General features: G+C 43.8%; 3 protein-coding genes across 7 annotated transcripts in view; 2 read left to right on the top strand and 1 right to left on the bottom strand.

Moving 5' to 3' along the window:
- Window positions 1–14130, top strand: part of LOC139666317 (M-phase phosphoprotein 9-like) — a 17867-nt gene extending 3737 nt beyond the window's left edge. The window contains exons 5-24 of the mRNA XM_071545499.1: window positions 1–145; window positions 242–407; window positions 609–681; window positions 1641–1744; window positions 2094–2210; window positions 2298–2776; window positions 2917–3066; window positions 3197–3284; window positions 4199–4414; window positions 4864–4911; window positions 5087–5151; window positions 7995–8096; window positions 8240–8473; window positions 8562–8743; window positions 9566–9826; window positions 10119–10239; window positions 11683–11774; window positions 12192–12406; window positions 12920–12988; window positions 13096–14130. The exon at window positions 1–145 is cut by the window's left edge and continues 370 nt beyond it. Coding sequence (XP_071401600.1) covers window positions 1–145; window positions 242–407; window positions 609–681; window positions 1641–1744; window positions 2094–2210; window positions 2298–2776; window positions 2917–3066; window positions 3197–3284; window positions 4199–4414; window positions 4864–4911; window positions 5087–5151; window positions 7995–8096; window positions 8240–8473; window positions 8562–8743; window positions 9566–9826; window positions 10119–10239; window positions 11683–11774; window positions 12192–12406; window positions 12920–12988; window positions 13096–13197 — 3029 coding nt within the window. The 3' untranslated portion in view covers window positions 13198–14130. The remainder of the gene's footprint in view (window positions 146–241; window positions 408–608; window positions 682–1640; window positions 1745–2093; window positions 2211–2297; window positions 2777–2916; window positions 3067–3196; window positions 3285–4198; window positions 4415–4863; window positions 4912–5086; window positions 5152–7994; window positions 8097–8239; window positions 8474–8561; window positions 8744–9565; window positions 9827–10118; window positions 10240–11682; window positions 11775–12191; window positions 12407–12919; window positions 12989–13095) is intronic.
- A 14109-nt stretch (window positions 14131–28239) lies between these two features.
- LOC139666311 (membrane-associated phosphatidylinositol transfer protein 2-like) lies at window positions 28240–49665 on the top strand. Of its 5 annotated transcripts, XM_071545487.1 has the most exons (27): window positions 28240–28410; window positions 33980–34194; window positions 35798–35919; window positions 36537–36770; window positions 38141–38479; window positions 38607–38702; window positions 39713–39817; window positions 41047–41111; window positions 41370–41426; window positions 41757–41847; window positions 42395–42548; window positions 42667–42856; window positions 42993–43112; window positions 43208–43419; window positions 43508–43683; window positions 44217–44387; window positions 44562–44702; window positions 44934–45101; window positions 45258–45524; window positions 46105–46253; window positions 46396–46512; window positions 46779–46895; window positions 47017–47165; window positions 47301–47450; window positions 47731–47914; window positions 48000–48128; window positions 48813–49665. In XM_071545487.1, exons 1-27 carry the CDS (start codon window positions 28333–28335, stop codon window positions 49176–49178), a joined length of 4362 nt encoding a protein of 1453 aa, XP_071401588.1. In that variant the 5' UTR covers window positions 28240–28332; the 3' UTR covers window positions 49179–49665. The 5 variants fall into 5 exon arrangements, with proteins under 5 accessions (XP_071401588.1, XP_071401590.1, XP_071401589.1 ...); XM_071545489.1 differs by lacking the exon at window positions 41370–41426 and having other exon boundaries at window positions 45273–45524; XM_071545488.1 differs by lacking the exon at window positions 41370–41426.
- Window positions 49666–55752: 6087 nt separating this feature from the next.
- Window positions 55753–70735, bottom strand: LOC139666316 (kinesin-like protein KIF2A). Its single transcript, XM_071545498.1, has 21 exons — window positions 70675–70735; window positions 69570–69664; window positions 69150–69272; window positions 68604–68658; window positions 67966–68076; window positions 66097–66197; window positions 65189–65284; window positions 64715–64769; window positions 64406–64568; window positions 64238–64328; window positions 64067–64130; window positions 63893–63984; window positions 63314–63456; window positions 60848–61052; window positions 59371–59481; window positions 59159–59226; window positions 57763–57882; window positions 56755–56902; window positions 56322–56423; window positions 55969–56104; window positions 55753–55838 (listed from the first exon to the last, which is right to left on the bottom strand). The coding sequence occupies exons 1-21, from the start codon at window positions 70733–70735 to the stop codon at window positions 55753–55755; spliced, it is 2226 nt and encodes a 741-aa protein (XP_071401599.1).
- Between the last annotated feature and the right edge of the window lie 481 nt (window positions 70736–71216).

The raw sequence follows: 71216 nt of genomic DNA, 5'->3' as shown, positions 1-71216 counted from the left end.
AAGGGAAGGAGAAGCATCAGTGGTCCTCTATCCTCCAGGAAGACACAGAGACAACTGTGACTAGGTGCCAGCAGACCTTGTCTAATGAGATGACTCCTGGACTGCAGGCACGCTGCCCATTGCCCTGCCAGCACAGAACCTCTGGGTAAGTACTGGAGGTGTTCATAGGACCGTTGTCATAACCACAACTGAATGTTTTTTTATGATTGTTTTATGATTTTATGACATGTCCTGTTGGCAGCACCAACCAGCCTTTGACCTCCTGGGCCCAGAGGCAGAAACTTAGACCCAAGAAGAGCAAGGCAGGACAAACTTCGTCCCAGGTCCTGGAGTACCAGGAGCTACCACTCAGCCCCAGGGCAACCCCCAGACACAGCCCCCTGGAGTACACAGACTCCCAGGACCAGGTATATCTCCCCACAGCACAGCTGCTCCTTTCAGAGAGATAAGATTTTGCATTGGTAATAAGAAAAAAAAATCACTCTGTATCTTATCACTGCCCTGCATCTGTAGTGTTTCCGTTTAGATCCCCTGCATATGTATGTTGTGGTTGTCGTGATTACATTCCTGCTGTTGAGTCTCATCCACTCATCTGTATTGGGTTTCAGCATCGACCGGCTGGGCCCTCCTCCAACTCATTTTCCCTGAGGAGGAGTGACAGCTTGGTGTCTGAGGCATCAGGTAACAACACACTGACTCAAACACAAACACAGACCGACAAGGCTTGGGCAATATGAACCACTGACAATAAAGCTTTGGTAAAATAAACTATATAGGATATTACTATATGACTTGAAAAGACGAACAGGGAATATTGCCATTACCACTGGTGACCATAAGATGGCGTTGTTGCACATTTGTTCCACTGTTGTACCACAGTGGAACACTATTATGAGAAAACCGAATGGTTTGGATGTGAATTCTTTGTAAATGTTGTATGTGAGACTTTATTTTCTCAAAGTTTGCACATTGCTTTGTCCATGTTTGCTGCTTATACTTCATTGTTGGGTTTGAGCCCAGAAAAGGCCAAATAGGCACAATTGCATTTTTGTTTTGAACAATATTACTCCACCATATGGCACATGAGTGTAAGTACACTAGAACTTACAACAGGGGTTCTCACTAACTTTTGGATGGGAGACACTTTGGTCATAGTAAGTAATTGTTCAAGCAGCACACAATTGTCCGGTCCAGTCTACGGGAGGAATAATTTCCCATATCCCATCATTTATTTCATACCGTATTTCTTCCCTCTCATTGCTTATTCCTCTCAGTTTTAATCAGACACGCACCAGAGTGAGAATTAATACATTGGCAGCCCTATGGATTTTGTTGCTATGCTAGACGGATTTTCAACGCATCATTAACTGACACCGATACAGACTTCTAGAGAGCGTTGCCAACTGCACTTGGTAATCTATTCATTTGGGTAGTCGCATGCAGCTCTGTGAGATGCTCAGTGAGGACCAGAGATTTATGTAGTGGGCTCTCTCACGCACTCATACAACACACACAGGCTGTCATCCGACCTAACATATGAAGAGTATGGTTCTTGAATAAGGTTTTTTTTCAAATGGTTATAGAAAAGTGTCAAGTAGAAGAACAATTATGTGAGATTTCCACTCCTCTCCCTGTCTTAGGCCTGACGTATTGGCGTCTGAACGAGACTGATCTGTATCGCCCCCTGCCGGACAGCTTTGACAGTGGCGCCTACCTCCTCCTGCAAGAGGCCTCCATGAGTCTTGTAGGTTAAACTAGTTCAGTACGAGTGGGACACAGTTGTCTGATGAAAGGGATATTTTATGGGTATCACGTCTGCCTCATTAGTAGTGAAAGTGTCTGACCATGTCATGCAGGGCGGGAAACTAACTGTCACGTGCACCTGCCACAGTGGCTGCTGAATTCCAAAATTCACCACCCACTTTAACTATTTTACCAGTGAGAAATGTTTTTTTTAGAATAGGAAAGGATGTATAAACTATGGTTTGTTTGTAGAGTAGACTAACTTATCAGCTCCAGTCAGAAACTACCAGGATTTTGGTGGTGATCGATGTTAATTTCCCAAGAAAATGTTCTGTCTCTGTCCCCTGTAGACTCCGCCTCCGGAGCCCCGGCTGTCTCTGAGAGAGATCTATCAGAACAAGCAGAAAACAGACACTAAACGCACAGACTGGGAAGGCTCCCACACATCCAGTCCTTTGTCACCACAGGTATGTGTGGCGCATGACGCACACAGTGATGGTCTCTTTGATCCTTGGCTGAGCGTCTAACCCATACTCTCCCTTTCTGTGCTTCAGGTGTTGACCTTGGACCCGACCGTTCACGTGCGCCAGTCGGACCATACCTCCGGCTTCACGTCGCCCTCCCACTTCAGCAGCCCGTCGTTCCCCACCCAGCCCCACCTGTACCCCCGAGTAGGGACCCCCGTCACCCCCGACAGCATGGCCGAGTGCAGCGGCAACCCCGGAGACACGGACTGTACCTCCAACACCTCCAGCGCTTCGGCCGCCGCGCCGTCCCCGGCTAATGTGCCGAGCTCCTGGGGAAACCCGTCCCAGGCCATCCTCTCTACCTCCCAGGATGCGACCCAGCCCGGCCCCCTCACGACCAGCCAGCAACGCAGAGCCAGTGCCCCTTTAGCCAGTGAGGAGGAGGGCAGTCACACCCACACCAGCACCCTGAAGCTGTGCTCAGCCTCTGGTGCCTCGCAGGCGCCTGCGGTCAGTCCGCGCATAGAGAGAGCTTCATCATTAGAGGATCCTGTTGTCCTGTCTCTGTGAGTGTAACATACTTAGCCTCTCACTTATTCCCATAAGTACACATTGCGGCGTATTTCTCTTTTCGCAAAGTTTCTCATCCTCTCTAATCATTTCCGTCCATCTCTCCTTTTTCTTTTTTTCCCCCTGTTCTCCTCAGGCTAAGGCAGAACCTGAGAGAGAAGCACTCCAGACATGTGGCTGATCTGAAAGCTTATTATGAGTCTGAGATCCAAGTCCTGCGGGACAAGCTCAACCTCAGAGATCTGCCCCAGGATTTGGAGAAGAGCAACCAGGCCCTCAGAGAGAGGTGTGTGTGTGTGTGTGTGTGTGTGCATTTACATTATAGTGCAGCTTTTGAAGCATTTGTGTTTCTTTACACAAGTCAGTTTATTTTGTGTTTCACCCTATGCTGCACTGTATTTTTTGTTCATTTACAGGTGCAGGCATCTAGAGAGAGCTCTGGCTGAAGCTACCAGTCGTGTCCAAGAGCTGGAGGCCAAAAACAGCTCACTGGAGAAAAAACTGGTATCATTCCTCCCATTCCTTTCACACTATATGCCCATACACTCCATTAGAGATTGAATTGCGGTACCGTGTCTACTAAATTCAAGGGTGATCAGTGCTTTGCTGTTCTAATGAAATCTCTGTCCTACAGTACTGTTGTTTCAGGGTGGAGTACATTAATGACTCTGTACTCAATGTCCATGTCCTGAGTCAGCGAACCAGCCAAAAATGACCAAAAAGCCATTTTAGTAATGTCTTTTCTCCTGGCTAGTTTTCTAATTAGTCCAATGGGAATGCTTGCATGCACTAATTAAGGGATCCCATGTCGCACAAGGCGTGGTGGCGATGGGGGAATGTGTTTGACCTGTACACTATGTCAGGACCTAAAAATAGCAGTCTGCATCAAGGGTCATGTTGTTGAATTATAAATGAAAAAAGTCACGTCTCACTGCATTGTGGGCAGCTTTTTGCTGTACCACCTCATCACCTCGTGGTATTTTCCAGTTTCCACTCACTCTAATAAATTATTAGAAACATCCTGACACGATAAGGGACATTAATTATGTTGGATACAGATTTGTCTAATACATTTTTGAAATTCAATATATTGTAGTGCTCCACACTCAAAACACAATACTACACACTCTCCGCACAATAGTAATGTAGGAAGAAGAGTCCGTCCTACAACTGTAATCAGCTGAAATGTAAAATTCTATTTCGGAATTCCTAAACAAAATTGGCAAATGTTAATTTATTGCCATACATTTGCTATTCTGAAATTGGGGAGACCGACTGCGACAACAGCCATTGTTCTAACATGTTTTAACATCTAAGAAAATGAACACAATCAATATCAACTGTCATCCCAATCCTTTTGGCGTTCCCTTTATAAACACATCTGTGAGAATAACCTTGATGCGACGTTTCATTGTCAGGCGGAATGGCCCGAGCGCTACGCGGTAGCGGGCGCCACTGTGAAAACCCTGCAGCAGCGACTGGAGGAAAGCAAACGTTCAGGCAAAGAGAAGGACGCCATGGCGGCGCGCTTGAAGACCCGCGTACGGCAGCTAGAGGAGGCCGTGCAGAACGCCTGCAGGGACGCAGACGAGAAGGAGGCCAGGAGGGAGAGGGAGTACAAGATGCTCCAGGATGTGAGTCTCAGTGGTGCTGTGGGATGGGGAGCAGAGTCTTTTCTGAGAATATGTTAGAATGTACAGAGTAATGCTTGAAAATCATCTGATCATTAACTTCTAAACTTGCCCTCTTCGCTGGAACCCTGATGATACTAACATTCATTTGCATTTTGTACTAAATCGTTTTCCAAGCATAACACTAAATGTTGTTGATGTACTCTACAGTTCAATTGGTCCATAGATCTAAATACCATAATATGTGGACATATTTGGTAGATCTGAATTTTAGTTGTACCTTAAAATTGCTTTCCCTATCTGGGGGTTCCTTAGCTGGTGTATTTAGGGGACCATGAAATATTCAGTTTTTCTCTAACCCGGGGGTTTATTTTGCACTCGGGGAGCTGTGTGAGAGTTTCTCCCTCTTTCACATTCATGACTGAGATCTCTTCGTTGTTCTGCTTCCTCAGCTGCTTGGAGAGTATGACTCTCTGAGGAAAGAGCACGAGGGAGTGAAGGTAATTTTTCTCTCACTCCATTATATATTCAATTTTGCTCGGATGGTTGATTATTTGATTATCGTTGGGATGTATGGTTAATAACAGCTGTAAAAGACAAAATGAATTATCCATGTGTGCATTTTGCACTATCTACCCCAGCCTCAGGAAATTAATAACAATTTTGTGTCAACAGGACAACCTGGTGTCAACAGAGAACAAGCTTGTCGATGCCAATGAGCAGATATCTGAACTAAAGAGGTGGGTGGATTGGTTGTCCTTAAAGTCAAATGAGAGTCTGCTTTCTCTGATGGATTTCACAAATTTTTCAGATTTCAGACCATATAGGCCAACCATAACAACCTTTTCAAGGCTTAACTAAATAGGAGCTCTCATAGCTACATCGCACATATAGCCAAGCCAGTGTGGTTAGTATTGGCCTGTTTGAGGACATGAATACATTGTATAAGTGAGTGGTAAAATTCTTGCATCAAAATCTTGTATCAAAATCAGCTTCCTCCTGTCTCAATTGCAACGTCGTGCTAATTCAGTGGTATTCAATCATATGGGCGACTTTACACACATGACGACAATGCAGCTATAGAACATTCAGTTAGCTATTTTTTGTTTTGTTTTTTAGGCAGTTGAAAAGTTGTATTAAATGCTATGATAGAGTTCCATGACTGCCTTGTATGTAATGTGTGGTCTTATGTCCATATAAAAAGCATCTAAAAAGTATGAGAATTCAATTACATTCCGGTTTTGAAATATGGTGGCTGGTTCTCCCTCGTAAACACTGGTTTAAGAACAAAATCCAAGCCCATTGTTTTATGTACACCTTCATAGTGTTAGGGCAGGAACCAATAATCACGCTATCGCTGAGGGAATCGTTTGACTGTGTTCACTTGAATGTCTAGGCTCGAGCAGGTCTAGTGGTAATACTTACAAATAATACTGAAAGCCAACAACGGCCTATAAACCATTTTGTCCCTCCGAGTTATGGTATTTGCAACAAGAGCTTAGCAGAGACTTGATGGCCATAGCCATAGCCTGGGTATTGGCTCCAGCCCTATCACTATCAAGCTGCATCAGATTGTCCCTGGCTGGCTCCAACAATTTGTTAAAGAGCTTCAGGGGAGAGGGGTAGACAGTCGGGAGACGAAGAACAAAGGATTACACCATAGAGCGTAATTGTGGTCTCTATGGTGTTGAAAACAGATACAGTCGTAGCATTGGCTGACACTGCATGGCAACTGTCCCTTGCAGTTTCAGTTCTGTCTGCAAATTTAGGCTGATGGAGGGAGTGCATGGACTGATTGATCAGTACTTCTAGGGAAGTCTGTCAAGTCAGCTGAGCGAAATCCAGCAACAGATTGCCAACCAGAGCTTGCGATGCGTCAGTATCCGTGCCACTGTGGGGCCTTAGCACTGAAACAAAAGATCTGGATGATAGGTAGATCAGGCAGCCGAGGAAAAGATCAGTGAGCAGAGACCGAGAGGTAAATGGCCTAGAACTATGAAAAAGAGGGAATGGGAATCCGTTAACAGTTGACATTAAACTCAATAAAATGGGGGAAATTATCTATGACTAAGGAGTAGAAAGGTTTGGCGATGGAAAAAACAGAGAAGGAAGAACCAAAGAAGTCTAGACAAAATTGAAATTGAGCAACTTGTGCAGTGGAGGGAGAAGGTCAAAAAGCAGTGGAGCAAGGCTCCAGATAATGAGATGATGATGATGATAAAGAAGGTACTACAACCTACAAGTTAACTTTGTAGAATTGATAGATTGATAGCATTGAGGAAGTCAGAGACTCTTAGGAACAAAAAAAAAAAAGAAAGGCCAAGCTAGGACATCATTTCATAAGGATTTCTTTAAGTTTCCAAATTGCCAAATCCCTCTTGCCCAAGGAGAGAGCAGCAGTCTGAAAGTAACATGAGCAAACAGGAGATAGAAAATCACCCAGAACAGACACACACAGATCGGGAAAGGCATACGAGATTAGGCTTCTTGCAGTTATGGTTTGTAGAGTAATGGCTCGCAACTCTTGTTGAATGCTCCCAACAAATTTACGTCACCTGACGAAGGTCCCATTTGGATCGAAACGTTGTCTATGTAACTAAATAAATCTGTTGGGAGCATTCAACAAGAGTTGCGAGCCATTACTCTACAAACCATATGCCTGTGATACACACAGTTTGGCTCAGCACCAAAGAAGTGGGATGTGCGTAAGGACATCCCCCAAGCTTCTTCGAGTTATCCAATCGGTCGAAGAGCCAGAACACCAAATATATGTTAAACCACTACAATGGAAAGGGGTGTAAAATGCAGTAAGAAATGCAAAAACATCATCAGCTCCAGGGCCTAATTGTTCCCAAATCTTTTGGAATTTAAATTCCACAAGAGAACAATTGTTGAGAAATGGGTCAATTCTGGCTTATGTTACTCCTCTGTGTAGAGGGAAAGGTTTGGTTTGAGCACAGAGGTTGACATGTTACTTGGAAAGGAACCAGCTAAATGACAAATCAGTGCAAACAGCAAGAATACCAGGCTTCACAGAGTATTTAGAGCAACTCATGATTTGGCATCAAGTTCAATTGGCAAAACATCTGAAGCTAGATCTCATCTCTTTGTTTGTTGTATATCCAGATCTGGAAAATACATTTGGTGCCACACAGCCCTTTGTGACTAATAGGCTAAATTGACAATTGCCTAATTGAAACTGGACATTACGGGAAGAAATGTAGCACCTACTGTAGCAACTGGGCAGAAACGGACCTCTAAAGAGGCTGTTCTGAAAGCACAATTGGCACTTAAACACAGGGATATTGTAAGGTGAGTGCAGTAGGGTCACGGAGGCCTTGGTCTTGGCACAGCAAACCTGCATGGAACAAAGCTATAGTCAGTAGTCGAGCAAATACATTGAAAGGAGGAAGTGGCAAGTTGTGAGACAATCCAGTAGGACAAATTGGCTTCATACACGAAGGTAACAAGTCAAGGAGAGAACTACTGAGTATGTTTCAGCACATACACCATCCCACACACACAGCTCTGCTCCTTCTCCACATGTCCATGTTGTCTAAATTCCACTTGTCCGTCCCCTCAGGGCGAGCTCCAAGCTGGAGTCTCAGGTGAAGCAGCTGGAGCATGAGAACCAGGCCAGGTCCCGTTATGCTTCCCACAGTAACACACAGCCTTCTGGGGCCGGGTAAGCAATAGGACCTTTAATGTACTGCTATCCTGTCGCTCTTAGATATCCGTATATCATAATATTGAGTACTATTGTATCATTATAACGATTGCTGTTGATATTTGTAAAGGATCTTAAATTTCCTCCTGACACGTCCACAGTCTTTTCCACCATCCTGACCTGCTGCTGTCACCCAGCAAATGCAAGACAGAGCCGGACGTCACCCGTCGGAAGTCGCCCTGTCTGCTAACCGACCAGCTAAATGGCGGCAGGAAATCGCCGTTCCCTCAAACTAGCCAATCGAGTCGTCACAGGAGGTCACCGTGTCCACAAACTGATCAGTCAGCTGGGTCTGGAGGCTCTGTGGACAACTCTTCAGTGGGTGGCAGTTGGAGGTAGTGTTTTTTCTTTCCATTGTTGTGGATATAAGCAAAGATGCTGACTATTGGACATTTTGAGTGACTGACTGGCGTCCTGTTACAGATATTCGCCCCCCCCAGAGCGCGAGCAGCTCCAGCTCCAGCCCCAGTCCCAGCGTCAGTCCCAACCCCAAGAGCAGTGCCAACGAGAGCCAGGTAGGAGAGAGGGACCGAGCCCCCTGACACCCGTGATGAGGGCCCTGATAGAGCTGGAGGAGACCAGGGCTACAGAGAGCCGGGCCCCCTGTAAGAACAGCTCCACCACCCACAGTATGACTCACACTCACCCACACTCGCCAACTACCGCTCAGATTTAACCTCCATATTTATTTTCTTTCCTCTTAACTTTTCGCTGACGTGTGCCGGTGCAGGGAAAGGGTGGGGGTCACATAACTCTCAAAACAGTACACCGACATTTTGTCGAAGTTCTTTGGTCAACCTACTGTTAGTCATGTAAATCGGCACAGTTTGAAGTTCATTGCAGTTTATACACTAACACTTCAGTACTGTGCATGATAAGTGTATACCATAGCAGTATACCATAGCATCTTGTCATATGTGAGCACACTGACCTTCTTGCCACTTCAAAGGTTGGTTTCATTCATTCATTCATTCATTCATTCATTCACTCATTCATTTAACCTGGAAGATATTAACTTGTGGTATCCGCAATTTATTTTGGAACCATTTGTGGCAAGCTTCTACTTCATCTGCATCCAAACCAGACTGCCAGTTTACCTTCATATCATGAAACAAACAACTAAACATTCAGCTTTTGAAGTTGCAAGAAGGCCTATTGCCTTTCTTTTAAGATGATGCTGACCGGTAAACAGGCAGTGTGGTAAAGCATTAGTGTAAGCACTGCAGCAAAATGGACTGGACATACAGAGATGAAAATAGTATTCTTCTTGTTGCACAATTGCAAGTAGATCAAAGACCTTATTTGCTATGCTGTTCCTTTAAGCGTTTCTCTTATGTCTTTTTGTGTGAATTTTAGTGTACAACACACAAATGTTATTGCATTGGACTTGATATGACCGTGTCTGTACGGGCGGTTCCTCTATGCAGGGGTCGGCAGTCAGAGGGCCACAGTGGGCTTCGTGGAGCGGAGACACAAAGAGCCCATTCAGGAGCGAGTCGGGCTTGACAGCGATGCGGCTCAACCTGGAAGGGGAGCGGCGGGCCCCGAGCGAGGAGGGGCGAGGTGCAGCGCGGGACCAGAGGGAGCTGCGGCTCTGCTGAGGGCCCAGAGGAGTCTCTCTCCAGAGGGCCACAGGTCCTCCTCCCTGCCCCCTCCAGCACATCGTAGCTTACCTCCAGCTACACCCAGTATGTATCTCCATTCTTCTTCCCAATCACTTACAGGCCTAAGCCTCTATTTCTTTGTCAGTACATATGTGTGTAGATAAAAATTAGAGGTTGACCAATTAAGGATGTTTGAATACAAATACCAATTTTTAAACCTCTAACTAAAACAAGACAGGGGTGCAGTATCTTAACTTGATTTCTAACTTTTTGGAATCAGTGAAATACCTCAAGCCCAAAGCTTTCTGGAGACTGCAGTTTTTAGAAAGTGTTTTAATTTGTTTTAATCTATGATTAATTATTCTCTCCTTTCCAGCAAAGAGAGAAACGTTACTCATGCCTCTGTCTGCGAAGTCCAGCCCTAAACGCTGCCCGACTGAGAACTACTCCACTGCTTTTGGCCATATAATGCCAAGACAGCAACACCTGCCCATAAGGTGAGCAATGCACAGTATCTCTTCACAGCCACCGCCTGCGTTCAGGGATGTAGGAGGTTGACATGGCATCTGCAAGATTTCATTATGTACATGATAAAAATCAGCTATTGTCTAGAGGCTCTCTGATTGGCTGCTGATCAAAAGAGGTTTCAGTTTTGTGATCTGTGGTCACAAAGTAAGCTAAAGCAACCGATGAAAAAATAGAAAGTAGATTTGCTCTCAAATGTGCACGCAATGGAAGCCTGTTATTTCATAGGTTCCCTTGGCAACACTGTGTGCCAGCACCAGGCTTTTCATTGAATTTGATAAAAGCAGCTGCAGACAGTGGAGCAGTTAGAGGGGTTAGACAAAAGGGGGATGTAGAAGGATATAAAGTGATGGTCTGAGACAGGAAGAGGAGTAACAGGTGAGCAGCGGAGCAGGCTCCAGGGAGAACAGAGTCAAGTCTGTTGCCAGCTTTGTGAGAAGGTGGAAATGCTTTGGAGAATAAGTAGAATTAAACTTCACCTAAGAGAGCAAGGGGGTGTCCTATCTTCAGGAAAACATGTCCACAACTCTTCTTAGGAAATTGCCTAGCATTATGCTGGGGGAAATGAAGGACAACATGAAGTGTGAGAGAAGAGAATCGATAATTTGCTTTCGGGACTACTGACTGATAGGTCTACAGTCCTCTCTCCACAAAGGCCTGAGTGCAAAGAGATCTAAAGTACTCCATTTGGTGGGAGCTTTTATCAAAAGCGCCTTGCCTTTTTAGTTTGGCTGGCCCCAGTGGGAATCAAGTCTCTTATCTTGGGAGTGTTAATGCCTGGCTCTACCCATTTACATATGCAGTACTATGGACATGTCGCCAGGTAGAAGAGAAGAGAGCAGGGATGGAAGTGAAGAACATGATATGGAAATAAACAGTAGATAAAATAGCCATAAAACAAACCTTGCAGTGCTGTGCCATTGCTCTGTTTTTTGTCAATGTGCTCCCTGGTCTTTGTGCAGCAAGCTCTACTACTGCTGCCATAGAGAAGCTGAGGCCAAAAAGTACTAATGCTAACCATATCAGTCACTAACAGTGTTCAGCTGACTAGATGATGGCATCACAGACGAGGGATTCGCCTTAACTGTGTGACACAAGCCTTTCAACTGCCTGACATTTACCACAAGGTGTCAGCCTGCTACCATTCCTCACACATCAAGACCCCTAGCCTACAGAAAATCATCTCAACTGGGTTTTCAACTTGAAATTTAAGTTAAAATTGAATATAGAACTCAGCAGGAACTCTACTTGAAGAGGTATTATCCCCAAAAAACACATTAAAGGACATTCTACAAAGGAAACTTTAATGTGTCGCAGGGGCAAGAGGTTCAAACCAGAGGCAGTATTATATAAAGGGACTTTGGTTCAAACCCCCTGCACTATACTGGCTCTGAAAATCACATGCTGTGCTACAGGTTTGATGGACTAGAAGACCAGAGGCGCCATTCATGCCACAGCGCCAGTCCCAGGAAGAGACTCCACTTCACAGCACCGGACAGAGAGGACGGTAATATCTTATAGTTCTTCTAGTTAATGTAAAGAGATATGAGGTGTTTGATTGCTCAAATCTGGATGCTAAAGTCTGGTCCTGGTCTTGAAGTGCATTTTAGCTCTGACTGAATTTGTCTTGTTTTCAAGCACCTTTGTGTTCGGTCTTGTACTTACTGGTTTGTAAATAATCTTTAAAAAATATATTGAAAATTACGTTACCTCTGCATTGTTTTCTGCTTAATGTGTTTTATTGTGCTGGGGAAAAAAAACAGTTGAGTATCATTATTGTAACAGCTTCCAGAAATTTTGCACACTATACACTGCTGCAGAAAAACAAATACTTGTGTGATTGTCTGCTCATAAGAGACAAGATACTGACTAGTTAGTTAAACAATCTAAAGCTTAATGAAAGATTGTTGCCCCTCTTCCTCAGACTTCCAGCAGCCGTCCAGCTCTGCGGCCGAGTCCTCCGGTGGCGCGAACCCACCCGAGGGCAACTCCCGGCCGGGCTGGGAGGACCAGGGGGCCTGCAGTGGGCTGGACCCGCGGGACACCGGCGCGGACCCGGCCCCGTTTCTCCTGGACAGACTCCACTCGCTGGCTGATGCTGAGAGGCTGTTTGACGAGCTGACGCAGGAGAAACTGCAGGTGGGCGTCATCTGAAAGACACGCTCGGTTTTTATTATCTCAGTCTTGGGGAATGGAAGCTTGCCATAAATGTTACCAGGGCACTCCTCTGTTTTATCAGCGGCACACTGCTTCATGTGCAAACCCCATATCTCTTGACAGACAGCCCTAAACAGTACAACTCTAATCCCCACCTGACCTCTTATGTAACCTGGGCTTTATTGTTTTTTTTTTTTATACCACTCCAAAATGACTTCTATTTTTAGGGAGTTCACATCCACCACCTCCCACCTCTACCCCTCCCTCTGTCCTGACTCCCCACTTGCACAGTGCACACATACACACACACACACCATACACACACGCACAGTGCATTTCCTAGCTGACTAATCTAATGAGTTCTGTGAAAGTACTTCAGCCGGTCATGTGTTGGTTTTTTCATTTATTTAATTATTTGTGTTAATAAATGATTAACCTGTGTGTGTCTCTCTCTCTCTGTCTCTCTCTCTCTTTGTGTGTGTGTGTGTGGGGCAGATCGAAGCAGCTCTGAGCCGGATGCCAGGAGCGGGCAGCAGAGTGAGCTTGCAGACCAGGTTAGATGAGGTAAGGTCCTTTTTGGAAGCGGCTAACCTCGCAGATCATCTAAATTTCCCCTATTTCGCACATTTTTATTCGGATGAGAAAAGGTGACGGCAAATTGAATTCCTCAGGTGGCCTTAGAGAACCGTCTAGAGAGATTGAACCGTGACCTGGGATCCATCCGCATGACTCTGAAGAGATTCCACGTCCTCCGCTCCTCTGCCAATATATAGCAATGTCTGTCTTTTTTTAGATTATGTTGTAGATACGGCAGTTTAGTGTCTCGGTTTTATACACAGCACTGATTGTCTTTCAGTCTTTTTCTGTACCATACGCCCATCTGTACAAGAAGCCCATGGCATCTTTTTTATACATATTACTTATTACTCGGGGATATTTTTGATATGTTGGACAGATATCACAATTTTTGGAGTATATTTTTAGAAATGCACAGATTTGTAAAGTCATTTACTTTTTTAGTCACAAAATATGAATATCGTATGTTTTACTCGCCATATTCAGGTAAAATTCTGTAGGTTTTTAATCGGCTATGTTTCAGTGTCAATGTGAACGATCCAAAAGACTATCCAGCAGAGACATCCATCCACCTGGAGAATATAGCACTGCCATTTTGGTCTTGTGTTTATGGATATTTTAAGTATTTTTTCATTTTACATGACATCAAATTGTATTTATTTAATGTTTTTATACTTCAGCCTGTTGATTTTGGTGCATTTTTACATGTTTTTCCTTTATATGTCGGTTTTTACCGTTTGCGTTGAATGGCCAAATTACACAACTTGAAGGAAATATTGTGGTTTACTTGAATTAAATTGCCTTTTTCAGTTTTACTTTTTTTTTTTTTTTTACTTATTTTACTGTGTATGTCTACTTCTACTTTTACTTTTTTTGCTTTATATTTCAAATTGAAGGGATTTTGCCACATTACTGGACCCTCCGGATAAGAACCACTTGTAAAATCTAAACCAGCAGCACACATTTTCAACAGACACACACAGTGTACACTTCTCAAACAGTTTGTTTCTCCATGGGCAATGCTTATGCATGGAATTTCTTGCACCGTTTCCTTTTGCCATGCAATTTTCCGAGCTGTTTGCAGTGACCTACCTGACATGAACTTCACTGGAACTATAATATTGTTGTTGTTGCACAATAAACAAAGCTTTTTGATAAGTGAAAGTATTGCTTTTTCTTTTTGCCTTAGGACAGACTAGTTCACTAACAAAAACAGAGCTATAGAAATCCTATAATAAATGTTTAGCAGGCAACATATTCCAGCAAAAGTAAACATATCATACAGATACTACAGGTCAAAACTATATACCACAGAAAATCCTATAATAATACCATAGGATGTAAAAAAAAATCACCTCTAAGTATGAAGTTCAAATTCATCAGAACTCTTTCCTTTTTACAGACAGAACACACAGGACCAAGAATGAAGCTCTACACACAGAAAGCCTCACACATGACACTCAAGTTCAAAACACATGGAAAGCAGTTTCAATTCACCCCTTAATTCATGCAAAATCCCTTTAAAATTAATTAAGGGAGTTATTAATGGAGGAGACCCCATCAAAACCACCTTAAACACCCCTTAATTTCTGACTCTAATTTTCTAATTTAATGTAAAATTCAGGGAGACAGTTACTTTCCATTATGCACAAAAGGCATGAAAAATCTTTTGATTACTAGTGTCTCCACGAATCAGACCATGAATAATCCCATGATACTAACCTTACTTTTTAAGGTATGTTATTAATTGATAATAAATGTTTATATAATGGAGAAAGTAAGGACATTTCAGGGATAAAACTAAGAGGTTTGGTTTCGTAGTGTATAGTGATACCACAGAAGATGAATAAAATACCATAAAGTACAAAACGGTCGCTATAAACTCACTATTGATCACCAGAGATAGGAATATTCTAGTGACTTTCCATAAGGGCGTCATCATCACAATAATAACGCCCCGCATGTACGGGCGCGCGCCGCTGGGAGGCGCTTCTCGCCGGAGCATGTCCTGTCTTCTGATGTAACTGTCAACCTGGCCGGCAGGGTGGCTCATCATCATCAGCCACTGGTAAACCTACTGTAGATGAAACACTCAACAGCCGTCCGCGTTTGCGATGTCAGTGCAGCGATGACATCCGTCCGTAGCGGCGGGACCCACCGGAGGACAGAGCCTGACATGCACGAGGACGGACGGCGACGGCGCTCACCGTGAAGTAGTAGTAAACATCATGCTTCGGCTCCCGTTCATCCGTGCCCCCCCCCCCGCGCGCTTTATAATGTGAATGTACAGTAGATCCGCGTCAGGTTGTCCGCTCGGCCGCCGCTCGTTGACCGCGCTCCGGGCCAGGCTGTCAAATTGCACCTTTCACAGGAATGTTGCATTGTGGAAACCACAGCTGAATAACCAGAGGACTGCAGATCACTCCGCGGTCTTTCAGTTCTGCAGGTGAGTAGGGGATGGGGATAATCCACTGTTCACTATGTAGGCTGTCTCTTAAATATCTCACTCATTTTATCAGGCTAATTGACAGAATTTTGTTATGGGCGGATTTGAATGGGCTGTGTGGTTTTATGGTATCCGTACCTTTCTATTTAACAATAAGACATTTTTCAGATCAGATATTATTGTGTGTGTGTGTGTGTGTGTGTGTGTGTGTGTGTGTGTGTGTGTGTGTGTGTGTGTGTGTGTGTCAGCCACAGAGGAGTCAGCAGGAAGCTCAAGCTGTGCCTGATAATCAGTCTCCTGTGTAGCCGAGTCCTTTCAAAGCCTCAAGCACAAGTAAAGTGACAGGTAGCATAAACCTGCTGCAAATACACAGAGGACCTTTTACCTTTTCTCCTTTTGTAAAGCACAGACATGCAGTATAGTACATACAACATCATTAATCCTTGCATACAATTAGATGGGGTTGGTGATGTGACCTCAAACATGAGAAAACAGCATGTATGTGATGTGTGAACAATTCCCCCTTATCTAAATCCACCACCAGATACTAGATCCATTCCATTTTTTATACATTTTAAGCTGTCTTCCTTTCTTTCCATTTCTGGGGTGAACTACCGTGTTTACAGAACTCTTCCTGTACTTCATACGAGTCGTGTTCTCTGGAAACACCCCGCCACCAGCGCTGACACCTACCAAACCAGAGATATTCTTACACGCTGAATATGAAAACAGCGCTAGTGTCAAACGTGTGAACGTCACACCCAGCCTCTACCTCACCTTTCTCAGACTGAAGCTGCAGTGGAGCTGAAACACTCGGTTTAATGCAGCTGTCGGCTTGTCTGTCACCCTAATGGTTTAAACATAAGGCCCAATGGTTCCTGTAGAATAAAGTAAGGAAAACTAACCAGTGAACTGATTAGCGGCAATGCACGAAAAATGTGTAAATCATCTATAAATTGTGGGCGATTTTAATAATTTCTTTGATTTGGTGATTCACTGAAGTTAAAAGACTTCCCACTGCAAATCAGACAGCACAGTGCTTTTTAGTGTACATGCACATTTGATATCTTGGGTTTGGATTATTAATATTTCACTTATAGTTCATACTGATTCTGCGTGATTCTGATGTCCGCGGCTGGGCGTGAAAGAAGACGGAGCCCCACTGGATCTGATTATCGGGGCCAAAATGATTAGGTTTGCCTTTAATGAACGCTGTTAGGAAGCAGCCAGCGCAGAAAGAATGAGTCATAGTATTGATTGCCACCCCCTCCTTCACTCGCTCTTTCTCACTCGCTCACTTCCCCCATCTGTACCCCCCCCGCTCTCTAGCTGTCTTGTCCATCCATCCTCCCCTTCCCTTTCTTCCCCCTCTGTCTTCCCTCTGTCTGCCTCTGTTGCTCTTATCCATTTCTCTCGTCTCCCTGCTTCCCTTATTCCCCTGTTCTCGCTGGACTGCCTCCAAACTGCCAAATCCCCCCCCCCCCCCACCTTCCCCCCCCCCCCCCACCCCGGTTCCTCCTTCTCTCTAAAGATAAGGCAGAGAGAGAGAGAGAGAGAGAGGTGAGAGGATTGGAAGGGAGGGAGGCGGCGGTGGCACACACACACACACACACACACACACACACACACACAGCCGGGCCGGCCGCTGCATACCAATAACCAAGCGTGACTCGCTCGGCGCTATACGGTCTGGGCGGGTGGAGGTGGTGGTGTGGGGTGGGGGGAGGGGGGGGGGGGGGGTGGTCGTCACGAGATGCCACGTCATCGCAGTGTGTGTGGAATCTATTTTTAGCAGGGTAAACAGAGGGATTCCAGCCCACTGATCAGGGCCAGGCAGTCGGGACTGAACTGGGTGGGTGGCTGGAGACGCTCTGTGTGTGTCGGATGTGAATGAACGACACTTCTACTGAGCCCCTGTCTGCCTGCCTCTCTCTGCCTCCGCAACTGTCACTCTCCTCTCCTCACCTCTGCCTCAGTCTCTCATAGTATGAAATACTGCTCCGCAAATAGACCAGCATGCTCTGTCTCCCTCTCCCTCTCTCTCTCACATACACTCTCTCTTATGGAATAGCACGCATACGGAAGAATCTGTGCCCTCGTAAGGACGCTTTAAATATAGATCCGTACCTGCACGAGTCGTCCGGGGTTGCTCTGGGTTCACGTGAGAGACCAAGGTCAGGGAAGTGGCTGGGGGGGGAATCTACAGCTGGATGGAGCTCGTCGGTTTGAGCACTCACTCTAATTAACAATCCCGGGGCTTTTGTTCGAATCCAGTGAGGCATCGCATCCTCGTTAAATATTCAGACACACACACACACACACACACACACACACACACACACACACACATGCACGCGCATATTTAGTGGTATGGATGTGGTACAGCACCTCGCTCACTTGATACTTAGAGCATGCCTCTGTTAGTTAAGAGTAAACTGTCCGCATCTCTTTTGGAGATCCGAAACTGTTGATTGATGTAATGTATTCTGTATCCAGTACAATGTATAGATAGTAGTTGTATGTACAGTACATTGTGGTATTTGAAACGGTGTCATGTGATGTGTGTGTGGGCAGAACCTCACTGTTAACTGCCGGCCGTTATAAATGGGAGTAATCAGGAGATGGGCCTTCGGTCTTAATAGACGCTTAATCTTAGTGACAGTTGAAAGTGGGTGAAAGGACCTGGTGTCACCGCAGACTGGCTCCTGGAAGTGTGCTCTGTGTCACCCGCAGCCAGACCGGGCTTGGCTGGGGCCGGCTGTATATTTAGCCAGCCTCAGAGGCCTGGAGCGGGGCCAGACAGTAATGGTATTGGGCCCGGGGAGTGGGGCTCCCTGTTTTTTTCTCAGGCCCTCCCCACGTGTCTTGGCTTGATTAACGACAGTGTCTTCCTCTACTGTTCTCTCCTTGGCTCTCTCTCATTGGCTTTAAAAACTGTTTTGATGCGAGGTGCAAGGTGTGTTTTTCAGCTTGAAAGGACGCTCTTTGATGGTGGGATGTTCTTTAATGGAGGAGTTCTGATTCTGGGTTGCATCCCAATACTTGAATGCTATCATTCCTTTTCCTTCAGGTCTTCTGTATTTCCTCATTGAGCCTCCTTACCTTTCCTGCCAGAGAACGCAAAGACGAGACGACAAACTGAGGGAATGATATGCTGATAGGGAATGTCGACTTGTCCAAAGCGTCTGCAGTGTGTTTGTGGCTCCCCGTGGTGATGTAAAGACCAGAGGCTTGCCCACTGAGCACCCGGTGGGTGTAGAGTCGGCCTGTCTGATCTGTAGAAACCTGCTGACTTCCTCTCTGTGGGGCCTGCAGGAAAGACAGCAGCAGCGACCTACCGCAGTACTGTGAGAACTCAGAGTGGGCTTTGGAGACCGAATGCCGTAAATGAATATGTTTTAGATCACGTTTCTTTCATTCTGATGATGATAATACCTACTTAGAGACTGCTTGATACCACAAAACCTGACCTGATTGATTTTAGCCGTGCATTTCCACTCCTCCAGATGCTCCTCTATTATCACCATGTTGTCCAAACATTCATATATGTTTGCATATGCATTTTCATAAACAAAAGAAAGCAAAACCAGTGGTGACTTTGATCAAATGAGTTATTATATTAGTTCCTCTCCTAATGTAGCATAAGATGCATTAAACGTGATCACAACAAGGCATATGCTACCATCTAAAGCTGTTGATGCAGACTGAGCAGTTTTCAGCTTTAGACCCTAGATATATAACCCCCAGAAAGTCTGCTGAATGATATTGCATTTTTGCTATTACTTAAAGGAAAAATTCCCCTAACTGTTCAACACTGTTGGTGATGTACCTTCAATTTCTGGGCCCAGTTTGAAGTTTGGTGGTGTATTTTTCTTATTCCTGTGGATAACTGGCCAATCAGACGACATGTCATCACATCAAGATATTTCCAGCACAGCTACAATGGAGCTTAATAGCAGAAAATGATTCAGCGACATGAAACATCAACAGTAAATGTCAGGTTTTGGTGTCAGTCCTTCAGAATCAAAGAACAAGAACGTCTTTCTAGACTCACCATTTTGCACCAACATTCAACATCCATACAGAGAGAAATCCATCATAGAAGAGGCAGAGAGACCAATTTCTCCACTGACAGTAGCCTCAATAGACCAGAATGCAATGCAGCAACAAGACATGCTGTGTTTTGAGTAAGGGGCGTGACTCTCACTTTTTCTTGCCCTTAATAGCTATCACTGTTATTATTGCCCTTTCTACCTACACATAAATCCAATAGCTGGATGCAACAAGTCCAGGAACCTTCTCTGGGGTCTCTAGGCATTCTGGGAAATGTAGGAAATCACTGACTGAAGTAGAAGTAGATGAGGCAGGTTGAAGGAAAGTGGATGCAACAAAAAAACGTAAATTACCAAATAACTCCTGGAATGCATTGAGCATCACAGATCGATGAGATGTAACAGTGAGAGAGCGTCTGAAGGTGGATTCTTCCTTTAAGAGTTTTGATTGCTGTTGCTGCTGGTTGCCTTTAGCTCACTGTATCCTCCATCACTGTAGCTTCATATATTTCTCATATAAAATCATATAAAAATCTAATCCAGCAACAGGCTTGATATGAACCAAACTGTATCAGGGTAAAAATCGGGGTAAAAATAAATCATTGTCTCCTTTCTCTGTTGTATTTTTCTCTCCTCATCAAAGATACATTTTTAAGAACGGTGCATGCTAGTGGACAAAGAGACTTCAAAGTTACTGAAGGGGCAGATGACAGTGATTTATTGCCATCATTTAACAGAATGGAGGAAAGGAGCAATTTGAGAAGCATCACAACTCATCCCCTTCCACCAGCCCCACCACCATCACTCTATTTTCTGCCCCCCTCCGCCATCATGAGCTAAAAATAGACCGTCCTCATCACCCAGTCATCACGTCAGGGGCACACTCACTCTCATTTGCTCTCCATGCCCCCCCCCCCTCTTTTTATGTTGTGATGTTTCGACAGCGTCAGATAGTCACATCAGCTGTGGGTGTACATGTTTAATATCCATACCAAGAAAACTAGATAAACCACTTACAGCTTCAATTAATCTTCATGGGCTGTTGAAATCAGTTGTTTAATAAGGTGTTGTTTCACTATTCTATTCTATTCTATTCTATTCTATTCTATTCTATTCTATTCTATTCTATTCAAGACATATTGCAATATGTTTTGATCTTTCCTCTAACTGAATAAAGGAAGGAAGTTCATTTGTTTCACATTTGTTTCGAAATGGAAAGCAGAAGGTGGCTTCTGCTCCATTTTTGGTATTTATGGCTTTGAAACCTTTGACAAAGCCACTCCTCCTGCTTCACAGAGCTGTGTGTCAATTACTTACGTTCTGAATTCAAGTTATTAGCAAGACATCAGCCTCTAATTGTGTCTCGTCCCGTGTGTGCTCCTCATTTGCAGGAAGAGGAGTGGACAGCGGCTGTGAAGATGGACGACAGGTCAGTGGAAACACGCCGTATCACTAGTTTTGACATTGCTGCAGGGCTGCTGGATCTGAACTCTGAACGTTTACTGTCAGATGAGATTATTATGGAGCCAAGCAGCTGATGAGCCACACTGCCAGCCCTGCCATCACCACATCTAGTGCAGCAATGATAACACAACATCCAAGTGCAGGAGAGGGGTCAGTTAAACCAAACATATGTGGGCTTGGTGTAAATGATGTGCTGAAATTGGCATTATTTCACATTAGAAGGCTGAACAGGTTATGTATGACAACAGAGAAAAGGGGGGCGGTGTGATGTTACTGACAAATGCCATCAGTAATGTCACAGGAATTGTCATAACCTGAGACCCAGGACGCTGCTTGATGCACATCGGATGAGGACCAGGAGGGTCTGGTGAGGACAGCTATGCGTGACAAGATCATGAATTAACAGCTATAATAGTAGCAGATGTTCCTGTTCTGGAGCCGAGCGTAGTGGGACTGTGGTGTTTAGTGTAATGTAGTAGAATAGAGGCTGATTCTGTTAGCTGTGTTCTGCTGATCTTCAGATAATGTGTGTGTGTGTGTGTGTGGGTGGAGGACCCATCAACGAGACATTTCATTCTGAGGATGCGTCTGTCCATCCCTGCAGCTCGCAGATAAAAAGAAAGGCAGAGAGGGCGGGGAAGGATGTACTGTTTGCTATCGCACAAATCTCAAAAGCTCATTCTCATGCTGAGCCTTACTTCCTGGATTTTGGTTTGACATGTAGACAAAAGTTTGTCTTTTATGATTTGCTATACTAAGTGTCTGTAGGTTGGGCCTCAGAAGCAAAAGCCCTTAAAGGCAGAATTCCTCTATGAATTGAACACTGTGTTGACTGAACATTTTTCCTCTTTTCCTCGGAGCTGGAGCAGCGGTCACACAGCCCCCTATAGAATATGTTGAGCTGTAGGAGGCCACAAGATATTTTTAACCTCAAGCCCACTGAGACATGTCGGCTGGATGTAATTAAACAGACGTTTATCAAGCACAGACGCGTGAGTCATAGACTTTCTCCTCCCCTTGCAGCACTCAGTGCACATCAGGTCGAGGCACAGACAATAGGTCTCATTCAGAGAGCATGCTCTTTGATACTCACCTGCTTTCCTATAAGAGAGCAGTATGCTGGCATTATCCTCTGATCATGATGTCTGCTTTGCATTGTGAATCGGTGTATTGACACTCTGCATATTAAGTATTTAAAGCACCAAGTTCAGTATCTATACAGCAAAGTGCTGGATTCTAGCTACTGAGGCTAGGTATTACTAGATACTAGAGTAGCGACACAGCAGTAGCACCATCTGGAATAATAAAACCATATTTGTAACGCATTCAATTTTGTTACTCATCAAAATAAACACATTGCTCATTCATTGATTTGGTAGTCAAAAGGAAAGACCTGTGTTGGCGCCACACAGCTGGCTCATTCAAATTCTGTGGACAATGCAGGTGAGCAAAACACACACCGGGAGAGGGGTGATGATCACGACACCCTGCAGATAGATGCATAATCACCAGGGCAGGTCATCTGCCTCTGAGCCTGCAGATGAAACTGATTAAAGCACATTTTTTGCATGGCTTTACTGCGGTGTGACGCCTTTCAAAACAGATATATCTCTAATAATACATTTGCAAATAATGACATTTGAAAGAAACAAGTAAGAATGTATTTAATTTTTCTGTATTTAATCCACCTCATTGAAAGATGGACCAGAGTGCTTTGTGTGTGTGTGTGTGTTAATAATATACCCATTTGTAACACACTTAATTCAGTTTAAATTAGGTGGCTGTAACTATTCTTAATCACAATGTGTCAGGAGAAAGGAGAAGATCCTTTGTAGGAATAGAATTGAAAGAAGGAAGAAACGAACAGAGGGAAAAAAAGAAAGAAAAGAAAGAAAGAAGGAATGAATTAATGAAAAAGAAAGAGAGAAAAAAGAAAGAAAGAAAGAAGGAATGAATTAATGAGAAAGAAAGAAATAGAGAGAGAGAGAGAGAGAGACAATCAATCCAGTGGGCCGTGCTGTCGACTCTGCATCACAACAAACTCCGCGAATCAGGCTGCAGCCTCATGCGTCTCCATGGTAACAGAGCCTCCTCGCTCCCGGGGAGGTGGAGACAGCGAGGGAAGGGGAAAAAAGGAAAGCGGCGGATGGGGAAGGGAAGGCAGGGAGAGAGAGAATCGATACCTTCTCCTATTTCACAGTGGGGATTTAGAGAACGGGAGCCGGGTCGAGATTTGCTGGGAGCTCCGGAGGAACGGTGGACAGCAGGAGACGCTCAGACAGGGGGAAGGGGGCTGAAGGATGCCTGGGCTGCCAGCCTCTTTGCATATGGGACCAAGATCTGGAATGGCCCCTAAGCCCCTGCTCGCCGGAACAGTTGGGTAGCTGTGTTTGGGTGTTCCCTTCTGCCAAGGTAAACGTCTGTTTCCCATGTAAATACCGATCCTGCACACGGTCTGTAGTGTCGAAATGTCCCGAGCGGCTTCCTCCCTCAGTCTGTCCCCCCCCCCCCCCCCCTCCTCATCTGCACCGATATGAAAACACAGGTAAATTAGATGATGGCGACATTGGAGGATGCCTGTCTATTGGGCTGTGGCTCACACCGGTCCAAATTGATGAAGATGGAGGAGAGATGCAGGGGAAGAGAGGAAACCACATTAAGCAATTCAGGCTGAGGATCAGCTGGTGGCCGAGACCGGGCTTCAGCTGCTTCAGGGTTCAGGAGGCTGCTTTGTGTTTTTGTGCAAGGAAAACACCTATCTATGTCATTAATCCATACCTGATATTTGTGATTATTGGTAGGGATCAGATCAGTACGGCTGCTTCGGTGCGGTGTGATGATATAATGTGTTTTTCCAGCAAGGCTTCTTCTCCACCTGCTCCGTTGCGAGCGAGCAGTGTGCAACACATGTTTAACGGTAGGGTTGGGTGGTTGTGATGTGCTGCACGTTCAGCGAGTTTATCATTTCCTAGTGTTGTATGCTGATGGGAGTGAGCGGTGCACATCAACCGGCATGGGAGATAACACTCGATACAGAATAGACAATATCTAGAAATGTGGAAAATATGATCATCTTTTGCTGCAGATGTTGTTTCATCGTAAAGTGTAAATCTAGGTAGATGTAAGTGCTGCTGATGAAACCTAATAGTGTCATGTTATATACTACCAATCAGTTTGAATGATGATAGGTATGCAATGAGAGCATACAGTATAACCTGGACAGATTATGCACATTGTGTGTGTCATTCTGGCTTGCTCGTGTGTGGCAGGCATCTGATTCATTTTCCAGCATATCTCATCAGACAGGAAGGATACTGTGGTATTTTCTTTTTTAAATCTGTATACATTATTTTCATCAAAAGCAGAGCTGATTCCCAGCAGGGGATCTTGTTAGCGCAGCACGACTCATGTTGCTCTCCTAACCAATGAGGAATTGAATCAGACGCATCCCAGTGTATCAAACCTTGATGTATCACCAGGAGATCATGCGCCGGCTTCAGTGAAGACAACCGCTGCCACATTTGCGTGTGCTTCAGAGGATGAAAATGAGACAAAGCTACATATGGTTCATGTGAATACTGTATCTTTCCTGTGTTACCTCACCATCAGGATAATTGTGCTGGATATTGATTTGATTGCCTCATGGGACTGGCAGTGATGCAAACATGTTCTGAGGAATTTGGTGTGGGCTGGATGTTGCAGAAATACACACACTGTCACACATGATACCTCGCATGTGGTGTAAGAAGGGCTTGTGCAAGAAGTACATGAATACACTAGACACAAACAATCCTGATTAGTATCAACATGAGCATCCAGAGTTATTGAAGTTTTAGAAGTTAAAAGTAGCATTCAAGTAGTGCTGTCGTCCCGTGCATCGTTGTGGTTATATTACGATAAATAATAATGCATCAAAGCATCATTACATAAGATATGATTTCCAAGGCTGTAGGTGTGGAAAAGCCTGTATGGAGGGTGTGTAAATTGCTAGCTCCAGAGATAAGTGATCTCAGCTCTTGACATTCAGGCTGCGACAGTCACTCTCCATGGTGGCATGTTGCACAATGGGTGTGAGTGCTCATTTCAGTGTGTATGGGTGGAGGGTTGGGGTGGGGTGGGGGGGGGTGTTCTTGGGAGGGCTGGCTGAGCAGCGAGGCCCCCCCCCCCAAGAATAAGATGCTGGCAAGCGATACTGGGTTTAATGGACCAGCACTGCTTTCCTCTGAGTTGTGTGCATTGGTGCACACAACTCAATTATGCTGTAGGTTTGATAGAGGGAAGCAGGCAGCCAGTAACCCTCTTAGTGGTGCAGATGAGACGTGTTGTTTTCTTCTTGGAGCGGGATGAGGCAGAGTTGGACCAGATGATTTAGGATGTGAGGTGATGAAGTTATAGAATTTTACCAAGATTGGTTTTGGAGATTTCCCAGTTGCTGCAGGAAGAACAGCGTCTGTTGGACTTTCTTGTCTATGGTGGAAATGCCATCCCATTGTGCTAGTTATCTGGTCTCCACAAAGTTGAGCAAGCCAGCTATACTCACAGTTGTTCCATTGATTTCCAGGGGGTGATGCGTAAGAGGATTTCTGTAGAAGTCAATCCTCCTTTTTGCTTATCTGAGGTGCAAAATTGATCAGTTAGACGGAGTATTGTAGAAGTGGAGTAGAGAAAGGGAGTAGAGACAGGCAGAAAGCAAAGCTCCTTAATGTACTGTATGTGCTGTGGTGGGGTCGGTCTGTGGGAGCTTGGCGAGAAGCCCGGGGGATCTTTGTTTTGGGTTGAGTTGAGGTTTGAATTCAGAAGTGGACATTCCCAAAGTAATTAGAGGGAGAGAGAGAGAGAGATGCTGAGTTGAAAAGCATTACCTCACAAGTCGACAAAGTACTCCCCGCATTGGTTCATCTGAAAGATGTAATTGAAGTGTGTGACTGTCTGCCAAGTCAGAGCCCAGCATTTTTAATGTGCTTGTTTCCAGGCCTGCAGCCTGCAGCCTGCAGCCCATTAGCAGGGACTGAACTATAACCTGTGCAGCTCGACTGGCGTTTCTACAGGGCATGCAATACAATATGTATAGTGGAAAATACAGTTGAGATACAATACACACACACACACACACACACACACACACACAGACACACACACATTACAAACACAGTGGATAATATAATACCCTAGCTTGACAATACAACACCAAGTGTACAAATTGCCTCTGTAGTAGTGCACTTACCAACTATAATCGATGTTCTCATTTAATTCTATTTCTCTCTCTCTCTCTCTCTCTCTCTCTCTCTCTCTCTCTCTCTCAATTGATTGATTGATTGTGTGTTAGACAGGCAGAACAGACAGACAGATCCCTAATCCCAGTTACGTAACAACAGTAATGAATGTCCTAAATGCATTTACGTCTATACTGCATCCCCCTTAAGGTATAAATTGGTGCTGATGGTGGATGATAAACTGTTAAGCTGTCTAATATTGTTGCTGTTAGCATAGTGCTGTTTTTTTTCCACTGAGCCATCCACCTAGGCAGCAATTCTCTTTAGTTTATGGTGTGAAGTGATGTTTGTGTGAAGCTCAGCTTTGTTAGCGAACGTAGCGTACTATATTTGATGTGCTGACTCACAGCTTGCTGGGCGGATGGAGGGAAAGGAAAACCAAAGGCTGGGTCCGCATGCATGGATCTGCCTTTCTGTCCGTCTCTCAGTGCTAATCTGTCTCTGTCTTGCACTTTGCTTTATGGGGATTATTGTCTCTCTATATATAGCAGTCCTTCTGTAGGTCAAGGGCTCAATCTTGGTAGGATTCAGTGAGAATGGCCACTCTATTCCTCTGCTGTAATTGTATCACATCGCCAACCCCCCCGCCTCAGAAAATACCATTATATATCATGGTATCTGTGTCAAGTGGATATATGCAGTGGCTTGGATGTGAATGTTCATCCACAGTTGGTACATAGCATTACAGCTTTAATACCTGTAGCTATTAGTGATAATGTAATAATGAATCAAACGTGTTGCATTAAAGAACAGAACATGAGGGAGAGTGTTTTATGCGGATAACCTCACTGTGATTTGGTTGGAGGACTGATGTAATTATTTTAGTTTGCTTTAATTATCCAGAAACTAACAGGAGTGACTTCAAGGTAATGAACCTCTAAGCTAATGAATGAATGCCTCACTCTGTTAGTAGGAAGGCCTTTTGAGCTGTTGAGCTAACCTCCGTCCCAATGGATTACAGATAGCCTCCGCCATCATAGTGCATCTCCTGACCTCTACCACTCATCTGCTGCAGCAGCTTGACCAAACATGCATAGCCTAACCATGGCGCAGATGGACAGACTGTGGGATACATACGACCACACACACACACACACACACACACACACACACACTCATGCACGCACGCACCGCTTTTCATTTGACATCTCAGTTCCTCTCCCTCTCAAGTGAAGACAGCATCAGTAATATGGATTTTGCTAATCTGACTATAACAGTGAGTAGGCATTGTCATGTGACTCTCCTGAACTCATCCCTGCCTGTTAATGTGTGGCTGGGAGCCGGTGCAGCAGATGGACGTAGTGCAGCCTCTGTCTGCTCACACACACATTACAGCTGAGACTCGTGTGCCGGGGGAAACGGACAATATCTGGTAGTTGTTTGGATAAATGGGTGTTGATGTATTGTGGGAAAGTTGGGTGGCAGCATCACACTTACATGGTATTCACCTTAGACCACTGAGCCACCAGGACTCCCATGTTTTCCCTTTATAGATACAGTAGGAAATCACAGAAGGACACACACCAGAAGACACACAGGTGATTTTAGGGGTACACTGACCATAATCAAACCACTGAATCAAAGGACCTGCTCTCTGGGTGTGTGGACATTGCCGGGATTTAGGTTGCCGGGGCATTAGGGGGATGTTGCCGGGTCATTGGATTACCTTGATAATAGATCTGGAGGAGGGCCGGTGCACCAGGCAGGAGGACACACACAGGAAGCGTTGGCTCGTGTGTGTGTGTGTGTGGGGGGGGTTTAATCCTCGAGACTATCATGCTAATTCCTCCTCTGGTAGCTTGTTTACAACTTGTAAGCTAACAGGTATAACGTGGGAAACTGAAGTCATCTGCATATTGCGTGGAGTTTTTTTTTAATTTTTATTTTCTTTTTACTTCCACTCACTCGGATCCGTTTCCTCTCTCCTCTCTCAGGTGTGAATGGCGATGACTCCCATCCTCGCTGTTTGACCATGCTGCTCGGGTAGCGAAGTGGATTGAGAGGAGCCCTCTTACTCTCCGTCCCCGTCTGGACACACACACACACACACACACACACACACACACACAGACAAGCCCACCCCATTCAAGCACAACCATGTTGATCAAGGAGTACCGCATCCCCATGCCCATGAGCGTGGAGGAATACCGTATCGCTCAGCTCTACATGATCCAGGTGAGTGGCTTGCCTCACATAACATGTTAACCTCCAACACGTATGTACACAGCGATCACTTGAAGAATGTGTGTGTTTATCTCAATGTGACAAATCCTAGCATTGAAATATCACATGATGGGAACACATTTTTATACGACTGTAGACATAATCCTAAATTGAAAGAGGAGAAGCTAGGGATCAGGCGGGCTAATGACCCCAGATCACGTGTTAACATGTGAGGTGAAATGAGGTTTGTGTGTGAGGGCAGGAGGGCAGTGAGGGGGGGTCAGGGGGTCAGGAGAGCGGAGGAGAACATGGCCAGAGGGTCGGAAAGGTAACGCGAGGTCCGCCACACCAGCTGGTGCTCCGTATGCCTGTGGATTGTGTTTCATTTGGGATTTATTAATACACACACAAACACACACACATGCATACACTCACATGCACACTAAAAATGAAATAGAAAAATGCATTCGACTCAAAATTGTAATCGGGATTGCGTGATATTTCATGTCAAACCACATTGATATTTAGGTTTTCACCAATTTCTATAAATCACAAACAATAAATATGGTTTTTGCAGATTTTATAGTAGATTTCATATTCCAGTCACTCATTACATTAGCCTCGTCTGTTGTGAGTTCTCCATAAATGAATAAATGACTGTGTGTGAAGGGAAAAGTGTAAAGTTATACAAGCCACAGTAAGCGTTGAGCCATCAGGCTGAGTGTTTGCCTTGGAGCCATTAGAGCTAATCCTTGTTACTGAAGCTAGTTTATCAGTTTGATATGTGCTTGTATGATTAAGGTATTGATTGACTGATTGTTTGGTGGCGCTGTAATCATTTGTTATCATGTTTTACCGTGCCTCCCGTCGAGCTGACCCAGGGCCTGTGCCAGTGAGGTTTACAAGAAATGATCCTATAAAACTGATACTAGAGATGATTACCTCACCCAGTGTCTGGTCATAGTAAACAGTCTCATCTGCAGGGCCAGGAGGGAGACGCCACTATGCCAGTAAGACTATAGTGGTAATAATGTTGTTTTTGAGAAGCATTGGATCCAGTGTTTTCTGCTCAATGTTTTCCTCAGTGATTCATCATTTATTTATCTGTCCCTTCCCCGAACCGTTAAGACTTTACTGTTGACACACACAGGTGTTTCCATAGCTGTTTTTGTTTCACCTCCAGCAGGCGATGCTTTCTGCTTAAATACAGCAGAAAGAGAGAGAGAAAGGACAGCCGGTAACAAGAGATGCTTTGGTGCTAAAAACAGTTGCTCTCTCTCTCTCTCTCTCTCTCTCTCTCTCTCTCTCTCTCTCTCTCTGTCATCCGAGTGTTTTAAATGTTTCCGTGGTTGGTTTTAAACTGAGAGCAAGGAAATTGGAAAAACGCAAACTTAAGGAACGCTCAGGTAAGGGAAATTTTAAGGTAAAAGAAGGGACAGCATAGGTTACTTCTAAGCGTCGTTTATTATCTTCTCTCACAGATTCCCTCCACTGATTAATTTTGACTCCCCAGACAGTGTGTTTTAGCTTTTATGGCAATTTTGGCACTTTGTGTCTGTGGTGTGGGGAAGATGTATGAGAAAGTGGTTTGAAGAGAAAGATCCTAAATTAAGCAGCGAGAGGGGGCGGGTGGCAAAAGTATGGACAGGAGGAGAAATGGTGCAGGAAGATAAAAAAAAAAAACCCATCTGAATCTCAGTTTTTACAGTGTATTGTATGCACACACACACACACACACACACACACACACACTGCCGGACCCCTCCTCCAGTTCAGCGTCACAGCTGAGTGCTGGCTGCCATAGCAACCGGTGACATCAGCTGCAGCATGGCAGTAGCTGCCATCATTTGTTTGTGATATGGACGAGAGAAAGAGAGAGAGAGAGAGAGAGAGAGACATTGAAAGGGAGGGGCAGAGAGGGAGAGGGAGAGAGAGAGGAGACATGATGGTGCAGTCGGCATTGCCATGACAACGTTACACTGCCAAAATTGTGAGCTCCTCATACTGGATACAGTTTGGGTTTGTGCACATGCTGCATGTGTATGCAGCAGTCATGCAGGGTTTTACATGTGTGTTTACCATGAATGAGCAGTTACCTCTTATATCTTAATAATATACCAGCTTCTACACAATAACTACAAACAAACCAAGACTCAACCTATGACTGATGGGAACTGATGAAGGTCTACTTACTGAGATGTGTTCTGTTGGTGCATTTTTTTTTGTGCACTTTATGCAAATAAATGTCGGCCCTTTTTTGCATCCATTTTTTTTTTCCAGAGTGTGACTTCTCATTGGTTTATTGTCTTTTTTTCCACCTATAATCCGCCAGTTTGAAACATGACTGCTCTCTGTTACTGGTTTAAACTGAGAGCTCAATGGTAAAAAGGCTAACTCAGGATGTGCATGAAATCCACTGATGTACGAGGCCCCAGTGAGGAGTGTGTAGGCCTGCTAGGCCGCAGGATGGGAGCTGTGTGTGTGTGTGTGTGTGTGTGTACCCCTGGTTTATGCTAACCTTGCGGTGTCATATAAATTATTCAGGGACAGCTCAGCCCAGCAGAAACGAGACCCTCAGCAAAGCCCAGCCCATTAGAATTCCTCTGATGTTGTCCACAAAGTGTCCGCCCCGGCTAGTAGCACTCCCCAGACTGTATGTGGGCTTTGTTCTTTCTTTCTTTCACTCTTTCGTTCACTCTGTCTCCCATTCTTTCGTCCTGCCTTTTATTTCTTTGTCAGCCGTTCTTCATTTCCACCCCTCCTCCTGAGAGACTCTTTGAAACTTTTTTGCCACACTTCCGCTCATTCAGACTTCTTTTTTTCTTTTTCTTTTTTGCCAAACACTACTTTTTGTCCTTGAGTCAAATCGAAGAAATGCCTCTCTGCACTCGGAGGCCCCCAAATCCTCCGATTTATCTCACTCAGACCTTCCTTTTCCATTCAGTCAGCCGCTCATTTTTGTTTGCGTGCCGCGTCCCTTGCCGCTTGCTTTATTGCACATTCAAGGACTTCGGGAATTATTACCGTACGCTTCGAGTCTGCAACTCTCTCCTCAGCTGCTTTCCTCCGCACTTATACACTCTGGGTTCCCGATGCACTTATCTGAAATAGCTGCGCATCAGGAGAAAGCGCAAGCACGCAATAGCCGTCATTGTGGCGATAGAAAAACCTATTTTTAACGTACTCTTCTCAGAAAAGGTCACTTGAGACTGCAGAATTTCCCTGAAACTTCTGTCATCCATCTTTTTATTCTCCTAATATTGATTCTGCCTTCTGCAGCTCGCTACTTGTTTGTCGGTATTGGAAGCATGGCATCTGTGAGCTGAATTTGTTTTGTCTTTTTCCACTCATCTCCCTTTGTCTTTTGTGTGTTTCGCATGTTCACATGTGTCAGAGCGGGAATGACGTCAGCTCTCAGCACTCTAATGAAGTACTGACCCGATGCTGCTAGCACTCCGCCTCATTTGTGTGTGTGTGCGTGTGTTTGTCTGAGTATTGATGACAGCCAAACACCAGGAGACATACAATAGCAGACACAGCATCCTCAGTGTGGAAATGCTTCCGCCTCCATGCCTGACAAATGTGTGTCAGAGTTCTACAACTATCTGTTTTCCTAGAATATCTTAAACCTTCATTTCAACAAAGAGCTGGAGAGAGTGTGTGTGACTCAGGATGGTGACTTCCCGTCTCTCTGCATTGTCTCCGTTTTGTTCGAGTAATGCTCCAGCAGATACTCCTCATCTCTAAGACGCGTGTCATTTACAGAGATCTTTGATGCGGAGGGGAGGGGAAGGGAGGGGAGGTAATTTAAGGCCCCCAGCCTCCTCTCCTAAATCACATTACCTGCTAGATTACAGCAATTTTCCAGCTGTTTGCCTCCTCCGACCTTCATCATTACTGATACCACCTCCCTAAAGTCGTCGGGAGGTAGAAACTCCATGTTCGGTCTGAGCTTTCATTCTTGACCCCGCTACTGCTGCTCATACTGATCATGACAATTCCCGTTCACATAGTGCTTTTCCTCGTCCCGAAGCGCTTTACATAGGAGAAGAATGAATCAGTCATTCATCCGTTTGATACACCACAATGTCTGTGGTCCTGTGACAGTCATCGCACGGCCTCAGCTGTGAGATCAGTTCAGATTCAGGGGTAAAGCTTAGCATGCATACAGAGAAACTGGCAAGATGCAATGCTGTATTAAAGCATTGTTATCATAGACATCATTCAGTTAATGAAGAGATGTAATTTGGGACCGGTTGTATAAAAATGGACTGAGACTTAGACTTAGACATGAATTAAGCTTTTAGTCAGACTTAATATTGACATGTAAAAGTACCTGTTCCATCCTCAGTGTGTGTGTCTGTGCCATAGGTCTGCACACAAATCAACAGGCAGCAAATAGGCTTGAAGAAAAGCTAAACGAACTGCTAATCTCTTATTCAATATTTTCTTTTATTAAATATTTCTCACTCCATTCCATTCAAAATGATGACCTGTCTGATCAATAGTTGATCAACCCAGTTTGGGGTCAATTCATTCTCAAACTAATCCAAAATCTAAACTGAAGATCATGTTAGTTGGTTATTGATGGAGACAATCACCCTCCTACATCACATACTCCAGGTTGAATCTATGTTACCAACATCTAAACCCTCCATGTGCTTTGCCATGTGCTGCGGTTGGGCGCTACAGCCCAGACGGCTGCTGCAGTCTAAATGGAGAACCTCTTAAGGAGAAGTGGTGTGTTTATGAACTAAGATGTAATCCCCGGCTCCCTCTGAGGAGCAGCAGGCTAATACACGGCTCTGGCTTACGGGATCTGTGTGGTTCAACCATCTGCTGCCTCTAACTGGAGATGCTGGGGAGAAGTCTTTCATTTTGCCTGTTCTACTCACTGACTCTGACTAAAAAAAACAAAACTTTTTTAAACACACTGATCCTGGTAGCAGCCATTTCTGTAATCATGTAAGGGGAGTAGATTGTATGATAATCATAGCAGAATAATATTGATTACTGCAGTAACAGTGAGTCTGCCTCACCTGACTTTACTGCCTCATATCAGTACAAAATACATCACAGAGCTGGGATGAGAGAAAAATAAGAGTCACTGAGGAAGTAAGAGTGTTTGAACTAAGAAGAAGAAAAAGTACTACTGTACTGTATAATAAGGGGTGGAAAGCAAGTGAAAGAAAGAAAGAGGAGAAATGCGGACAGTTTTTACATGTGCCAGCTGTTTTCCTCCTTACTCAGCACTTTGCCTCTGTGGTGTCATCCATCCAGCTTTGTGATGGAAATGGAAATTGATATTTTTCTATTTGTGTGTGTGTGTGTGTGAGAGAGAGAGAGGAAGTGAGACATGCTTCATGGTTTCCCCAAACACAATTTAAATACCTCTCAGCCTCATTACACAACACATTTTGTAAAATAGTGTCGCAAATTTCAGACACGGACGACGCAAGATGGATTTCAGATAATATAAACATGGGTTCCCCCCCCCCCCCCATCGGATAAATCTGATCTTGAGCACGTCCCTCTTCTCTCCTCCCTCCCTCTGTCCCGTCATCTTCCTGTCGTCCTGCAGAAGAAGAGCCGAGAGGAGAGCTGCGGCGAGGGCAGCGGGGTGGAGATCCTGGAGAATAAGCCCTACGAGGACGGCCCCGGAGGCTCGGGCCAGTACACACACAAGGTCTACCACATCGGCAAACACATCCCGTCCTGGTTCTGCTCCATTCTGCCCCAAGCTGCCCTCCGGGTGGAAGAGGAGTCCTGGAACGCTTACCCCTATACACGAACCCGGTGAGAGTGTCCCCCACACACTCAGACACATTGAAGAACATCTTAATAAACATATCTTTTAGAAAAGCTAATGAATGGTTATTCAGACTTGAAGGAATACAACAAGTTTTTGGGAGATTTGAGTGTTGGTGGACTTAGGGATGAGAACATAGTTTGCCTCACTGTTCCGTGCAAAGACTTAAGTAAACACTATTGTCATAATCTGGCGCATGAGCGAAAAATGAAGAAATCTGTTACAAAGTCAATAAACGAACAGCTTTGATGGGGTGTGAAAGTCAGTCACATCGGCGGTGTGGGTGAGTGTGTGTGTGCAGAGTGTTGCAGGATGGGAAAACAAAAGAACAATGCAAAAGCTGACGCCAACGCCACACAAAACCGAAATGGTGTCTTCTGCGTGGGGGGGGGGGAGAGGGAGTCCAACGGGATGGCACAGACTCTCTCTTCAGCAGCCCACGGGCCGAGGTGCTCCCGATCTAGCCGATGCCCCCCCCCGCTCCACCCACCAGCCAGGCACCTGCAGGGAGACAGAGAACAGCAACAGCATGCACCGACAGAGAGAGCGGGGGACGACACACTCAGTGGAATGATAGTGGGCGACTAGCGTTATCCAAAGTAACAAGACTGACCTTTTTAGTAATGATTCATACATTTTAAAAAATGAATATCATTAACTCAATGTAGCTGATGTTGCCAGGTTTGTTTTTGGAACTGTTTCAGGTGAGCAACACGCATTCATCCACACTGTTGCCAACTTGGCAACTTTGTTGCTAGATGTAGCAACTTTTCAGACCCCCCTGGCGACGTTATATCTCGCTACTCTTTTGGACCATGGGGAACAAGGTTAATGTGTTGACTCCTAAACAGTTGGCGGCAAATTGGTATGGCTGATGCCGATGCACATAAATTATTGCTACTTGCTTGTTTAATCCAAAGAGGTCTGATTCACTGCACTTCCCACAGAGTAGCTCCTCTGGGGGGCTGTAGCACAAATATGCAGATGCAAATTAGCGTATGAGATCATCTGGCCACTTTCTAGTGACTTTATGAACAGCCAATAGCTACTTTCATTGGAAGAGAGTTGGCAACAGTCTGTGCAGTGATGTTTTCTATGGAAATAGTTAAAGTAGTTCAAAACAGTATATTGTGTTATTGTATTATCATCTTTTATGTTATTATATCATATGTTGTGTAAATTTTACCACCCTCCTACATAAAACTGCGACATAGCCACATATCATGTAAGTTTACTTACCATTAGCTTTAGAGCTGCTACAAGTTTTGCAACAACTTTTCTCACTTTTGAGATAATGCTACCCACCCACTATCACACAACATAGTTTATGCTAAACGATCTACCAGGAACACATGGACAGTTTTGGTGTGCATGTTCTAATAATGGGTAAGTTGACCAACAGGTCAATCGTCCCAAAAAAACTTGTATTCCTTGAAGTAATTTAATTCAAAAGTCATTATTTTGCCATAAACTGCCAAAGTGATGGCAGAAGGTGTTTTGGGGATATTTATCCCTCCTTCTAGCACATTAATGGAACAGAAAAAGGGGAGAGGCACAGCCCTAACAACATGTCTGTCCTCTGTCTCTCAGGTACACATGCCCCTTTGTAGAGAAGTTCTCCATAGACATTGAGACTTACTATAAACCAGACACTGGAAATCAAGCAGATGTCTTCAATATGTCCTCTGCTGAGAAGAGACAAAGGACTGTAGGTGAGTGTGTCATCACACACACACACACACGCACACACATACACACACACACACGCACAAACCCAATGCCATCAGGAATACACAATACACACAGATTGTACACATAAATCTGTCTTTGAGATGTACTGGCATCATAAGCAGGATCAGCAATGAAAGAAACACTGTGTTATTTGCAGAAAATATGCAGACAGTGTAATGCAGAGGGATGGTGTGTGTGTGTGTGTGTGTGTTGTGTGTGTGTGTGTGTGTGTGTGTGTGAGATTCTAATACCGAGAATCGCTGGCTTCTCTTTTGGAGCAGCAGTACAGTGGGGTGCAGGAGAGATGTGCTGTCTGGCCCAGACACACTCCCTGCAGGGGGGAGAGCTCTGGGTGTGATTACATAAAACTCTCTCTCTCACACACACACACACACACACACACACACACACACACCCCTTAAAGCAGGTGCACAGCGAGGACCTCTGGTGGCATTCGTCCTGCTCCTAGCTTGACGGTCTTCACCTGCAGGATCAGATCTGCATCCCTTAATCTGAATCCCTCGCATGTCATCACATGGAGAAAAAGCTGTTGTGATTCAAAGTTGTGTGATTCATAGTCACTGTGTGTCCCATGTAGACCCCATAGACATTGTTAAGGACTACATCCCTCCACACGAGTACCTGGTGGAAGAGGACCCGAAGCTGTATCAGTCGGTCAAGACCAAGCGAGGTCCGCTGTCAGAGGACTGGATCGAGGAGATCAACCAGAATCCAGGCCAGAACCCGGTCATGTGTGCCTACAAGCTCTGCAAGGTGGAGTTCAGATACTGGGGCATGCAGTCCAAGATCGAACGCTTCATACACGACGTGGGTAGGTATGGCAGCTGGACGTGTGTGTATATGTGTGTGTGTATAGTTAAAGTATAGAAAGTAAAGAAAGAGTGCAAGAAAGAGAGGAGGACGAGAGAGAAGGGGCTGGCTCCTGGAGATAACAGAGCAGACAGGATTAATTTCCTGCCAGTGTTTGGCTGTTTCAGTTTCATTGCAGTGATCTAATGCTGTCTATATCCCTCCCAGCATTTACATACGGGCTAATGAAGCAGCAGCTGCTCGGTCTTTATGGCAGCCCCAGTCCCGCTCACTGGCCTAATCAATGGATCCTCACCCAGAAAACTTTTGTCCCGTCCCCCCCCCCCCCCCCCACCGCTCTCTCTGCCTCTGTTGGCTCACTTCCACCCGCATGCTTTTTATTGAACGTTTCCATCCCCTGATTTAATGTTAATTCCATTTGCAGTTGTTTACCGGGCTGTGTAATCTACTAAAACATTCGCAGCATTCCATCTGCATCCAGCCTGATTGATGAATATTATGATGTAGCCACAGTCACTGTCTTTGTTTGTCTCACTCTCTAAATTGTGCTGGAAATAACTTTGGCTTGCACTTTGCAATGGAGAACCTCCGGAGCTTTATTCATCCATTCAACAATTTCCACTTTCATGCTTCGTTTCATAATGTGCTCCTGGGCGCTTTGAAGTTCACTGGATATTGACATAATGGCCTTTTCTGTTTACTCATCTCCTGTTTACTCATCTCACTTTTATTGCCAAGTTGGATGTAGGATCATGATCTGCTAGGAGCATTTTATAACCGGCTGATGCTTGTTTGGGCATCAAGAGGAGGACATTTATTGAAATGAAATCTTACCACCATTGACAGATGACCTTTCTGTCTTGTTTAGAGAAATCCATGGGCTGCTCTAGGCATTTGTTTTTATTTCCAATGTGTTTTCCGATGGACTGAAGCCAGAATGTGTTTGTCACATCTGTTTGTTGTAGATGACATAGGCAGTTACTTCCCCTTTAAACTGATATTTCACTTTTGTATGACAAATGTATTTTTCAGAACCCTGCCTGACATGATCTTAGCCATGAATTTCTTCTTCTTATTTATTCGTCAACCACACATAGCCTTTTTTCTAACTTGATTTGATTGATAATAGGCAATATTGTTTCTTAAAATAATTAGCTTAGGACACATAGAAATTGTATCATTTATAATAATAATAATAATTTAGGTTGAGCCACTTTAGCTGGTTGTGTATAAGATGTATGTTTTTCAAATTACCGTGGGAAAACAAACATTAGTGAGTGACATTGTTATTGATTACAGGGACAGCCAGTATTGGTGGTTGACTATTGATTTCCTTGACATGCTAATAAATATTTTTTTCTGTCCTTCCAGGCCTGCGTAAGGTGATGGTGCGAGCCCACCGGCAGGCGTGGTGCTGGCAGGACGAGTGGTACGGCCTGACCATCGAAGACATTAGGCAGCTGGAGCTGGAGACCCAGCTGGCCCTGGCTCGGAAGATGGCCCAGTATAGCCTCACTGAAGAGGGGGGAACTGAGGCCAACGGCTCTTCCGTTACCCAGGACCAGAACCAGGGGGCCGAGACCGTGGGATCGGTCCCAGAGGCAGAGGGACTAGGAGCAGGTCTGGGAGATGCACTAGAGACACGAGGGGAGCTCACCAAGCAGTGGTCAACGTCCTCTAGATCCTCCAATAGATCATCTAAGAGAGGTGGTGAGTAGGACTTTATAGTTTGTACCTCATTTGTTTGCTATTGTCAACCCTCTTGCCTGATATATATTGTCCTAAGATTAATGATAAGTCACCAATTCACTAACTCCTGTGTTTCCTATGTATACAGGTAGTCCATCTCACCAGAGCATTTCAGAGTGGAGAATGCAGAGCATCGCCCGGGACTCAGAGGACAGCACAGATGATGAGTTCTTTGATGCACATGGTAAAATACATACATAATACAATCCAGAGACTGCTTTACTTGACACTGTTGTTCACAGCATCTTTATTGGTCCTGTTGCAAAACAGGTTGTTCTTAACTGGTTTATATCTATATATAGCTTATCTCTCAGACAGGGACCTTTGCTTTGGGTTGTTACATATTCTCGTTAGTTCAGTTTAGCTGTGGAGTACCTCAAGGTTCCATCCTCAGTCCTGTTTTGTTCTCTATCTGTATGCTCTCACTTGGTCCTGTAATACTTTTTCTTTCTTTCTTTTTCTTTCTTTCTTTCTTTCTTAGAATTCTTATAATTTACTGATGGTGAATCTGAATCTGTTACTGTCACTTACTCTGTTAAAAATGAAATGACTGATCATAAGATTCCCTTTTTAGCTTCCTTATAATGATTTATGGTTGAATAAGAATTGATTTAATTGCTTTTTTTTAAAGCATTAAATGACTTGGCCACTGCATTCTGCGTTACACAACTGTAACAGACCACTAGATCTATAAGAAAGCTTGTTTGACTTTTTCAGTGTCTACATTAAAGAGATAAAGTGATTGAGTAGTGTGATCAAGTGATCAAGGCCTCTTTGGAAAAACCTGCCAGAGGAGGCACACTTAGCAAGCTGTATATTTTTTCCAAGCAAAATAGAAAATTCAGTTTATACAATAAACTTGCATTTCACTGCTAACTTGTTGCTGCGCTCACATTATCCTGTAGTAGTAGGTTATTATTGTTCATTTGCTGGGAGTACAAGGTGATTTTCAACATGGTTGCTGAATGGGTCTTAATAAGCTAGCCACCAGTTGTAATTGAACTTTTAAGCCTAAAGTGTCATTATGTTTTTTCTGTATAGTATTGTTACAATAATATTACCATTGCATGATATAATGCTCTATAAATGTTCATATTCCTCCTCCTCCTCCTCCTTCTTCTGATGATGATTAAAATTATTATTATTATCAGTTATTACTCAAATTGAATATGTCCTTGAATATCTATTGTGCAGAGGACTTTTCTGATAATGAGGAGATGTTTGCCAAGGAGATCACCAAATGGAGTTCCAATGATCTGATGGACAAGATAGAAACAATAGAAGTAGATGAAGCGCAAGGTAGGTTCCTCTCTATGCTGTGTGTCCAGAAACAATGGTGATCTCCATCAGGTTTTCTTGTTGATATTACTGTTGCCCTGGATAGCATTGTGTCTCTGCATTTATAGATATTTCCTAGGCTTTTGACGCTGTTGATCATACCATTCTGAAACAAAATATGCTTTATGTACAGGAGGGACCATCAAGTAAAGCAGTGGCTCTTTCCAGTCCACTGTAAACAATTTGATTGTCTCACTTCAAAAGTGTTATCTGTCTATAAAAAGAGGCCCGAGGTTCTGCACTTGATCATTTACTATTATATTAATAATTCATGCCAAATGTAAATCCTCATCGCTATGCTGATGATACTGTTATATATATTGGTGTGCTCCAAACCTTGTGCCCTTGGGAAAACTGTACAGTACAGACTATATTTTCTACCTTTTCTTAAGTGAAACTTGTACTGAATGCTGGCATTTAAGATGTTCACAAACTTGAAAAAATGTACCACAAAATCTTCCTCGTCTTAATCATTTGAAAGACAATGTGATAAAGACTTTTTAATAGGGATTGGGATACAATTTTATTGGGATTAAATGAACAAAAAATTGTTGTGTACCCATTAGGAAAGGGAATCCCATACATCATATTAGCTTTTTACAGGAAAGGAGGAGATCATGGAGAACTGATTGTTGATATGGTTGGCTCTAAACCGCTTAGCAGACTATTTCTGTTTAGAGTAAGTGCCAAAAACCTTGGCTTGGTTGTTAGAGGAAAGGGTGGTCTGTGAGGTGTGTCATTGGGGTTATGAAGTGGGCGCCTCCCACAACAGATGTTTCATTAAATTAGATCGAGCTCTCAAAAAATAATCTCATGCATTTTAAAATCAGCCCCACCACACCCACTTTCAGCACTGATCAGACCTGCAGTATATACAGTCTACAGCAGTATGCCTATGCTATACATACACTACACTTATATACTGTAGGCTTATAATGGATTTAGCCCACAACATCTCACCTAATAATTTCCAACCCTACACTTAATCTCATTGGCAGTAAAATAAAATATGGCTGACCCCTCTAGCTTGAATAAGGGATCGTAATAGTTACATCACATCTTGTATATTGATAAATGAAAAAGGCTTAGCACCTGATACTGCTGATCCGCTACTGAACAAAGTGAACAAACACCAACAAAAAAATGACAGTTGTTTATGGTACTTTATCATGTCAATGTTTGTTTTACAGAAACCTTGTATCAGGAGTCTGGTGGGGAGTATGCAGTGATGAGTAGTGAGGAGACACAGATGGAGGTAAAATTTCTTCATTGATGTTCATGCCCTTGTCACACTAACATCTGTCTTTATGTAACTCATAGATGATGTTCCTCATAAATTCACCATCTCTGTTCCTGCCAGTATAGTGAATTTACAATCCACCCTCTACTGCAGTCAACAGTCGAGTTATATTTTACCAGAGAGGGAAGATTATAGTATAATCACAGTTACACTCCCTGTGTGAGTGTGTGTATCTCATGTTTCTGGGTGTGTGTTGTCATTCTGCGCGTCCAGTGCTCTGCCCCTAAAAGGCGGCGGCATCGCTCCATCATGTTTGCCAGACGGCCAGCTGTAAGTCTCACCCCATAGCCAGTAGAGCAGAAAAGGCTGTGGTGTAGTGTACAGTACCACTTAGGGAATAGAATGACAATAAACACTTTAGGAGTAGAACCTATAGTAGAGCACATCAGAGGACATGTTAGAGGATATTAGAATAGATATACAGTAAGTATTGTAGCATATACTATATTTAACCTGCATGTTGAATGTTGAATGTTGCTCATTTGTCTCTCTCTCTCTCCCACAATCATTCACTCTCCTACCCCAACCCCCCCTTTCTCATTCTCTCTCTTTTCCCCTCCTCCCCGTCCTCCTCCCTGTCTGTTGTCCCTTCACCTGCAGGATGGCTCGTCTCAGCAGTGTCTGCAGTCCTCCAAGATTCATGTTCTCGTTCTGGTTCTGCATGGAGGCAACATTCTGGACACTGGCTCGGGTACACAATGACCTTGTCCAATAACTTCATCTGGAAGTCACTCATTCACACATACTAAAAATGCTGTCTAAGTATTTATATCAGCAATATTGAGAGTCAGAAACTAGCCAGCTTATCTAGAGCAGTGGTTCTCAACGTGGGGTCCGGGGACCACCGGGGGTCCTTGAGGGGGTTCCAGGGGGTCCCCAGCAAATTGATCAATTGTTAAACTTCACCATTATTTAATTCACTAGTTAAAACAATTAGAGAATGTAGAAGAATGGCTGTTTTGGTCATAGTGTCACTGTTAACTCTCTATCTACAATACAGATAGTCATGGAATTCTGGACAAAATTGTGTCTAACAATAAAAAATATTCTCAGATTTGGGTCCGAGAGACAAAATCTCATCAAATGGGGGTCCATGGCCCCAGTGTGGACTGAATTAGGGGTCCTTGATATGAAAATGGTTGAGAATCACTGATCTAGAGGATAACTCACCATGAGGTCATCGCAGCTCTCATCTGGAGTCCTGCACCTACTCTGACCCTGTTACTGTTTTTCTGCAGGTGAACAGAACAACAAGCAGGGAGATGTGAACACCCTGAGTGGGGCCTTTGAGACCGTAATGAGGGTCCATTACCCCTCAGCATTAGGCCGCATCGCCATCCGGATGGTTCCCTGTCCCGCCGTGTGTGCCGAAGCGTTCTCGCTCGTCTCCAAGTGAGCAATTCTCTTGAGTATTTTGCATGTAATCAACATGCATGCACAACTCATTGTGCAAATGTTGTCAAACACACATAGACACACACAGACCAACGTATCCTCTCCCCCTGTCCAGTCTGAGCCCCTACAGCTATGATGAGGGCTGCCTGTCCAGCAGTCAGGACCACATCCCCCTGGCCGCTCTGCCCCTACTGGCTACCTCTGCTCCACAGTACCAAGACGCTGTGGCAGCCGTCATCCTGCGAGCCAATCAGGTGTATAGCGACTTCATCAAATCTCTAGAGGGAGCGTCTTTCTCTGGCCAGGTCAGTGTGTGACCTCCGGGGTCGAGGTCATCTTTCTAGACTCTTTATGTGGTTTGTTTGACATGGAATCCGCACATTTCTGCTTCATATTTGTGTAGGAACTTTATATCTGTGTGTGTGTGTGTCTCTCCTGCAGGTGTGTGTTATCGGGGACTGCGTGGGGGGCATCCTGGGCTTCGACGCTCTGTGCAGCAGCTCTGTGACCGTGTCAGAGAGCCAGAACAGCAGCAGGCGGGGCAGCACCATCAGCGTCCAGGTACCTCCCTCACATCACAAATCCCTAACTGACCGTCTGTCTTCAAGACTGACCGAGTTCTTTTTCTCATCTCTCTCTCTACCCCCGTCTCTCAGGACACGGACCTTTTGTCCCCGGGCATCGTCATAAACAGCGTCTCTCCCTCCTCTCCCTCCTTGGAAGGGAGCCGCCACCTCAGCCGCAGCAACATCGACATCCCCCGCAGCTCGGGCTCGGACGACCCCAAGAAACAGCTGCCCCGCAAACGCAGCGACTCCTCCACGTACGAGCTGGACACCATCAAACAACACCAAGCCTTCCTGTCTAGGTGAGACACAGAAATAGACACATAAACACAAACACACACACACACACACAGATCCCTGTTAACGTGCTGGTGCTTTCTCTCTGACCAGTCTTCACTCCAGCGTGATCCACGGGGAGCCGGGGTCACGGCGCTCCAGCAACAGCACCATGCTGGAGGGAGGCTCCTTGGGAAGGTTCGACTTTGAAGTGACGGACTTCTTCCTCTTCGGCTCTCCCCTGGGGCTGGTGCTCGCGCTGAGGAAGACTGTGGTGCCCTCGTTAGATGGTGAGGCTTTATCTCCTTTCTTCCCTCTTTACAGACTGGACATAACCAGTACTGAATGTTTAGTATCTACCTCACTGTACACAAAAGAGCCTTTAGTAATCATTTTCCAAGAGAAGACTTCTTTCCAGATGAGCAATGGTTATTTGTAGCCTCTGATGGTGTTTCCTGTGTGAGATGGATGTCTCCAGCAGCTGGAAGGCAGGTGTCAAGGGTTAGAGATCCTGTTTCAGACCTCAAAGGCCGAACAAGCGCTGGCTGCAACATTCAAGAGGCAGCGACTTAATATGAGAGCCAAGACAAATAAGAGCTTGAAGACAGAGTTTACAAATAAGACTACATAGTGAGTCCTGTGGGGGTTGGAGGAGAGAGATTACTGGATTGCAGCTGTCTGTTAAACTCCAGGACTCTTGAGAAAGCTTACTCTCAGCTCATTCTTTCCTTCTTCTTTCCTGTCATTTAGTATAATATTTGCCTTTTTATCTGTTTTGACACTACATCGGCCTCGTTGTCCCCCTCTCCCCTCCCCTCTCCAGTGTCTGCTCTGCGTCCGGCCTGTCAGCAGGTCTATAACCTGTTTCATCCGGCCGATCCCTCGGCCTCTCGCCTGGAGCCTCTCCTGGACAAGAGGTTCCACCTGCTGCCTCCCTTTAGCGTCCCCCGCTACCAGCGCTTTCCCCTGGGTGACGGACACTCGGCTCTTTTGGGTGAGTCTGTGGGCTTACACACGTCTCTGTTGCCATGTTTCACTGTATCATACTGTCTTGCAATATTACTCTTGACTTGCTATATTGTATGTTGGTGAGTCCATGTCCTTTGTGTTTGTCATGCGGCTTTTGTTTCTGTCTCTTTCTACCTCCTTCCCCCATCCGGCTTCCTAGTTGAGACCATGCAGAGTAACCCTCACCTCCTGCTGGAGTCTGGGGGTGCAGTATCCCACCGCTGCCTGGAGGGCACTGTCAGTGAGACCTCCATCCCCGTGCCCATCCTCAACTGGCAGGCCTCGCAGCCCCCTGCAGAGCGTGTGTACCTGTTAGCACTGTCTGCTGTCCATGTGTCACAGTCTACCAGTCCTGTCTACTCTCTCTATCCCTTATCTCCCTCTCTTTAACGAATGCAGTCTCTGACTTATTTGACTATATTAACACATCGTCATGAATTGATGGCATTTCTCCACCTTTCTCTACCCTGCTTGCTCATCTTTTCAGAATTAGATTGTAACTCCAGCCCCTCTTTGTCATTTATCTCCGTAGCGGATGTTCTTCACTCCCACTGCGGTGTTTTTGTAGACGGCCAATACCCGTTATCCCCCTCACCAGGGGTCCCGCACCTTCGGAGCCACCGCAGGGCCAGCGAGGCCAGCATCGCCAGCCAGGTGTCAGGCTTGGCGGACTCCTACACCGCCTCCAACATCGCCACCAGTAAGTTGATCTCTAGCCTCCTGACCCGAGTTTTCTGAAACGACAATACTTTCAGCTGCTGTTAAGACATTGGTTACAGGATTATTTGGTCTACAAACTGACAGTTGGCATTTATATATTGATATTGTCATTTCCTCCCTTAAAACAACCTCTCAGCACACACACGTGGAGGCGGCCAGTCTAAAAGGCTCAGTCTGCTGTCCCATCTGGCTCTCCCCTACAATAAACTTGCCTCTCGGAGCCCGTCCCCCCGGTCGCGCAAGAAAGTCCTCCCCGTGTTCCCGGGACCCAACGGTGTGGAGTCTGAGCAGAGCTTGGACATGAGCTCTGACATGACCTCTGACCTCACCGATGTCACCTCTGACATCACAGACACCAACTCTGGCCCCCCATCACCAGGGGTGCTGAAGAACATAGAGCAAGGTACCCTGGGAGCTGTAGTGAGAGGATATGAGGGGAAGGATGCTAGCCCCGTCCTCGTTCCCTGTGCTCTTTCCTTCTTTCTCTGATGCCTTCCCTCCTCAGATATCTTCAGTAGTCTCTTTACAAGAACACAGCACCCTTACTAGACCCGCAACCCCTCCTCAGCTCAGTTTCATCAGAACCGCCTCTTCCTTCCCTTGCAAAACTACAAGAAATAAACTGGAACACGGTTCTTACAGACTCTGAGCTGTTGTTCTCCTGAGTGTGGAGGCTCTAAACCTCTTTTCAACTTACCGCTCTCCACTTTTATCCACGCTGCTCCTAGTTCTGTGTCTAACACATCTTTAAAAAATGCCTTGTGAAACCTTTGAAACTGCGCTATCTTTGAACTTCCTCCAATTTATGTTTTAATCCTGAGCTGCTCATCTCTAGATGAGCAGAATATACCTCTGCAGTGGAGTGGAGTTTTTTTTGTACCCCACCTCCAACAAAGATCAAGGTATTGGATTTCCTGCTTCCTAATCTTTTGTACTTGTTCTCTCTCTCTTTTGCTCTTAAACTTCCCCTCCTTCCCTTGCAGTTGCGTCTCGCTGGTGGGGCAGTAAGAGGATGGACTTCGCCCTGTACTGTCCCGACGCCCTGACGGCGTTTCCCACTGTGGCTCTGCCTCACCTCTTCCACGCCTCCTACTGGGAGTCTACAGATGTTGTTTCTTTCCTACTCAGACAGGTGCAGAGGAGCTGTCTATTCATGATATGCATGGATAATTTAATTTGCTTTTATCTTGAACTTCAAGAACTTCATTACTGACTCTTGCAGCCATACGGCAACTGTGGTGTTTCAGGTTGTTAAAAATGCTTTACTTCCCTAGGTAATGAGACATGAGAACTCCAGTATTTTGGAGCTGGATGGTAAAGAGGTGACTGAATTCACCCCATCCAAGCCCCGCGAGAAGTGGCTCCGCAAGAGGACTCATGTTAAGATTAGGGTAAGGCCTCACTAGAATAGACTAGACTATCTAACACTGAAACTCTCCATTTAGATCAAATGTATTACAGTGTTTTTTAGGCAAGCTCTTCCAGTCAGGGATCCGATCCTACCTTTGCAATGATGTGGGAATCACTCTGCTTTACTTGTTACTTTTATCATATATCTCTTTAGAAATCTGATTGATCCCAGTAAATGTTGTACCTTTACAACTGAAACAAGAAGACAGTATGCTGATTTCTTGTGTCGTGTGCTTGTGGGTGTCAGAATGTGACAGCTAACCACCGCGTGAATGACGCCGTGTTCACCGAGGACGGAGCCCAGATGGTGATGGGACGTTTCATGTACGGCCCTCTGGACATGGTCACCCTTACTGGGGAGAAGGTGAGTGTACTAAAAGAGATGAGCTTATGATTTGTGCTACTAAGGTCTAAAAGTAGATATCTGATCAATACCACCGTCACCAAAATGGGTTGAAAGAGATTTTCTTTGTCGTTTCCTCCAGATCGACATCCACATCATGACCCAACCCCCGTCCGGAGAGTGGGTGTACTTTGACACGGAGCTCACCAACAGCAGTGGCCGCATCTCTTATATCATTCCCGAGAGCAAAAGGCTGGGTATCGGGGTGTATCCTGTCAAAATGGTGGTCAGGTAAGCTAAGATGTAGTTTTTCACAATCACAGTGAAAAAAAATGCCTATTTGCCTCTTACATCCTTCTCTCTCTTCCTTTCATAATTACACCTCTTTCCCATCTTCTTCCCCTCCCCCTGTTGTTTCTGTCACAGAGGTGACCACACATTCGCGGACAGCTATCTGACTGTTTTGCCACGGGGAACGGAGTTTGTGGTCTTCAGTATTGACGGATCTTTTGCTGCCAGTGTGTCCATTATGGGCAGCGACCCCAAGGTCCGAGCCGGAGCTGTGGATGTGGTGAGGTAAGGAACGTGCCCAGCACCACCTCTCCAAGCCAGTATGCAGGTTTATTCTGCAGCATCATATAGACACACACAGGGCATCTTGTGGGAAACAGCAAACTCAGCAGAGATACTACTAGTTACTCTTAATATCTGTTATATCTGTGGCTTTTATGGTAATTTATTAGTGTGTCCCCCTCTAATGTGCTATTTCTTGTTTATGTATTGCCTCTCAGTATGCATTTATGCTAATAGATGAGGCCAGGAGCTATGAGTCAAGTGCTGTGTTCTCTTTCGGCAGGCACTGGCAGGACTTGGGCTATTTGATAGTGTACGTGACGGGACGTCCCGACATGCAGAAGCAGCGGGTGGTGGCCTGGCTCTCTCAGCATAACTTCCCCCACGGCATCGTCTCCTTCTGCGACGGTCTGGTTCACGACCCGCTCAGACACAAGGCCAACTTCCTCAAGTCGCTCATCTGTGAGGTGAGGAAGGCCGAGGCAGCAGCTCTAAGCTATATATTATAATAATATGTATACAATCTCTAACAGCAGACCCCTCTTTGTTTAGGCACACATGAAGATCTTTGCGGCCTACGGCTCCACTAAGGACATTTCTGTGTATTCCTCTATCGGCCTGCCTCCATCGCACATCTACATCGTGGGAAGACCCACGAAGAAGATGCAGCACCAGTGTCAGGTACACTGCGCCACAGCAGAGGACAGATAACACAATCACTCCCAATAGTGTTGTTTTAGTTTTGATATGGTTTTCAATTTTTTGAGTTTGAGTTAGTTTTCAGTGTGGGTTTGGTAGTTTGAGTTTAGTTTTTATTTCTTTATTTAGTACTTTTGTTTCAGTGTTCCAGTGTTCTAGTATTTTTGGGAAAGTGGTATTTTTTTTAAAGGTATAATGATAGAAGTTTTTTGTATATATTTTTGCAACAGGTATTGTGTAATGCAAACAATAAAGCAGAAATTCTTTAAAAACTTTATTTACATTAATTTTCACTACATCCTCAACTAACTTAAAGTTGGGACCAATTCTCCACCATCTCCATCAAATTCTCCATAAAATCTTTTTTACCCAACACATAAACCAAAAGATGATAACTAAAAACATTGCATTTATGTTTTTATTTTATATTCATTCATTTTACATGTAGACAAGATAGTTTTAGTTCAGTTTTTTCACAAAGTGTAGTTTTCATTTTTCTTTCCGTTTATGACAAAAACAGTTAACACCTAGTCTCAGTTTTAGTTTATGATAATAACCTCAGCGAAGGACTTACTCTGATAAAGTGTCATTATTGATTGCTTGACTATTAGACCAATTACTAAGCGACTAATTATGTGAAAGACTGATCAAATGAATCTCTTCCAGTTCATCCCGGACGGCTATGCCACCCACCTGTCCCAACTGGAGTACCATCAGAGGTCTCGTCCCGCCAAGTCTGCCAGCGCGCGCATGGTCCTCCGCAAGGGCAGCTTCGGCCTGGGCGCGGCCGGCGGAGACTTCCTCCGCAAACGCAACCACATCTTTCGTACCATCTCCTCCCAACCCGGAGGGGCGGGACCCGGCTCCTCCGCCCCGCAGGGACGGACCGAGCGCACGCTGAGCCAGTGTGAGATGGAGCGGGAGCGCGGGGTCGGCCCGGCAACGCAGAGGAGTATGAGTATCGCCGCGGGGTGCTGGGGCCGCAGCGGGAGCACCAAGGAGGGCAGCGGAGGGTTACTCAGCCCCAAATAAAGCGAAAATGGAGCCGTGGCGGTGGGGAGGGACCCGGTCTGAGCCTGAGCCACCATGATCTCTGGATTGACCCTTGGACAAAGGTAGAGGACGGGGTGGATGGAGAGAGGAGGAAAAAAGGCGTTAGGGTGGTGTGGAGATGTAAGTGATGGGCGAGAGATGTAACAGGTTGGGAGCGTAGCATGAACAACAGGCTTGATGGGATTGGCAGAGAACAGGAATGGAGAGAGGGAAAGGGAGCGGTCCAGATGGAGTGGAGTGATCAGGCCATGTGGGATCCAGTGAACAAGAGACAATTCCTCTGTAGCATGACACTCTTTTACAGTAATACTTTTATAGAATACTCCACTGACCATTCAAGAATGACAAGGAAGATTGAAATAAAATATTGTAAGCCTTAAACAAATCTCGTGTAACGGGACGCCCCTTCGTGAACACGCTCATATACGACACACTGTACAAACACACACACACACACACACAAGCTCAGGACAAACTATGGAGCCAGACTCATTGTCAAACAGTCAAGCATGGATGTCAGGTCAGGTAGCTGGTAGCTATGGCAAGAAGCCAATAACTTTCACCTCTGTTTCTATCCCACTTTCAGCTGAGCTACGCGTTAAAAACATGACCACCCTACCGGCAATGCCTGGCAATAACTGTAGAAAACCCTCACAACATACAAAGAGAAGCATCATTTATCCCAAAGGAAGGAGAGAGGGAATGCGGAAGTTATGAGAGCCGAATTTGAAAGAGACATCATAAAACATACTGTATGAGAGATGAAAGTACTTTGTGCTTGTCTCTTTCACGGGACAATTGTGTCAATTTTGTCATCGATATGCTATTGAAATACAGTTGACATACTTATAAGTCAAGTTGCTACTCTGGTTCCGTTCCACCCTTTGTCAGACTCTATAGTATTATTTCTTTCAGCGTGGCCTATGGGCCATCCAAGGCCTTAATATCCAATGAGACATTTACTACACAGATGGAACAGAAGACAGAGAACAGGGCATGCAGCATTAAAGCGACAATTTGAACTCTGTACAGTCCACAGCAACAATCCCTTTATATAGTCATCTGCTTGCAATACCTCTGATCCACCTGTCGGTGGTGTTCTCTCTGTTTCCCACACGTGCTGCTGCTGGGAGACGCTCCATCCTGCGGTGCTCCTCGGCTTTTGTTTGCTCTTTCTTGCTCTTAACAATACACAGCATCCATGAAGGCCACACAGAATGGACACAGGGTTTCTTCTTAGGGGCCTGCTTGATTCCAGGCGGGACACTGAGCAGGACGGAGACAGGATTTTCACATAGCGTTCACTTTCAGAGACCTGGTCATCTTTCAATATTTTCACCAAATAGAGGGAGGGAGGTGACTCTCCGTGAATGTTGGTGGTGGATGTGGAGGAGGGGAGAAAATCACTGGCGTCCTCTCTCACCGTGTAACAACTGATGAGAGCAAACATCCTTTTGTTGCTTCCATCTACTTTATTGTATATTTTCATACAAAGGGGACGTGGAAGGAGAGTAGGGCACGTGAATTCGAGACTCCACTCGAAAAACACAAGTGAAGGATGTTGCACAAAAGAGTGGGTTTTACAGCGCTGATGCCACATTGGTCGTTACACCCAAGGCAGCCTGTGAAACCTTTCGGATGTGTGGAGCGGTCGCACCTCTTGTTCACTCGTTTTACTATGCTGTTGTTTTACGCCCAGCTTCCATGAGCAAGATACACCGTACGAGAGTGCGCCTGTTTCCACTCTCAGTGTATCATTGATAATAATTACCATCAGCAATTCTCTTCAAACCACCACAAAAGCCAAATTCATTATCTAATACTGTAGTAATTCAACTGTGTAACCTCATTGTTGTTTTTGCACTAGTTTACGGTGGAAAATATAGTTACCATCTCATGTTGCTACATATTAATACATTTGTAGTGCATGGTACCTTTTGTTTATTTCAGGGTATATGTGCTAGTATGCACACACTGCTGTACATTTTGTCAGGTCATGAGAATAATGTAAGTAAATGTGCCAAAAAGTAGACAGCTTTTTGGGGGCGAGGAGAAGTGTTCAGGCTGTATCCAACCTTTCGTTACTGTAAGAGGGGAAAGGATGGCTGTACGGAGAGCATGACTTTATGTGTTGACTGGAAAGATTCGTATTCATTTGTGTGTTTTTGGTGACTGGATCTTCTTAATCTAATATTGACCACATTTAAGTAAGGGATGTGGCTTTGGCAGAGCATGGAGATGTCCTTTAACCTTTGAATTGAGAGCACAGGTCAAGATGCTGCTGTAACTGTAAGCCGAGGCCATTATGCTTGCAAACAGTACATTTTGTAAGAATCATGGAGTACTTTTGCATATATTTTATGCTGTGCTGTAACATTTGCTACCTACAGTAGGTGTTACTGTGGTACTGGGAGAGGTTTTGGATACAGCCATATTGCCCCCCTTTGGCCTACTGGCTGTTGAGTTGAATGTTCATCCGCTTGGATTCCTACAGGAGCCACGGGTGTGTCAGTGTAGATACTGTAAAGATGTATATGTAGGACTTCTATGGTTGAGAGTTATTTATTTACCTACAAATCATGATGTTATTATGGAAATTTCAGGTGAATTATATTTGAAATATGTAGCATTTTATTTGTCACTTTGGCAGTCATTCAGTCAAATGCTCTATGTAGGACCAACACTGAAAGGTTTTTTTTTTGTTTTTTTTTGTTTTTACCAGTGCAATATTATTGTTCCAATTACAGCAAGGCAAAACCACTATCACAGCAGGGGCACAATCTACCATGTACAAGCTACAGGCAATTCACAGTATGAAGTCACACACACACACACACACATGGACACACACACCAGGTACGCACACCACCTTCAGCTCACAGTTTCACACCTTGTGGAAACGATTTGTATTTAAGCCACTGTTGACCTCTGCTGTCTCTTTACAAAACTCAACCCGCTAAACATTTTATAGCGCGGACTTAGCTATTTTTCAAACTGGAATATTTTACAAAACCTTTGAAAAATGATGCAGGCGGGTTTTTCAGTCAGCAGTTGGGTGCATGTGCAAGTGGAAGCCCATCCAGACAAAGCTGCTATCTTTACCAAGCTGTTGCATGTCATCCAGCCAGATTGGAACTACTTAACCCTCATGCTTAACGACAATAAATCAGTTGTGTCAACCACTATGTCCTTAATGTTTAATCAAATACTATATATCAAACATACGACTGATTATATTTGAGATTATTAAAATTATTGCCACTTTATGACAGCGGTGATATGCTTGTAGGCCTACACAGGTTTATCTTCTATACAGTTTTACACTGCGCAGTATTAGTTCTCCTAAGGAACTTGTGAAGTGTTACTGAAACTGTACAACACAACCTTCTTTATGATATATCAATATTTATACAGCATCAACATAGAGATGTTAATTATTCCACTATATATGGTAATTCTGTATAGTAGCTGTTGGCTGCTTGGTTTTGTACATACAACTGGAACATAAGTAGTTACAAACAATATGGTCCTAGATCTGTAACATACAATATGGTGTAAAACTGTATATGGTGGCAATAATTCATATATATTTTGGATATATGCAGTGTTTGAGATGACAAATATTAAAGTTTCACATGCTCAATTTAATATTTCTCTGTAGCTCAGTTTTGCAGTATCCTATTATAGCTGTGTAGATGGTCATAACTTAAATGTTTTTTTACAGGGTTTGGTTGAAAAATACAATTTACCTGTATGCTTTTATCCACATGACATTGAATACCATTGGAAAAGCACTGTGCGTACTTGAAATTTACAACACCGATATCAGAGTCGCTTCTTCAGGTGATTCTGATAGGCAGTGTGTTGTTTTCAGATATATGGTAGCTTCTAATGTCTGCTAGTTCCCTAAATGCTTCATGTGTGTCCAGGCTGGTATCTGGCTCCTTCCCAGCCTGGGACCCCGGCTTGCTCTATCATTGTCTGTACTGTGGAATAAATACAATTGAACGGTATTTCAATGTGAGTATGTGTATATGTGTGTTTTTATGGCATTTTTCATTGTTTACAGTGCAGTGACAGGAAAGGGCGGGGGTGAGGGTTTCATGGCAGAGAGAAGAGAAATATATAAAAACCAACCAAACCTGAACATCTTTGAGTGTCACATTTTCAGCGTTGACCAGACACCAACTAACCACTGTTGGCAAAAATGACAAAAAAATAATCTTTAGAAATACAGGAAACCAAATTCAGTAATTCAGAACCCAACTTTATTAACTCTCCACATTAAGAGCCTGTAAAATGTCATAAGAATAAATAAAAACAGCCTCTGTCTGCATTAACAAATAAATATATGCAGCTCAACACTAATAAGCTCACATCCCAAAATGAAGAGTTTACTGAATAAATAAAACAAGTATAACAAACGAGAAGTAGCCTTTAATAAAAGAGATCAGGGTTTTCCCTGGTCAGTGTAACTCTTGGGAGTTTCTTTTCTCTGGCCAACTAAAAATCAATGTCTGTTAATGTTATATGAGAACACTGGAATCAGTCTTTTATTTTAAATCCAATATTACATCTAATGCACATACATTAAGGTAATGTCAAGTTTCAATTAAACTGCAGCAGCTCAGCCAAACCTCAGTCTGGTCTATACATTTGATATTTAGCTTCCCTTTTTTTTTTAAAAAAAATAATAAAAAAATAAATTAACAATGATAAAAAACAGATGTGGGAGGAAGAGAAACCTCAATATGCCTTGTAAACATGACACATTTGTGACTGGCCATGATCGTACATACAAAGATCTATAATGACAGGTTAACATACAGCAACTGGGCCACATCTAATGTTCCCTCCAAGCCATCGGGGTCTGGTCCTGTGCCATTTTCATTCCAACCAACATGATAACAGCTGATCTCACTGCTCCTCTCTGGTTGAAGATACCAGCTCAATCAGCTGCATTAGCATTTGGTTAGAACTGGACCTGGACACCACTGGCTTAGAGGGAACATTGGCCATATTCCTAAAATACAAAAGGTGAAAATGAATGAAATTTCCCTTTATTTTCTTTAGTATCAATGAGTGCATTCTCAGCATGATTGGTTGCAAATTATCACCCTGGTTGGGGTGATAATTTGATAATTTCATTCATTTTCCCAAGGAGGATCCAAACACATTTTTGTACCTTTACACTGAAAGCATTTAGTGTTTCTCCGATATTTCTTCTTTATTTATTTAATCCCAAAACATTAAGGGCAACAAATGTAAACTGTTTAAACAGTTTAACATGAAAGCTACTTGTCAAAGAACTGGTAGGGAAAACGCTATACAGTATAAGAGTTGCAGATCTATTTACAGTTCACATAGGAGGGTTTGGCCAGATCTGGAGAGAATTCTAATACATACAATCACAGTTGGGTTTGTACATGCATTCATGAGCTGGGGCTCTGACCAACACTTTCTAATGAAGTTCAGGTCCTTATAGTTTTACACCTTCATAACAGGGTTTGGAGAAGTTGGTTAAGTATTGTAATCCAGAAGTGTGCTTGTTACGGTAGGGGAGAATGGGGTCAAATGAGCCACATTTTACATTTTGTGCTGCTACTGTGGCAAAATAAATGTGCATTTATTTAAAACAATAACTGCCATGTATATGTAAGGTTGTTGGGCATTCATGGAAATGCAATAGAATATAGGGCCAAAACGCGTCATGCATCAAGTTTCATCAAAATCGGACCAGTAATGTAGCAGTTATGGTCGTTCAAAGATTGAAATTTTGACATTTAATTACAGCTCCCCCATTAGGCCAATCAGTGTAATCTGCTAGGACAGCTGGATTTTGTATCAAGTTTTGTGTCAATCAAAACCATGTAACATAAATGGCAACAAGGGGTGGCCCACCTTACCCACGGGCTCAACTTGTCCCGCTCTCCCCCAAGCCGCAAACGGGAAGCACAAAATGAAAATCCTCAAAACAAAGAGCAATGTTGCACAAAATGGCAATGGCTATTTGCAAAATTGAGGATAATTTAGTTAACCCTATAAAAATGTTTTAAAAACAAATAATTTTCTTTTTTCTTTTAAGTGAAGCACTTGTGAGTTATCACATCACACAGATACAGCAACCTTGTCAATACACTCTACAGGAGGATGGAGGAGCAAAGAAAATCTGCCCTTTGGTTTAATGGACGGAGAACAAGAAGCAATGGGAGCCTGTACAGCAAAGAGATCGGGGTGAGACCACACACAGACACCAAGTCATAAAATCCATAAAATCGTAGCTGAGGTAAATCAGCCATTTCCTAAACGGTGACCCCATTCAATGTCAGGACTTCACCTTTCCAGGGACGAGTTGTATTGGAACATGTTTCACTGCTGTGACGCCTGTTTGGAAACCATTGTGCCACACTGGAGAAAGCATGATGACCAAGTATAATCAAATGTCACATATTCAAGTGTGTGCGTGTGTGTGTGTGTGTGTGTGTGTGTGTGTGTGTGTGTGTGTTTGTGTGTGTGTGTGTGTGTGCGCGTGCGTGTGTCGATGCATGTGTGTCTATAGTGCACGAGGCCTCTTGGGGGTGATCTGTTTGCTAGCTTGCTCCTCTTCCTGGAGTGCAGAACGGAAAGACTTGACTTTATCTGAGAGAAGAGGAGAAGTCCAAATTATCCAGGATGACATATGCACAAACAGTATACATTATTTATTAGGTATTTTTTATGATTGCTCACATTTGATGCTTGGATAAATGCTCTTAATTTCTCTCTTTACCTCTTAGCTCAGTGAGAATGTCTATCTTCTGATCCAGGATCTGTTCTAGTTGAGTCGCGTACGTGTCTACATCGTAGTCAACTTCCTCTGTCATTTCCAAAAGGACCTTCTCATCTTCCAGCCAGCGAATTGACTCCTGTCCAAGACACACAGTGGTCAAAATCATTCTCTGTATTGCGGCTGTGTGTGCACTGCATTAAACCTCAGAACCGAAGACATCTGATCTAGTTAAGAGAATGGGAATAAACAACATCTATCTTCAAATAGTAGAGGAATTTGTCGACTTGGGTCCAGTATTTGAGTAATTATCACATTTCACTGAGCTTCCTCCATCCCTTTAGGCCGTACAGTACCTGGAACACAACCCTGTGGTCCTCCAGAACCTGCTCCTCCATCTCCACCAGCTGAGAGACCGCCTCATGGAAAGTGAACAGCTGCGGGGAAACTTCCTCCTCCTGCAGACAGCGTGACCACAGTCATGAGATAAGCGCGTCTGACCGAGGTCGGTGGTTCTCAAGCATGCGGCATCGTGACCCAAGAGTCAGTTTTCATCCCAACCAAACACTACAGCAGCTGATTTCACCGATTCCTTCAACCAGAGAAGAGGGATGATTGATTTCACAGATTAGTTCCTCCTGAAATCAGCTGCTGTACTGTTTGGTTGGAATGAAAACCTGCAGACTCTGGGGTCAAGATGGAGCGATTGAGAACCACCGTCTCAACTGATATGTGCGACTGAGCATGCATACGCCGGAGTGAACAGGTGAGAGTGTGCGGGTGCCTTACGTTCTGTTCACAGAGCAGCTTAAGATCGTCTCTCTGCGGGGAGCTCCCCACCCCCCACTGAGCCTCCAGCACCTCCAGCTGGTTGACGTTGTGTCCCCCTTGACGGCTCTCCATCGCTGCCCCGGGGTCCACTGTGAGCTCCTTCACCCTGAGAACAACCAGTGCTGGCAGTAAAGTAACAGCGTGGTACAGCATCGCTACTGTAACTACTGCAGAGGGATCTCATGAAAAACACCCTGCAGCAAACGGGTGGCAGGTGCACACAATATACAGAAACCTAACTGGTTAACATGCTCAGCATGCCAGGGGAAGCAGTTATGAAAGATTTTAGGGATGAGCAAGGCGTAACAGAAAGACATTTGCAACATCGGTGTGGTGATGAACAAAATGTCAACAGCAAACAATCTAGACTCCATGCAGGTTTGATGAAATAAAGCCTGGAGAAAGACATGGGGCCATGCAGGTAGTGACCTCTCATGAAAATGGAGGAAATTTTATATATATATATATACGTATATATGTATATATATATATATATTTTCTTTTCTTGTTTTTGTTATTGTTTTTCTCTTCTGGCTATTGATGTTTGAAAATATTGTGTAACTACTGTGATGACTATTTTGCCAAATTTGAAATTTGAATAAAAATATATTTGAAAAAAAAATGGAGGAAAGAGCGGAGGAAAGAGTGGTTGTTACAAGAAAAATAAGAGGATGAGTGAGGAGAAAAGACCAGGCAGAAGTTATCCCTTCAAGTTCAACTGGATTTTGTTTAGCCCTAGTCATTTGTTTGCTAGCCAACAGAACAGTGAACAGTCTAGAGCTACAGTAGGTATTTACTGAGGAATTCAAAATGAACCTATTATGGCTCTAAATGTATCAGGGTAACTTCTCAGTGGACAGGAAGCAACGTAAAGGTGGGTGTTGATGGGAAATGTCGCGTGACAACACAGAAGCAGTGGTTGGATACTGCGGTGGTAACTTATTGGGAAGGGCAGTGGGGCGCGACCTGGTGGGAGAGGTGGAAAAGTCATCGTACTCATAAGTAGGGGAGAGCTCAGAGCGGCCCCCTCCGCCCCCACCCTGGGAGAAGGGAATGTCCGAGGGACTTATCCCAAACTCCTTTACTCTGGAGACACAGTTGGAGAGAGACAGAGAGAAACACAGACACACACGACAAACGAGAGACAGGAGAGGATCATCTTAAGTTATTTTCACCTCAGTATTCATGTTGCATGTGAACAACCTAGTATTCAGCAGTAAAGGGTGGGGAGATGGAAGACAAACAGGGAGAAAAAGATGCGTCTCTGCAACTGGTTTTGTCCCATAGAAGAAAGAACATGACACTGAAAGTATTAAATGTTGAATCCTTCTTATATCAAGAGGGTGGAGCAAGAGGAGAATTATTGTCAGTTCTATGAATCACAGCTCTTGGAAATCGCCATGTAAGACAACACAGTTTTACAGTGATTCTCACCAACTAGGACAGCATGCATCCCACAGGGAGAAGTCTTGTCTATTTTTAAAAAAAAATGTATTAAGCTGTGATGATAAAGGTAAATACATGTTAAAACACTGGGTACTTGGCACAGCCCTATCATATTTACCACATTATTTTAAATATTGGTTATTTAAACGTTTTTTTTTTTAGATGTGGTCTGGTGCATCTTTCTGCCTCATCACGTCCTTACTACCATCATCTATCATACATATACACTATATACAGATCAAAAATTATGTAACAATATTAACAACATGACTGTTCATGACTTTTCCTAGAATGACAAGAAGAACAGGAAATTACATTTTTTTAATTTATCAAAATTTCTTGACAAGCCCTTTGACCAAAACGTAACCGATATTGAATATAAGCCTGAAATTTGGCATAAATGCTTGGCATGTTTGCTTGTGACTGTAGTGCCATCTACTGACCATGTGTTCAGAAATGTACAGAATATCTGCAAAAAAACAACTATATCCTATACAGCCAAGGATGTTGAGGCATTACAAAAATGTCTTCCCTAAACACTCCAATGTGCGCTTTTTATGTTCAGCAGTATTATTTTGTGTCCTTGATTTAAAAGACAATTACATTGTCTTGACATTTAAAAAGGGACTATTCAGGAAAATGCAATACCTGAACAAAAATCAATATCACACTCAGACTGCATTCAAAATGAGACGACTTCAGATCAGACTCTTATTCTTTTATTATGTCTGATGGTTGAAGTAAATCAGGCAATGATCTGAAAAATGCATTTTGTCAAAAGTATTGGGAAGAAAAAGAAAAAGAAAAAAAAAAATTAAATCAAGAGCTGGTACCATTTTTTTTTTTAAACTACTGAAATTTTTTTCTTCAATTTAATCGTCCCAGTTCCTAAGAGTCTCACATTTACTTGTCTTACCTGTTGGCATATCTCAGTGTGTTCAGTGTGTTTTCACAAGAGGCCATCCCAGGAGAGATGGTCGCAATCTGTATAGGGAAACGTCACAGAGTTACATCCCTATTTATCAAGATCCCAGCCAAAACAATTGAAAGTTTTGATGAAATTTCTCGACAGTGGTTCCCTCTACCGAGCCCACAGTCAGTAACACATACAGTCTACAGGCTCCTTACCATGCATGTTCTGGAGTTCTCTCCTATGAAGGAGTCCCTCAGCACCTGGGTTAGTTTGCTGGCTCTGAAGGGAGTGTGGGGTTTGTTCCGGCCCAGCGCTCGAATGCACTCCTGCAAGAAACCAGGAACATCATCACTTTACACGCTACAGTTAAAGTGTTTGTAGTATTGCAGTAAGCCAGGCGTTTTAACCAGGTTTCTCATAATCTGAGTATGAGCTCAAACAGGTTATTCTAGTCCAAGTCATGACGTTTAGGTGTCAACCCAAAGCCAGCACAACTGAGTAACTGGGTTAAAAAAGTATTTCTCTCTTTCACTTTACTTTTAGAATTGATTTTAAAATTTTGCTGATAATTGTTAAGACTATACTAGTCTACCAAGTACCAAGATATACATTAGCTCTTTTCAAAAGGGCACTAGACCTGTTTTATTGTTGAATTTGTATTATTCTTCTGTAAACTTATTTTCTAGTTTATGTTACCAATTCAATATGAATGTATTTGAGAGAATCCTCACTCCATGACCACAGTAAAGCCCAGTAACAAAAGGACAATACTAAAATAAAAGTCCAGACCTGCTGCACCAAAAAGCCTCTCCCAAGAGGAAACTGATGTTCCAGTCTGGGAGGTGTGTGAATATACGGCACCTCAAATATGCCGCCAAGGACAGATGATGAAATTCCTGTCACCATGTTTTCTGTGCATAATGATGAGCATTGACAGTTTTTCATTTTGGAAGACAATGATTTCCACAATAACCATGTGTAGAAACAACTTTGTAGTACAATAAAATGCACTTCCATTATTTTGTTGACTTTTTGTTGATTTTTGATAGCATAGTATAACGGCTGTAGAAAAATTAGATGATCACAGTGAAAACTGCTTAATTCTATGTTGATCTGTGTGTTTATTCTATTTGTGCGGGGGTACGATTTGGCGTGAAATGTGCAGGATTGACTTAAGGCACAAAGACAAAGCCTCAGCCAAAACAGAAAGATGAGTCATTGCTCTGCTTGTTTGTACAGAAAACAAATTCACAGACAGTACAGATGCTGTCCAGTCCCACAGCGCCTAGCTGGGTTTGCAGCATCAGCTGCTGCTGTAGTTGAAGTTACTGCAATTCTGCAATACTCAGGATAGCTACATCATTCACCAATGTATTGTCAAGAAGAAGAGCTGCACTCTACTATATTGACATGCTGTGATAGATTAGCTGTCTTTCAGTATCATAGCAGGCTGTTAGCCAAAATGTTTTGTTTGCAACTTTTTATACAAAATTGCACTGCAGCACCCGATTTGTATTGACACTGCCCTCTAGTGTGCTTTCCATCCATTTCGACGAAAGCGATGTCAAAAACTACAGAATGGGCGCAGGTGGGAAGTTTAAACAATTACAGACTAGACTTATTACCAGGCAATATGAAAAACTAAAGGACATCTATGCACAGAACATCTGAAGCATTCAGAAGGTGGTGGACCTTGAGTGCCAGCAAGCTCTTGTTGATCTCAGCTCCCTCCAGGCGAGTCTGGCGGTCAGCGCTGGATGTGTCCGCCCCCCTCTCATTCCCCGCCAGGTCAATAAGTGAGAACTTCCCGTGCATCTTTCCCCGCCGGCGCAGAATAATCTGGAACACGGCGTGGCTTCGGGACGAGTGGGCGTTGGCCGAGGTCTGACCTGAAGTCCTGGAGGGAGAAACGGGGATGGAAAAGGAAAAGCTAATGATTGAGGGCCACTCTAAAGACATTTTTCTTGAGCAGTATTTATAACATTCAGTCAGCTATTGACTTAACAATCTCTCCTTCAATCATTACAATACTGATGAAGAATGACGTGCATCTAAATGAAAAGGTACTGAACTTCTTGCCACGACACTGAGACAGAACTTAAAAGTAAAGCTGCCAAACATGTGAAGGTCCAGAACGTGCATCACCATTGTCTCCTCATACAGACCAGAGGACTTCTCCACTTCAAACCCAGAAGTTTTTCCCCTCCTCTTCTGGACATGCCAGGATCTGCAAGCCAAGACCCCTCTGCAGAACTCTCCAGGAGAAATCAGTGGCATTTTTCACAGAGAGGTTAGGGATTTTTTCAGCCATTCACCAATAACGCCCAGATTTTCCTTCAGCCTCTTCTGAGAGACATCAGTCTCATCAGTGACATCGGCTTCTCGTCGCATCAGAGTTCACAACTCCTTGTCTTCAGAGAAGCCAGACCGACAAAACAGTCAGACAAAACTGACTGATACCAAAACATGTTGCTATTCATCACATTTGTTAATAGGACTGACAGGGGAGCTGCCAAAGCTGTTCTTCATATTTTCATCAGTCCCCATGAAATGAATTCCCATTACTTTTACTGTAGTGCTGGTCAAAAAAGAAGGAACAAATCATTTTGAACGAATCATTCTCGAGCTTGAAGCATACCGAGTCTGTAGTGGTACGTACTGGCTCCTCATTAAGCAATTGAATGATCATCATGTACTTTAACAAACAAAGACATCGCACTTTCAATCCTGCTCTTTGGGCAAGTAGTACATTGTTGAGCAAGCCGTTCATTCGGGTTTTCTAGTTTCACTTTCAAATCACTATCTGCAAGCTGTCCGAGACAAGCAGCATCGCTCGATGCTTGATGCAGCATCGCGGAGCGTTCAATACTACTTCCATGTCGAGTCGTTTGAGTATTCAGTATTCGGGTAAAGTACGTACTGAAACTCGAGAACCTGCATGAACAGCTCGCTCAACAATATACTACTACTTCCTCACTGAGCAAGCCGTTCATTCCGGTTGATTATATTTACTCTGTTAATGCTAGTGTTCTATTAGTTAGTATTCTGCTAGTGTGGGTAGACTAAGCTTAACTCACATACTTTAACTTAGACATAATATTTCTTGTCATGCTACATGATGACACACAGCTGGATTTGGCCTGTAAATTCCTGTGATTCAAGTTGGCCTGATACTCTAAGAAATTCTCTGGCAGAAATTACATTTTAGATGTCTCAAAATTTCCTTCAGCTTAATGATTATAAATCTGCAATAAGTATCACACCAAATGTAACTTTTAGAATCCACAAAAATGTGGGAAACCTGGCACCTAATAAACCACCTGCCAGAACTTTAGGAGCCATTTGGGAAGAGTTCTTTAGCCTCATTTCCATAAGATGAGAAATATCTGTAAAATGAGGTTTCTCAAAAATAATTTTCTGGCTTGAACAAATTTACGCATGTTTTGATTTCATAATACATTTACCATTGCAACATACTGTATTCTTGCTTCAACCTCAAGCTCTACTTGTCTGCAATTTGTTCAATATGCAGAAGCTAAGATATTAGCAACAACTATTCTGATCAAAAATATACTCAACTTTACCATATTGATTACTTTTAAAGCAATAAATGTTGTTGTAGTATTATTACTTATTGACATAGTAGTACTAATTTCCTTGTTAGTCCAACATAATAGTTTAGTTTTGACTGTTTTGGCTATTTCTGTTCTGTTGACCTTGTTCCTTGTATTTTATAGCCCTTTGTAAACTAGGTAGGTAAGGTGCTACACAAATAAAGTTGATGAAAACACCGTTCACAGTGTTGTTGTAACTAAGAAAATGAATGAAAATATATGTAATGCATGTGTTGACTTAGCCACAACAGTTAGATTATCACCAGCCTCCAGTTGCTTGATGCTTGCTTGACTTCTACTGTACTCCCTGGTGTAGGAGTGCACACTGGATTTCCCTTACGGGGCTCTGTGTGACCTGAACAGTACATACTGTAATTCCTCTAAGCACTGTGCATGGCAAAAAAGGCGGCACACACAAACGAACGAACAAACGCACACACAGAGAACATCGCTTATAGAGGTGCTCCTCCCAAGCACCTAAGAGCCAAAGATAAACCGCTATTGTTGTTGCTGTTGTTAAAATGATCTCTCCTCCTGTGTTTACCTGCAGCTGTTTCCCACTTCGATGAGTTTGAGGACGTCCTCTGTGCATTTAACGTCCCTCTCGTGCAGCCCCACCACCTGGACCTGCTGCTTCCCGTCCTCCAGGACCCGTAACTTGGCCTTGCGGTTTAGCAGGTCAAACACCTTCAATACAAACACAACTTGAGTCAATATTTCACCTGACATAATCCTACATCTTGGTTTATTTATTGTTTAGGAAAATCCCTAGCAAATCTCTTGCCTATCAGGCCTTCAGTAATGTTTCCATCCAACTGTCAGGCAAATTTTAAGCAAAGTTTTGAAATGCTGCAACAAATACAATGTGAATTTGGTGCATTTCCATCAGCTTGGTTGAAGTGAAGTTCTTGAACATAGCTACGTCAGGAAAAAACACATCCACAACAAAATTGGGAAATTGGCCTTTCAAAAATGTATTAATATTGTGCAATCATACGTACATATACGTATGTATACACTGTGATTTGCATAAACATACTTGGATGGAAGCTACTGAACAACACAAACTTAATCCTCTTTTTGAGTAAGATGAATCACTAAACACTTTACTTAAGACACTTGCCTTCCCGCTGTAAATCTCAAAAAATGTGGCGAAGACTTGGAGGTCTAACTTCTTGTAGTTTGGCTTTTTCAACATGAGAAAGACGTCTCTGGCTGCACAGGGGGGAAAAATGGGAGTCAAATAAAGACAAAAGGTGTAACCACCAATGGAGATAGCGGTATGGCAGATACTAACCAGCTAGTGCATAGATCCCTTTAGAGCAGTCCTGGTTCTTCCCTGAAAAGTCCCCTCCCATAGTCTAAAAGGAGATATGAATTACTATGTTGTAATGCATTCCTTCATTTAGTCTAGTTCTGATGTTATGTTTGTACTAAGGATATCAACTTCCGTCTAGTCTACACTCACATGTGTTTTTCCACTTCCAGTTTGTCCATATGCAAAGCAGGTTGCCATTCCCCTCTCAAAAATGGTTTCGACCAGCGGCCGAGCAGTGAACCTGGGTGCAAACGAGCACTTGTTAGTAGGAGTTTTCACCCATTGCTCTGGGTACTTCACTGTTGAAACATATTGTACCTGTAGACCATTTCATTAGTGGAAGTGTCATCAAAGGCATAGTCAAAGCGGAAGGTTTGGTTCTCCAGGTAGCGGGTCAGGTCGACTTTCTGCTTGGGCTCATGCACCATTACCACATCCTTACTGGGGATGGTGATCACATCTAGATCCTTTGTTGCCAACTCTAAAAGAGAGGTAGACAAAGACCAAAATAAATGTATTTTGTCATTTAGAAAGCTCATGACATCTTGGCACTTTGTAAACTATTGCGCTACAAAGAAAAAGACTTTGTCAGTAATAAATGTATTGGAGTAATAAAGCTACATTTACCTTTTTTATTGAGGGGGCGTGTCCGCACGCATACACATATCCTATGCTCCTCTATCTGAAATATCAGAAGGCACAGTTAATTTCTGTTGCGCTATGTGTCGTTAAAACCCTCGTAAGATGTACCTTCTGTACATGTACATTTCCTATGACCTGCACACGTCTCACTCATTCATTATGTCGAAACGTTGGTTCATCTAAATAAATAAATGTTTCTGCATTGTGGCTATAAGTGTGTGGCTACTTTATTTTTAACACATCTAGTGTAACACACATTTCTACATCTACAAATGGATGTCTGGTGACCAGAGAGATATTAACACTCCTAGTCCTGATTACAAAAATCTCTACTTGATTGTACTGGAAACCCTCACTGAATTACATGATACATGTCTTTCTATTAACTGTGTCGTACAACCCTTTGTAGAAGGTTATGGTACAATGAATCTGGGAAACGAAGTCCTGAACCAGACTTACCAGATCGGCAGTGGTTAGGGGCCTGTAGTCCAGACTGGCTCTGAAGTCCCTGATCATACACATGATCTCATAGTTAGGTAGAGTGGCATCCACCTCCTGGAATGTCACAGAAAACAATAAAGGGTTGAACCCATCACATAAAATTTACTTCAAATAATCTGTAAGTTGTGCTCAGACAACAAAGCGTAGACCAGAACGATCTAAACTGTAATAAGAATGGAGTGGAGAAGCTTCTTATGACTCAGCAGTATATTACCTATCTGTGGCGAGCAACTGGAAGTTTGTGATCCACCAGTTTATTCTACCATGCCTGCTAGTCAATCACAGGATGATTTTGAAAATAAGTTTCCTTAATAACATAAATGAAGACAGCAGCCTCCTCTTTTTCTTGCAGGTTGGTCATTAAAGTTTGTCGACTACAAGTTGTGGGGATAAAGAGAAAAAAACTGATGTGAACTGTGAACCAAATAGACAGACAATGCTAACAGATTTTCACTAATTATTCAGTACTAGGGAGCTAAAATGAACTCCAGCTATCATGAGGTTGATTTGGATGAGTTGGGTCTGAGAGTTTATCACTGGGCTACGACAACCGATGATGCTAATTAGCAAATGACATTAGGCTTCATCTTCTCTTCCTGCTTCAAAATAGATTTGTTTGCTCAATTTTGGGTTTATAAAAATCTAGATGTTTCTTTGTCAGAAAACTTGAATCTCCCATGTTCACTGAATCTGCTTGAGTGGTACTGGAAGATCTCCCCAAACCCGTCAAGGAAAAAGTCAATCTCATGCCAAAAAAGGTTCCCCACCCCTGACAAATGTGTTTCAGTGTGTGAGCTTGTGTGTGTTTGTGTGTGTGTGTGTGTGTGTGTGTGTGTGTGTGTTGCAAGTACACGCTCGCCCCTCACTTGTGCCTTCTTCTCTCTGAGCTCTTGCTGTTGAAGTCGTCTCTTCTCTCGTTTCTCCTGCAGCTTCTCCACCTCCTTCACACAGTTGGATTTCCTCCGCGCTGGAGAGGAAGGGCAGAAACACAAAACCATGGAGATAAATCAACAAAAGAATGGCAAAATTCATTTAAGACGATTCAGCAGCATTCAAATGTCCTGTCTTGAGCGTGTGCATTCAAAGCAAACGTTTATGCTAATCCCAATAGCTATAGCAGAATACTAGAAGAAGTGCTCTGGTATGAATCAAAGTCTAAAAGACAAGCCAGTGAGTAACTGTGAAAGAGCCTTTCACCCTCTCAGACACACAGCTGTGTGGGAGCATGACCTCACTGGTTTCTGTCTCTGCTGCACACAGCCTCGTATCCAACGCCAGAAAATAACAACAGATGGATTTACAGATAGATGGTGGATACAGTTATTGGTCCTGGGAACTACCAAGAGGCACATCAGAGTAAACACAGCTGAGAAACACTTGGACTTGAATGACCTACTCCCTGCAGTTAGAGGGAGTGTGGAACAGAGTGATTACATGTTCATTATCATTCTGCTGTGACAACCCCTGTGTATGTGTGAGTGTGCATACGCATTTGTGTGTTGCATGTTACCACTCTGCTATTGTACCACTGCCTGCTACTATTTTAGACCGTGCTTGGAGCCAAAACAGTGAAAGCAGACAAGTAAAGGAAATAGCAGTAGATGGAAATAAAGAGTATATTGGTTTTTTTTAAAAACACAGACAGATAACATGAAGTTTGGCTGTAGGATTAGGATCGATGAGGTTCTGAGAACATAATTAAGGTTCCTCCATGGCTTCAATTTGAAGAAAGCCTGAATGTGTTTTGAGGAATCTTTTACAATCTAGCTTGCCAAAGGCATGTTTGATGACACACGTGTACTGCCAACATGAGTTGTAAAATTCTATACATAAACATTGTCTTACTATAGGAGTACGGACGTTGAAGTGGTGCCACTTGATAGTTTGAGTTCAGCAAATAGCAGAAGATGAGTTGATCAGAGATGCAGATCTTATTGTACTTGATCTATCCTTTGACATTTATTGTGTTTCCTTAAATGCAGTATCTTGCATCATCTAAATTGGCTGATTCTACCCTGATGGTTTGGGTCAAAGACCCAAAATCTGAAAAATAACATTCAGGTTTAAGAACCAGATCTATGGCCACTATTCATCAACACAGATATTATATAATGAAACAATCAATCTATTCCCATCAAGACAGAAAATAAAACAACAATCATGATTATTTCAAATAAGTTGCAACATTCAGCTCATGGTTACATTTACTTGTGGTAAGCATCCAAATAACGCAGTATTGCAGGAATGCAGTTATTTTCACAGCCCCTACATGTGAGACTATACCTGCTCACAGCTGAATTGTGACAATTGCATCGCTATTTTGCATACTTGTGCACACGTAATGTCACCTATGTACCAACCTATGAGGACTAGATACAAGGATACAGGATACAATATTCATTGGCAGGACTTAGCCATTAGCAGGGCTATATGTCTCCTTAAAGGTGTAAAAAGTCCAAATGTTACTGTCCCATAGCACAAAATGACAATAGTATATCTGATTGGATTGTTGATCAATACCAATGGCTCAATAATTACATTGTCAGGTGCTGAGATTTCGGGCTTTTAAACACTCACTTTCTGGTCCATAGTTTTGTTTTGGAACAAAAACTCCCCATCTATTAGAATTTCAAGACACTCCCCAAAGCAGTAAAAAAGCAATTCAAGAAGAACCAAAACCTTTAGAAAGAGGCTCTGGTCTCAGTTTTCTTCCTGTATGTGTGTGTGTGAATTACCATTCTGCTGCTGTAGCAGGGTCTGTTGTTGTGTAGGCTGGGGTGCTATGGCTGGTGGGGGAGGTTCTGCAGCTTGGCTTTGCTGGCTGGGACGGGCCCGGGTGGTTCCCACTGCTGCAGCTGTACTCCACAAAACAGTAGAGAACACAGTCCGTTATATTCACTCATTAGTACAAGATGACATACAGCGATAGCACTGGTTGCAGCCCTCCTCCAACACTATGGTAAGCTTTCCATGGAAATGGCAGGTTATAATACATAAGACAATGTGTCACAAAAAAAGTTGCATAAATTTGAGAGAAAAAATGTCTCTGTTAAATGCATCATCTCAAGCCCTCGCTCTCTCCTCCTAATATCTCTTAATACCAAGGACAGAGACTGTTGTGCCTGTGGGGTATTTGTTGAGTGTTCAGAGATTAGTGAAGGCACATCAGCTGACAAAATGTACTTCTTGTAAGTCGCTTGGCACAAAGTGTCTGCTAAATGACGTAATATAATGTGACTTTGAAAAATCATCATGTGCCAGTGGGCAGGTACAGCAGTGTGGTAAAGATCTAAATGCATTTGAGGCGCAGGCCTCAGATTCAGATAGTGGGTCAGTAGGTTTCTGGGTGTCTGTGTTTTTGTATCACGCATACCTCTGTTCTCCCGTGGCGGGTTCTCAGCCTTAGGTATTGATGTCATCCGTCGGGTCTGTGAAAGAAAATGTTTGTCAAAGAAACAGTAAATTCACAAACCAAAATATCCATCAATTCAAAGCAATAATCCATCACTTTTGGCAACAAAATACCTCTTTTGTGTCTTTATGGTAATGACTGATAAATGACTGATAAAAGTGAGTTCTCAGACAAACAGCATTTCAGTCAAAGCAGGAACAATACGGTAAAAGTTGGAAATAACTCTTTTATTAGGCAAATATTATGTATCAACCAGTGTGTCACTGACAAACCAAACCTAGACTCACTAATGTTTTACAGACCCTACAAGTTTGACCTTTCAAATTATGTTAATAGGGCCTTGCTCCATTAATGACAATGGAGCAGTGCTAAGGGACACAGTTTGTGAATAAAGTTGGTGTGATGAAGAAAATGAGCCACAGATTGGACAAAACCGATATGTTCCTTTCCAATCACAGACAGTAATCTATTACTTTGTCATTTATAACTAAAGGAACTTTGATAGACCTTGGGTGCCTTGATGCCTTTGGCTGCAGTGGAGGAGGGTGGAGGGGGGGTCTCAGGACTCTGGGGTATCTCCTCCTCAGGAGCCACATCTGGATTCAGAGCAAAGATGCTCTCCAGTTCAATCTGGGGCAGGAACAAGACACAGACACTGAATGTGTGGAGGACCTGACTAACTGCTGCAATAATATCACTAATACAATTGTGGTATCTAGATACACATAAGTATTATATAAAATACTGTTCAAATCCAAGGGAAATTACTGTGTTTTAGTGCTGAATAATGTGCAGGAGCTAAATAATCTCTGTGCTGACACTTTCAGCTGTCAGACAGAACCTGATCGGGGATCTGTCAAACTTGACTGATTAAAGCATACACACTAGCTGGGAGCCTCTACTACAGCTGACCGGTGTCAGCCATACCTCTTTTCCTTTGGTGTCTCCATTCTCAATCCACTCCACTGTCACACTCTCATTGTCTTCATGCAAGGATGTGACCATGGCCTGGTGTATTCGCCCTGTGGTGGGTGAGAGAGGAAGATGTAAGGAGATGCTAGGCCTGCTCAGTGCTGCATAGGACGGGTCAGCGCCTATAGGATATGTGCTAGTTGAACATTAAAATCATGGAGCTACACATTAACACATCAAATGAGACATGGACAACTTCTGACTCCCTAACTGAACAGTATGCAAATCTCTCCCTGCAGCAAGAAACAGCTCTCAATAAATAAACAAAAAATGTGTGTTCATTGTGGTTTTCTGTAGCCTCAATCTAAATTGTAATCTAATACTGATACAAGGATACTGTGATGCTAAATGGGCGTGGTTCATAAGGACTGGTATGACTGATAAGACTTCATTCCCTGTCATTCACTACACCAGACAACTTCAACAGCTGCATATCTTGGCCGTTAATTTGATTCTAGGCGCCCAATCAATCTTCAAAATACACACCGCTGTAACGCGATAAACTAGCATTCATCAATGTAGAATCTGTTATTTTTAAAATAAAGACGTGGGGCTATTTTTCGCTCAATGACATGAAATGCAGCCAGAAGGGAGAGGCCCTGTCCATCGGCCCATGATGTATAGGCCACTCTTGGATGATGTACTGCAAGTTGGTGCAATTAATGAAATACATCTAATTCTTTTCGGAGGGTTTCCAAGTTAGCCACGTTACAGAGCGCGTTTAAGCAGACCGGGCAGGTGTCATCTACGGCTACAGCCGGCGACCTATTCAGTCGGACAGCCGCACAGGTGGACGGACCCACACGGCGTGTCTGCCTGACTGACAGCCGCCGGCAGGACGAGACAAGGCGACAGCGTGGCAGAAAACGGGAACGCTGTGGGTTTTAGGCTCTGGCACTTCATTCGCCGGTTTTCCGACACAGCATCCCGGCCAAGGCGCTGGCGGCAACAAAGATGATGTAGCTTGCTAGCTAGCAAACATCCAGGGCTGCAACGGGCGGCTTGACTGTTAGCTCTTGTCATTTGGACAGCTGGATGGAGAGATATGCAGCGTACATACCATCGCTCCGTTTAATCTCCACGTAAATGCCGATGAGGATCTTTCCAAAAATAGCGGCCATCCCTCCCGTGTGATATTTTTGTGCACTGGGTGTGTGCTCGCGCGTGAGTGTGTACGTATGCTCAGCCCGTCCAAGTTGTGCTGCAGAAACTGGGAGGTCAGTAATAGGGAGAAAGAGCTAGTACGCATGCGCGGGTCTCGCCCTACTACTCCCTAATCAGAGCGGCTTGGACTGGAGCATCCTCAGTCAAATTCTGCTTTTACAGATTGGCAGGGATGTAGGGGAGGGACAACACACCTAGACTCAGTTTAGGCGCCTTTTTATTTGCAGAATAGCGTTTATCCCCCTTTTTAACACGACATAGGGGAGACCGGGATGGTTGTAACATGGGGTTCGTTGTAACAGCACCATTTCCACCAATCAGGGATAAGCTAGAGTCATATGATCACTACTGTACACACCCACCTCTTTCCTGATTTTACATGTGCAGTTTCATGGCTGTGTAAGCAAAGCTGTAAATTTTACAGCCAAAAAACAGATT

Source organism: Centroberyx affinis, unplaced genomic scaffold, assembly GCF_046629955.1.
Source record: "Centroberyx affinis isolate AG114_WGS23_722 - 3 ecotype Tasmania unplaced genomic scaffold, CSIRO-AGI_Caff_v1 ptg004932l_1, whole genome shotgun sequence".
Lineage (NCBI taxonomy): Eukaryota > Metazoa > Chordata > Actinopteri > Beryciformes > Berycidae > Centroberyx > Centroberyx affinis.
This window is presented reverse-complemented; position numbering and strand designations above follow the sequence as displayed.

Coding starts and splice junctions, on each gene's coding strand:
- LOC139666311 (XM_071545487.1), top strand. CDS start 28,333: ATGTTGATCAAGGAGTACCGCATCCCCATGCCCATGAGCGTGGAGGAA. Junction 43,113..43,207: donor GCAGCACCATCAGCGTCCAG/GTACCTCCCTCA, acceptor CCCGTCTCTCAG/GACACGGACCTTTTGTCCCC. Junction 45,102..45,257: donor CGCCTCCAACATCGCCACCA/GTAAGTTGATCT, acceptor ACAACCTCTCAG/CACACACACGTGGAGGCGGC.
- LOC139666316 (XM_071545498.1), bottom strand. CDS start 70,735: ATGGCCGCTATTTTTGGAAAGATCCTCATCGGCATTTACGTGGAGATT. Junction 66,198..67,965: donor CCTGCTACAGCAGCAGAATG/GTAATTCACACA, acceptor CTTCCTCTCCAG/CGCGGAGGAAATCCAACTGT. Junction 64,329..64,405: donor ACTAATGAAATGGTCTACAG/GTACAATATGTT, acceptor GTTTGCACCCAG/GTTCACTGCTCGGCCGCTGG.